Source organism: Notolepis coatsorum, assembly GCF_963971535.1.
Source record: "Notolepis coatsorum genome assembly, chromosome: 2".
NCBI lineage: Eukaryota > Metazoa > Chordata > Actinopteri > Aulopiformes > Paralepididae > Notolepis > Notolepis coatsorum.
Window position 1 is genome coordinate 185,648,705 of NC_140166.1, and position 72,089 is coordinate 185,720,793.

Here is a 72,089-nt window from a genome sequence, read left to right on the forward strand (position 1 = left end):
TTAACAGCCAATCCAAAGAAGTGCAAGCTTGGTTTGGAGGAGGCTGAATACCTGGGTTTCACCATCGGACGAGGAAATGTGAAACCACAGGAGCGTAAGGTTCAGTCTATTGAGGAGTGGCCCCGACCAGCAACTAAGAGACAGGTAAAGACCTTCCTGGTTACCTCCTAATACTCTCGTTTCATCCCTAACTACTCCTCTATAGCTGCTCCCCTCACAGACCTAACCAAAGCCACCAAGCCCCTCATGGTGGAATGGACGGAAGAGGCAGAGAAGGTGTTCCAGGGTCTCAGAGAGGCACTTTGTGCACGGCCCGTGCTGGTCACCCCGGATTTCACGCAGGAGATGATCGTGCAAACAGATGCGTCAGAGGTGGGAGTAGGAGCCGTACTCTCTCAAGAGATACGAGGTGAGGAACATCCAGTACTCTACATCAGTTGGAAGCTGAACCAAAGGGAGCAAGGATATGCCACGGTAGAGAAGGAAGGACTGGCTATCAAGTGGGCACTGGAGCGTCTCAGATATTATCTGGTGGGCCGACATTTCTCTCTCGTAACTGACCATGCACCCCTAGTCTGGATGTCCAAAAAGAAGGAGATTAATGCTTGAGTCGGTAGATGGTTTCTTTCCTTACAAGAGTTTGATTTCTCTGTGATCCACAGGTCGGGAGCCAAGCATGGGAACGCAGACGCCCTGTCCCGGAGAGATGCCCTCTGGACCTTATTTGCCTCTCCTAAGCAGGGACTGAAGGGGGGGGTATGTAAGGGGCTGAGGGGAATGGTGATCAATGGATGCTATGTTCCTGCCTGTTGGCTCCCCCCAATGGAGAGAAGAAGACTGACAGCTGCACACAGGCAGACCCACACACAGCTGTCTTTCAATTAGCAATCAGCATGCCTCTCAAAGAGGACAGACCAAGAACATCAGAGTGTCTTGGAATGGAGAGTGGGAGAGCTGTTGGGAGACAACCAAACTGTGAGTTAACAGCCGGTAAGCCGGACAGCGGCCTGGCCTAGTTAAAGACTGGACTATAGCAAAGAGGTGGTTCACTGGGAGCCAGTATGATTTTTGGTGGTTTCTTAATTTTCTGTTTTGTTTAAATAAATGCCCCTGGCCATTGCCCAGCAGGGAGCTAAAGCTGTTTGACTGTGTGTTTGATTATTTGTACAACCATATTGCACCTTCCACCTACCCCTGTCTGCTACCTTTGTTACAAGACATATACACGGATAATCACGATGGCGATGTGATCACTGGGAATTATTCTTTTTGGAATACCTTCTGGCTAAGGTAAGGTATATTCTATGTCTATTTTACCGAACCTGAAACATGTTTTTGTAACGATCACAGTGTCGTGTTTTACCGGACGTAAAACATGCTCGACAAACACGATTGAACACGACCCCCCCCCCCTTGATGATTTTGTGAAGGCACATATGTACATGGTATATACCTTTGATTTGGGAGTATTTGGGGTTTCAGGCAACCAGAACGATTTGGGCTTATTGCATATAACGCGTCATATCTCACCATCTATGGAAAAAGACTGGATTATTTTGGAAATGGGCGATGTTTAGCGTGTAATAAACTACAAAGTACAGTGTGTAGAAATGAACTGATTAGTCAGTAATGGACTATGAACAATGCCTGTCAAATGAGCCATAAAATTGTCTCCATAGCTATAATACAGAACACACAATGGGTCTGCAAACATCGCTAAAATTGTCAATAACGCTGGCGCCAGGCGGTACAGATGGGGAAAGTGGGTGGCCACCAAAGAGTTAAGCTTGATGTAGTGTCCGCTTGTCGCTCCCCAATGAATCGACAAGCGTCCACTATGCACCCGCAATTAATTATCTTACTCAGTCCCAAAGTTTGTGATGTTGAATGAATTGAATGTCCAAATGCCGGTTCGGTTTACAGGGTTTATTGTTGTCCAAAGGTGAATGATGGTGAATCAGAACAGTTGTCAATTGCTCCATGGTCGGTTCCAAACGGTGAGACAGATATGAAAATGTATCCTCATCACAGGTGCATGGGATTACGTTAATTAGCTAGGCTATTTATAGAAGAGTGGCTATAATGGAGGCGGAGAGCCCTCTAGTGTTCAAACATAAATAAGACACTATCCTAAGCACAATAATAATAATATTAATAAACAAAACACTCATATGGCCTTTACACTTGAAATGCATTGCCTTTATATTATTGTGTCATCTGCATACAAACGCATTTCACTACATTTATATATTTATATTGTACTACTTAACATAATACATATTTGTATTCAGGTGTATTCAAATCTTCCAACTTCCAAAGATTTGAAGTGTCTTCAAATCTTCCAACTCCATAATTGATTTTGGTATTAAACAGCACCATATGATATAATGTAATTTGTTCTCAGTAGATTTGTTTCATTATCAAGTAACAGTGAAACAGTTTTCTGTGAGGAGAAGCATATAGTGTTCTGTATTTGTGCCCGATATGTTTTAGAATGTACACACAAAATGTCAGTGTAGTTTTGAAAGCTCTGCTGTCACACCATAACAGCTGTCAAAAACAACCCCAAATCTAGCTGTACAAATAGGATAGGATAACCTTAGAGATATGTGGCACAGCATTCGTCCATGTAGGATATTATGGACCTATATCAAGCCCCGCCCTCTTTTCTTGATCCGCCAATCACAACAGTTGTGATTGGAGGATCAAGATAAGTTGGGCGGGGTCAATTGGCAACATGGATACACATGTCAAATTGCCTTTTAGCATGTACAATGTATTGTATTTTCCACAAATATTAGTGCATGTAACATTATTACTGAATATAATAATTTATACTGTTTCCCCTTCATTTCACCTCCTATGTAGGATCAAACAGACCTGTGTGTCTTTGGGACCTGCCTGGCTGATGGAAAACGTTCCAAAACCTGAAAATAGTAACGCTATCAAACTACTCAAGGTAGATCTAGTCTGTTGACAATCTGTTTTGTTTGCAGTTATGCAGTACATCACTACCATCACCAATACAACAACAACAACAACAACAGCAGCAGCAACAGAAGCAACAAAAACATCACATTATGACAGTGTTGTTTTTTTTCCTCGAAAGAGAAATAAATGAATCCTTTCCACCACAACAGTTTGTCAGTCATCATGGTTGTTGTTACCAATCGCTCTACAGTTGAAATGTAGAAACAAAACGCTACACTATAAATATCCAGATGGTTCATAAGTCGTAACCAGGAAACTAGGTCAGTTGTCAGTCACTGTTTGGCCTTTGATCCTTTCACTCTGATTGATTGATTGATTGAAAACTTTATTAACAGATTGCAGAATGGGTACAATACAGTACAGCTCAATACACACAATTGTTAAGGGGATGCAGACCAGAGAAAGACTTTCGTCTTGTTTACACCAGGGTCCCCCATTTTCAATTCATCAGGACATATATGACATACATGACATACAGATAGTCAGTACTGCTACATCTATACATTTATGACATACCAGATTTGCAAATACAGTACTGTTTGTGATACAGAAGGAGTCAAGAAAAGGGAGTATATACATTTGACGTAGAAACTGTACATTGGAGGAGGTTGGGTGGGGGGGGTTGGGTACACTGGGATATTGACAACCATACTGGGTAATTTACATTGGAGGTGGGTGGGGGGGGGGGGGGGGCACATTGTATAAACAAGCAAAACTGTACATTGAGGGGGGGGGGGGGGGGACTCTGTACAAACAAACAAAATTGTACATTGGACTATTGACAAGACCATACTAGGTAAATGACTGTACATTGGAGGGGGTTGGGTTAGGATATTTACAGGGGCCAGTGTTGCATTGCAGTCTCCCGTAGGTGTCTCTTGAGAGAGGTTTTGAAAGTGGGTAGTGATCCACATTCCTTTACAGCTTTGGGTAGGGCGTTCCACATTGATGTGGCATAATTGCGAAACGTGTTTAGTCCCTTATTTGAGCCGAATCTGGGTTTAACATGATTTGTGGAGCTCCCTCTGGTGTTGTGATCGTGGTATTCACTGACCTTTGGGAAGTATTTTGCCATGTACATGGGTACCTTGGTCGTGTAGTGTATCTTGTAGACCAGGCCCATTGCAAGTTGCTGTACTCTGTCATCTACTCTAAGCCATCCTAGGTTGTCAAAGTGGGCAGGGGTGAGGTGGGTTCTAGGAGTAAGGTCAAGCAGTAGTCTGACCAGTTTGTTTTGAGATGTTTGTAATTTTGTTTTTAGCGCCTTTGAGGTGCTTTGGTACCATGAGGTGCAAGCATAGTCGTAGTACCCCTGAATGAGTGCTCCTGCCAGAGTCTTCAGGGTATTCTTGTTTACCAGAGAGGAGATCCGGTACAAGAATCGAGTTCGTTGGTTGACTTTTTTTATTACATTGGATGCCATTTTGTCACAGGAGAGATTAGCCTCTAGGATGGAACCCAGGTAGGTAATTTCATCTTTCCTTGTGACAATATTGTCACCCACTGTAACTGAGAAGCCGTCGGTCTTGCTGAGTTTGTTATTTGAACCGAAGAGAATGGACTCTGTTTTGCCCATGTGTAATGATAGTTTGTTATCAGCGAGCCATATGCAGATTCTGCCTAGTTCAGAGCTGAGGGTTTTTTCAACCTGTAACTTGTTCTTGTCAGAGACCAGCAGGGCTGAGTCGTCCGCAAACAGGAACAAGTTGCAGTCACAAGCTGACGACATGTCATTTGCATAAATTAGGAACAGTAGCGGTCCTAGTATGCTTCCTTGTGGAACACCACAGCTCACTGTGAGAGGGGGGGATAGGGTACCGTTTACCTCCACCATCTGTTCCCTGCCCTCAAGGTAGGATTGCATCCAGCTCACTGATAGACTATCAAAACCAATTGCTTTTAGCTTGTCAATCAGAATGGAGTGATTGACCGTGTCAAAGGCCTTTTGTAGGTCCAGCATGACCATGCCGCAGTATTTGCCTGCGTCCACCTCTTGTTTGATGTGGTCATTCAAATAGAGAAGGCATGTGTCAGTGGAGTGGGATGTTCTGAAGCCAGATTGGAATTCGTAGATTAGATTTTTTTCCGCTAGGTACTTTTCGACCTGTTCGTAGACTATTTTTTCCATGACTTTCGAGATGGAGGTGAGAATAGAAACAGGGCGGTAGTTGCCTGGGTCTAATTTGCTGCCCTTTTTGTGCAGAGGGGTCACCCTCGCAATTTTGAAGTCCTTGGGGACGTGTCCCTGTTTTATGGAGAGGTTTATTATGTGTGTGATGATTGGGGTGATGGCGGCTGCTGAGTCTCTGAGGAATTTGGAGGGGATGTTGTCATGGCCAGTGGCCTTGTTAGGTTGGAGGGCGCTCAGTTTATTGAGTACCTCATCTGTTGTTACCATTTCTAGCTTGAAGTCGTCCTTGCGGACCCCTAGGTTTTTGTAGTAAGCTACTATGTGTTCTACCCCATAAAGCCCTGAGTGGGAGGGTAGTTTGTTTACCAGTGTTGTGGCTATGTTTGTGAAGAAAATGTTTAAGTAATTGGCTACATCCAGCTTGTCTGTGATGAGCGTGTTGTCCGTTTTTATGTTTATGTTTGAGAATCTGGTTTTAAGTTTTTTACTGCATCCTAGTTGATTATTGAGTAATTTCCAAAGTTCACGTGGTTTGTTTTTGTTTTCCTCAGTTTTGTCATTGATGAAATTCTTTTTTGCAGTTTTGATCATGGAGTTTACGTCGTTTCTTAGTCTGTTTCTTTCTAGTTTGAGTTCAGTCACGTGGGCTTGGAGTTCACTGCTCGTGCTTTTAGTAAGCTTTGACTGACTTTTACGAAACTCAGAGCATTTTTTGTCTCTGGTTTTCATAGCGGCCAGTATTTCGGAGTGCATCCACGGCTCAGCGCGATTTTTTACCCTGGTGGTTCTTAGGGGGGCCATGTCGTTTAGTATTGTTGAGAATTTGGTTTTGAAACCAAGCCATGTTTCTTCAACCAGTGTACCTCTGACAACATTCAGTTATGTTATGCAACACTCACTATTTATGAATACAGGTCCCATGGTTTTTATTTAATCTACCATCTTGACTCTCTTAGTCTGACTTCTTCAAAGGTGATAATTATGTTTTGTTTTTGCCCCCCCCCCCCCCCCTGCAGGAAGTAAATGTTGCTGAGCCACCCTTGTCCACAGAGAGTGACCCTCCCTTGTCCCCCATTGAGGAGATGTCCCAGGAGGAGAGGGAGGACCTGTACCCCATCATACACACAGAGGGGCTCCTCGCTGGGCCAGGACCATCCACAGGGGAGGGGACATCACAAGGTACAGATACTGGGGCCATATATGCTGAAGGACTGCTGGTACATGTTGCCTACAAACCCCAGACAACTCCCTCAGCTCTACAGGAGGATGGAGAAGAAGAAGGAGAAGAGGAGGAGGAGAAGGAGAGCGATGAAAAGCAATTGGATGTACCCGTTTGTGAGCAGGGAGACAGACGCTCAGCCATGTCTGTAGGATTACGAGGAGGCAGACGATCCGACGCGGACGTGGACCTCAACACTCCATCTCTGGGACTCACTCTGTTGGGCTCCGACACTCCCAGGATCACAAACCTGTTCTATGGAGGGGCCTGGCTTGGGGAGACGCGTTTGGAGGGGCAGGTGGAGACGACCACTACTTCTCTGGAAATAGAGCGGTGTGAGTCAGAGGCCCCAGACGAGGCAGACGGTTGCCTGTCACAGTATATGGCGGAGACAACGCTGACCAGTGGCTACTTTCCACAGGCAGCCCCCCTTCACAGTGCCCACAACTAGACCCCTCCCGAGAGACACAGAGACACAGCGGGGTGCTGGGAGGAGAAGATTCACTGGACATTCTGTACTAAGCAGAGCACTTTTTAAAGCATTATCTCGGATCGTAAACAGCGAATAGGCAAACTTTGCTTTGATTCATGATCTCAATGACTCCTTTTTGGTAATCAGAAGAACCTGGTTTCTTCAAATGTATGGCAATCGGTGACCTTGATGAACAAAAACAAAAGGAAATCAGATTTTCATTCAACATCTAGGATCGTTGTGTAATTATTTACAATAATTGTCTATCGAAGGGCGGCTGGGTAGCACAGCGGACTAAGCGCCTGCCTACCACCGCAGAGACACTGGTATCGAATCCAGCTGTCAGCGCTCAGCGGTACCTCCGGCTTGGTCGGTCGTCCATACTAACCAATTGGCAGTGTTAGCAGGTGGGAAGCCGGCGGGGTGTGTATCCTGGTTGTTGTAAACAGCGACTCCTACAGGTCAGTCGGGGCGCCTGCTCAACGAGGGAGGGAACTGGGGGAAGTAGTGTGAGCCTCCCACGCGTTACGCTCCCCCAGTGAGAGTCCTCGCTGTCAGGTGAAAAGAAGCGGCTGGCTGACTCCACATGTATCGGAGGGGACATGTCTATCAACCCTCCCTAGACCGGCAAGTGGGGGACAAATGTGCGCAACGACCAGGAAGGGGAGGGGGGAATTGGCATAACGACTAAATTGGGATGGGAGAAAAATACAGAAAAAAGGAGGAGAAAAAGTAGATCAAAAAAAATTTCTATCGATGTGCAATGTGTTCACTTCAGTTTCTCCATATTATTATCTGGAGTTACTGAAGTTGATAATGAGTATGGCTCATCATGCTTGTACTGTACTCTAAAGAGCTGTGCTAAATGAACCACTGAAAGTGTTTCTGTTATTTTAGTATTAGGGCGTGACCTCTGTGTGAATGTTACTGTTATTAGCCACCCTGTGTTCCACCAGTGATCCTGACAGAAAAACGATTTCAAACCATATTCAGATCTCCAGCCAGTCTGGGGATTTTTGGGGGGTTGAGGGGTTTTATAATTTTTTATTATTAATAATCTGTTTATTCACATTTTAACCAAATAAAAATTTGACTAACTTTATAAGACATTTATAGAAAATTATCCTTTGATGCTTCCACCACCTGGAATGCCCTCCAACTGACTCTGAAGCTGAAGTTTCTTCTTTCTTTTGCTGCATTATATGATCTTCGACCACACTGTCGACTTGTTTTAGCTGATTTTTATTGTTTATTCTTGTTTGTTTTGCCTATATGAACTTCCTGATAAACTGTCTTTGTTTTATAAGCTTGTCATCATTGTAAATGAGGGTAACCTCAATGTCTCACAAGTTGAAATAAAGGTTTGAAATTAAATTAAATCAAATGAAGTAGGCCTATAGTTTCAATGGTACAGTATACCTCCCTCACCCTATAACTGCTCAGACGTCAGTTATTAAGAGACACAGAGAGCCACCTGCAGATAGAGGCCGTTTTTTTGTGACTTCCTGAGAAAGTAAGTAGGAAGTTCTCACTTCCTACCCTAACCAGTGTATTAGAGCAGTGGTTCTCAACATAGGGTCCAGGGACTCCCAGAGGACCTTGAGAGGATTCCAGGGGGTCCCCAGAAAAAATGTGTAAGAGTTTAATTTCACTAATATTTTATTCAGTAGAAAAAAATGATCTGATCCTAAAACTGGATATATCTAATCAAAGGTGTGTCCACATTCTTCAAGGGGTCTTGTCTATATTCTGTCTTAGAGTATGCAGAAAGTGAAACTCATCCTAAGACATATTTTAAGATAGTTAAAAACTATTTGTAAGTATTCTATGGAAATATAGGTCCAACCCATAATATTCGCGAGCTGTACTACTAGTACCTAGCTATATCAGAGACAGACTTTGGTTGTATATGCCATGCTCTCAATAAGAGGGGGGACTGAAAAAAGCTTTTGGTATTGAACCAGAAAAGGTGTTGCGCATGCGCGCATGCGGCAGCGATACTACACACACGGCGCTCCACTCAATCCATCGTTTGGGATGCACCATTCTAGGTCAAGGTGACGTGACGTCCAAGATGTGTAAGCTTCAATACGGCGAATGGACAAGAAGGCTTATTGTGATGATATTTGTTGTGGGATGTCATGGTGAGTTTGTCCGAATTATATATTTGTACATATTGTATTATTCATATCGTCACCATTCACACCACATTTAGGCGACCTACCATATAGGCTGTATTATTTGCATTATGATAACCGTAGCCTGGCGCCATTGCCACAAACTATTATACTTAACTCTTTTTCAGTTTATGATGAATAGATTAAAAAAAATTACAAATATTCACGATTATGGAGTTACAGTAGATAGCCTATACCAAAAGCTAAACAATTTTCATAAACAAAAAATGGGAATAACTACATGAATGGTAAAACGTGAATTAGTTTAATACAAATCAAATCTATATTTAATGTCATTATGTATTTGTTCATTTGTTTGTTGACTGATTATAACTGCAGGGCGCTGTCTGTGTACTATATCTGTGGGGAAAAAGCAGCAGTAGACCATAAGACCAGGAAGAGTATGGCTGCAGAATCCCACCCACGGTCCATACTCACTGTCATCGTTGTGCTGGTTGTGCAGATGTACACAGGCAAGTTCAATCTTCATGTATATTTATACTGTATGTAAACTGTGACAAAACTGTAATTGTTGAAATGGAGAGGGTTAGGTTTTCTAGGTAGGCGGGGGAACCTGATTGGCCTTATTTGTAATGACCACTGAAGTAGATAATGATATAACAAAAAAGTTATTATCAGTTATACTTTAAAGTGCCAACCACGTTTTTTGTCATTTGTTCTGTTTCCAGCTAAGAGGTCGTGCACCATCAATTCGACCACTGGAACTTTGGTGCAGCGAGAATCCAGTTTCTGGGTGGAATGCACCTTTATCTGCAAGTGCAAGAGTTCTATACTATCCATATACAAGTACGGTATGGACGATATACCACAGCGGAAGGACTACCCATACAAACAACCTATGGAGGTTCACGTGGAGAATACAACGAAGAACATAACACCCAGCTGTGAGTGTAAGAGCTGTGGACACGACCTTGATCCCTGTGGAATGGACATCAAGACTGGATGTGAGTATAGAATGATCTATTTAAAGGGCGGCTAAGTGGCGCAGTGGGCAAGGCGCTCGCCACTAACGCAGGAGATGCTGGGTTCGAGCCCAGCTCTCTGCGTTGCTTCCGGCTTGGCTGGTCGTTCATACTAATACAATTGGCAGTATTAGGGGGTGGGAAAGCCGGTGGGTGGGGATCGGACGTTGTGGACAGCGACTCCTACAGGACGGCTGCCTCCTCGTGTACCGGAGGGGACACGTGATGCAAGGCTTCGTCCACATTGCAGCCGACCAGTGGGAGGCATGGTCTAACAACGTTCGAGACAGGGGAGGGTAGAATTGGATAATACGAAATTGGGATGGGAGAAAAATTGAAAATGGGGAGAAAAAGTAGAAGAAAAAAATGATCTATTTAACGGAGGGGAAATAACAGCTAACAGTGTGCATTTGCAGTGTTAAAGGTGCTGTAAGTGGTCTACATGTTAAAATAGTATCAGTGACAGCCATCACTGATATAGAGTGTTTGGTCAGTAACATGGGTCTCCCAGTCCCTCCACTCTGCAGTAAACGGAAAATACATAATATCTGGTATCCCGTTCTCACTTTATCCAATCAGGAGAGATAACTCCACACTGCAAAAATAAGAAATAAAAACAAATATGTGCTTGAAACAAGTAAAATAATCTGCCCGGAAATTTGTCTTGGCAGGATTTCTTAGAAATAAGTAAAAATATATAGGGTTCTCTCTCCTGTTTGGATAAAGTGGGAAGGGATACCAGAAACGGTACTTTCTGTTTACAGCAGAGCAGAGGGACTTGGAGACCCATGTTACCGAACAAACACTCAGTAGTGGCTGTAGGAATGTAGAACTATTTAACACTTATTTGAACAGAAAATACCACTTACAGCACCTTTAAGTTGTACTGGGAATGGAGATCCATAGAACGAGTCCCCAGGAGAGTGCACGTCATAGAAGGAGTCCCCAGGAGAGTGCACGTCAAAGGGCCATAAAAGAAAGATTCTCTTACCGGTCACTGGGTGTCACAGCTAGTTGGTTAGTGGTTTCAGAGGGATGCAACTGTGAATCAATGCTGAAGTAAGAGTTGAAATTTAAAGAAAGAAAGAAAGAAAGAAAGAAAGAAAGAAAGAAAGAAAGAAAGAAAGAAAGAAAGAAAGAAAGAAAGAAAGAAAGAAAGAAAGAAAGAAAGAAAGAAAGAAAGAAAGAAAGAAAGAAAGAAAGAAAGAAAGAAAGAAAGAAAGAAAGAAAGAAAGAAAGAAAGAAACGTCTGCTGTTGGGTCTAACACATGGCGGACCCTAGTTTGAAAATAGAAAGTTATTCATTTGTAGTGTTTTATCAGGGTGCGAGATGCATACTTAAAGCACAGCCTATGTTTTTAAATCTGTTTATCTGACCTGATTGTTAGTCTTAAAGGGATAGTTCAGTTTCTTTTTTATTTATTTTTTTACTCTAGCCCTATTTCTTAGTTAACAATGGTTGATTGATAGATTTCATTCCAATCCATGCTGTTATATTTCGTATGGCATCGCTCCCGCTCTGAGCCTTACGAGATACTCTATATCGCCTGTGATACCTAATGTATCTCCCATGAACAAAAACACATGCACCCCACCTGTATGGGGCCCCGCCCCTTATGGTGGTACCACCCATATAATCATGACTCTGGTCATGACACACCCTTCCTCTATTTTCGTCCCAGCGTACTGGATGCTATGCACCATGCGAGCTAGCGGATTGAAAAGATTAAGGAAGATTAATAATGTTGAGGGCTTACCGGAGGATTGTGTTTCCCTGGATTCTCCGGAGCTTGTTTCGACGACGCAGACCTGTGCTGGTGGTTCCTCGGCTGACGGCGACGGACCGAGGAGCAGCGTACAAGGTTTGGCTATCGGGTCGGCTTGTACAAAGGTGAGGTCTGTGTCAGTAGGCGTCGATGTCGGTGTTGGTCGTGCTGTGGAGTATGTTTCGGCACCAGGGCCGGGGCGGCTTGGCGATCGTTCCACTGTAGTGGGCGATGTCTTGGCGATCCTGGAACATGCTGTTGACGCTAATGCTACTGCTACTGCTAATGCTAATGCTACTGCTGCTTCTTCTGCTGACGCTGATGTTGACGCTGGAATGTCTAATAATCCCCGCCGCGGGATTCCGCTTTTCCCTCCTCTTGCCACCTTCATTGATGAAGGTCAGTCGGTGGTGGGTGTGGGGGGGTTCGCTGAGCTCTATTTACCTTTTTTGCGGGTGAAGGGGCTGACGACGGGGTGCAGCCCGGGGGTACCTTGGCTAAGTAGCCAGGTAGCTTCTTTGTTGTGCCCAGGCGGGGATGAACGACGTTCCGCCCGGCCGTTGCTTGATAGCATGTCGGCTCGGAGGGTGGCAGTATGGACGGATGAGTGGTATACTGCTGCAGGATGGCATTTAGCGGCGGCCAGTGTTGTGGCTCAGCTGGCTACTTTCCTATCCAAGATGGCGTCGGGTTGTAGGTCTTTGAGTCCAACCGACACTATGAACGTGATTCATGTTTGTGGTGTTATAGAGATCTTGACTCAGTCGCAAGCTATAACTGCGGGGAGGATTCGGATGCTATCGACTTTGGTTGTTAGGCATCTTTGGTTGGAGCAGTCTCCTCTTGGGGAAGAGGATAGGTTTTCTCTCCTCACGACTCCTTTTTCCACAGATAGTCTTTTTGGGCGTTCTGTGGAGGCGCAGGCGGTTTTTGATTCGGGTCCTACACCGCCTCACGCTGTGCAGCCAGGGGTGGGAGCACGGTCTCGTCAACGACTGTGGCGAGATCCTCGACAGGCGGCCATGTTTCCCCCGCCAGTGGTGCCCTGGTTGGAGAATCGACAGGGTTTCGCAAGGCCGACAGTCTTGGCGGCCGAGGGATCGGCCATTTTTGATGATTTCGGGGTTGGTAAACCACCCCGTCGTCATTTTGCCGCGAGCAGCCCGCTCCCCGTTCGGTCCTCTCTCTGGTATCCCCAGAAGCGGGGCTTTGAGCGTTCTCCTTTGGCTGCGGGCCGCGAACCTTCTTTGAAGCGTATGCGGCCCCATTCTTCACTTCTCATGGAGACAGGGGCTGACACCCAGTTGATGGCTGAGCCTGGGTCTGTCCGTGAGAATGTTCCGTCGTCGCGTGGTTCCTACACCGCAGGTTGTGGGTGGGTGGAACCTGGTGTTGCAGCTGCCACTAGCTTCAGTGGTCAGCAGGGGGACTCTGTGCCTCTTCTGTTGAATGCTCAGCAGGGGTTACCCCGGCTTCGCCCTCGCCAGGCGGGGTATCGCGCTGTTGCCTCCCACTCCCGTCAAACCGGCAGTGGTCTGCAAAGGAGAGGCTGGCGTGATTTGAGTGGTAGTAATATCACTGCAGGGCTTCGGCGTGTAGGAGCCCATGGGGTCCTCAGGCCTTGCGTGTCTGGCTGCGGAACGGCTCCTCAGCGTGTGCTGGAGGGGTGTTCAGGGGGTGAGTGTGTGTCCACAAGTTTGATGACCGCTCCTCCCGTATCAAACCGGCCCTTTCTGTCGGGGTCCCCCCTTGGGTGCTTTGCACGACGGGGGGGACCGGGCCAATTATCTGCTGTTCCTTGCGGCCCAGCGTCAGTTGACGGCGGGGGCGCTGTGGGATTATATTCACATATGGCGACGGGAATGTCCCTTGAATCGGTGGATGAGGAGAACGTTAGAGGCGGGGCTGGTTTTGCAGTTTGCGCGGCCCCATCCTCCGTTCTCAGGTTTGGTGCCGACCCTGTTGTCAGGGTCGGGCGCGGTGACAGCCCTGGCCGACGAGATTCGATCTCTGTTGGCGAAGCAGGCCGTCGTTGTGGTCCCGAGAGAGGACGCAATGTCAGGCGTCTACTCCCGTTATTTTCTGGTGCCCAAGAAGACTGGGGGGGTCAGACCTATACTGAATCTGTCCATGTTCAATCGGTTGATTGTAGTGAGACCATTCAGGATGTTGACCGTCCGACTCCTTCTGCTTGCTGTCAGGAGGGGGGACTGGTTCACCTCCATAGACCTGAAGGATGCGTATTTTCACATACCCATTTTCCCTCCTCACAGGAAGTTCCTACGGTTCCTGTTTCAGGGCGTAGCGTACGAGTACCACAGAATGCCGTTCGGTTATTCTCTGGCTCCCCGCACATTCACCAAGTGCGTGGCGGCTGCTCTGGGGCCTTTACGTCGTCGGGGGATACGAGTTTTGTTCTATCTCGACGACATTCTGCTCCTCAGCCGTTCAGAGGAGGTTGCCAGGTCTCATACTCGACTGGTGGTGGAATTCCTCACCAGCCTGGGTTTTGCTGTGAATTGGAAGAAGAGTACCCCTCTTCCCAGTCAACAGGTGGAGTACTTGGGCTTGACATTGAGGTCGAAGCCCATGCTTGCGACCCTCTCGGAGCAGCGTCGGGGGGATCTCCGTCACGCGCTCGGGGGTTTCCGTCTGGGAGGGACGGTTACGGCGCTGCAGGTGATGCGTCTGCTGGGCCTTATGTCGGCGGCCCACACGGTGGTTCCTCTTGGCCTCCTCTTTATGAGGCGGATACAGAGGTGGTTTCTCTCTTTGAGAATAGATCCGGTGTGGGGCAAAGGGAGACGGTTGACGGTTCCTTTGTCGATATGGGGGGATCTCGCCCACTGGGGGAGGCTGGGTATCCTCTCCGCTGGGGTCCCCATGGGCAGCAGAGGCTCCCACGTCACGGTTTTCACCGACGCCTCTCTCACAGGTTGGGGAGGGGCGTTTCGGACCCACGCAGTGGGGGGCAGCTGGACGGGTCATGCCGACCCGGCTGTCCTGCATATCAATGTGTTGGAGTTGAAGGCGGTCCTCCTGGTCCTCAAACGGCTCGGCCACCTGGTGGTAGGCCAGCATGTTTTGATCAGGACGGACAATGTGACGGCGGCGGCGTATATCAACAGGCAGGGTGGGACTCGTTCCGCCCGCCTGCTCCGGGTGGCGCGCGAACTGTTGCTATGGGCATCCCGCAGGCTGTGCAGTCTGCGGGCGCTCCACGTTCCTGGTACGGAAAATGTGGCGGCGGATATAATGTCTCGGGGCGGTCCTCGTCACGACGAGTGGGAACTCCGCCCCGACATAGTCAGACAGATCTGGGATCGGTTCGGGGAGGCCTCGGTAGATCTGTTTGCGTGCCGACGTTCTCACAAGTGCCCCTTGTGGTTCTCGCTCAGTCGAGCGGATCATCCCCCCTTGGGGGTGGATGCCTTCTCGACCTTTCCGTGGCCGCCCGGTCTTCTGTACGCCTTCCCTCCTGTACAGCTGTTGAGTCAGCTGTTGGAGCGGATACGGAGGGAGCGCAGGACGGTGATCCTGGTCGCGCCGGACCGGGGCACGTCAGTGTGGTTCCCGGTCTTAATCCAGCTTCTGGTCGCTCCTCCTTGGGTCATTCCGTGGTCAGCGACGGCCCTCTCGCAGCGCAACGGAGTGCTTGTCCAGCCTCCGGTGTTGGGTCAACGCCTGGTGGTGTGGCTGGTGGGAGGGTGAGTCTGGAGAGGATGGATCCCGCAGTGGTTGATACCATCCGGTGTGCGCATGCTCCCTCCACTGTCGCGGTTTACGCGGGCAGGTGGCGTGCGTTCCAAGAATGGTGTAAGGGGGGGGGCTGGGACCCAGTCTCCTGCCCCCTGGATGCTGTTCTGGGTTATCTCCAGTCTCTCCTTGATAGTCTGTCGGCTTCGACAGTGAGGGTATATGCAGCAGCTATATCCTCCTATCATGAGGGATTTGAGGGGAATGTCTTGTTCAGCCACCCTCTTGTGAAGCGTTTCCTGCTTGGCGCTCGACGCGTTAAGCCGGTGCAACGCTCCTTGGCTCCGACTTGGGATCTTCAATTGGTCCTCGGTCGGTTGTCCTTGGCCCCGTTTGAGCCGCTCGAGCAGGCGCCGTTGGGACGGCTGTCTTTCAAGACCGCGTTCCTGCTGGCTGTCACTTCCGCTAAACGCGTGGGTGAGCTCTGTGCTCTCTCGGTACGTCCAGAGTGCCTGTCTTTTCGGACCGATTGCGGTGCCACTCTGCGACCTAATCCTGCTTTCGTGCCTAAGAATATCCGGAGTTCCTTCCGCTCCCGGGATATTGTGGTTCAGGCTTTTCGTCCTCCTCCTCACACTAGTGAGTTAGATGCGGGCCTTCACCTGTCATGTCCAGTCCGTGCTTTGGGGTTTTACCTCAGCCGTACTCAGGACTTCAGGGTTACCGATCAGCTTTTTGTCTGTTACGGTGGGGCTCGTGCTGGTAAGGCACTGTCGAAGCAGCGCCTGTCCCATTGGTTGTGCGAGGGTATTGCCCTCTGCTACACGTTGGCTGGGCAGGATCCCCCTGGGGGCGTCAGGGCGCACTCCACTCGTGGGGTGGCTGCCTCTGCCGCTCTCCTGGGTGGGGCCTCGGTGGAGGACATCTGTGCTGCGGCTTCATGGTCCTCACCGGGCCCCTTTGTAAGGTTTTACCTCATGGACATGACCGGGGGTTCTGTCTCCCAGGCGGTTCTGGGGTCTGTGGCCTTTCCTGCTTCCCGTCCTTTGGTCGGGTAGCGGGAGTGTATGGGTATGGGCCGCAGTGTGTTGAGTCACACGTGGTTCCGCCTGTACGGTGTGTTCAAGGGGTTCTGGCTCCCTCTTGTTCGCATTCAGGTGGAGTTGACTGCGCCCCCCCTTCGTTAGGAAGGATGGGGTGACAGGGCTCCCCGCACCCCTTGATGTGGGCTTACGGGTCCTCAGGGGGTACATCTGTCGGGTCTCGCACCCGCTCTTCCCCATTATCTCGTAAGGCTCAGAGCGGGAGCGATGCCATACGAAATATAACGATAGGTTATGTAGATAACCTAGTTATATTAGTATAGGCTAAGCTCCCGCTCTGCGCGCCCTGAGTTCCCTCTTGAGGGATCTTTTCCTGGGACGGGTTTTTGGCGAGGAAGGGTGTGTCATGACCAGAGTCATGATTATATGGGTGGTACCACCATAAGGGGCGGGGCCCCATACAGGTGGGGTGCATGTGTTTTTGTTCGTGGGAGATACATTAGGTATCACAGGCGATATAGAGTATCTCGTAAGGCTCAGAGCGGGAGCTTAGCCTATACTAATATAACTAGGTTATCTACATAACCTATCGTTCCTCATACTAGCTCTGTATAGTTAGCCACAAACCAATGCAACGTCAAATTTACTTTGTGTGCACTGTGGAGTAAATTGTGGAGCGAGCGTCAGCTTGTACAGACAGGCCCTCGACCCCATTGGGGGACCCTGATGGAAGCAAGACAAACGTCCTTCTCAGGTCTGCATCCCCTTAACAATTGTATGTATTGAGCCGTACTGTATTGTACCCATTCTGCAATCTGTTAAATAAAGTTTTCATTCATTCATTCATTCATTGACCTCACAATGGTTTGTGGCCAACTAGCCTGAGAGTTAGTACAAGGAACACAGCATGGATTGTGCTGAGAAAGGACACTACCAATCAACATCATCATTGGTATGTAGCAAATAGGGCTAGGGGTTCCAAAATAAATCAGAATCCCTTTAAGCTCTCTGTACAGCAACTCTATTTCACCCCATTCCTCTTTGCCTTAGACCTACCAGCTACTCCTGAAAACATCAACTGCACCCAGGAAGTCACAAATAGTGAACCGGGAGTTGTGACTTGTACATGGAATAGAGGAAGGGATACTTACCTTCAAAATACTTCAAAGCTGTGGTAAGTTTGAAAGAGAAAGAAGAATCACACAGTTTCATAGCACTTTGGGAAGGCGGTAACAACGTTATTAGTACTTTACAACCTGATCAACTGTATTAAGTGCATCCACGTCACTTGATGTAGCTAGATAATACTATTGTACAACCTATAAAACCTTTTGCCACATGAAACCTATGCCTCATATGTTCCAGGGTGAGAACTACATCTGGAAACCACACCAATGTGCCTGGGCTCTACGCAGGCTCCCCCAAGGGATCCGACAGGCTAATTCTCTCTGCTAATTTCACTGTGTCCAGTTCGGTCCAGGTGATCTCCGTGTGGGTCAATGCCAGCAACAAACTAGGCTCTGAAGTGTCCGCCACTCTCAACTTCACACTCTGTGACATTGGTATGACAGCTACATATCACCAATCATCCTTGAAGCACCTACACAATTGTCCTGATTTAAGGTGTAGCAATGCTTTGCCAGTTCCCATGGTATAATGTTACATTGTGATATGTTTATGACAACTATTGGCAACTGTGCAGTATTTAATTTATGGTCGTTTCTAGAAGGTTGCACGGCATGGGCCAGGCAGAGTGATGTTATATGATTCACATTTGGGGAAAAAATAAGAAAAAAGTCACACACTCATCTCCACTTGCTGTGAGAAGTATTTAAAGGAACACCCCAACATTATGGGAAACCGTCTTCTCCAGAGAAGATAGATACCAATTTCCTAGGTTGAGTGTGGTGATGATCGAAAGGCGGCAAATTAAACTTTCAAACAATGTATTGGTTGATCAGCGAAAAATGCAGCCCGGAGCCTGCAAACGAGCGCAAAGTACCGCAAAGTGCGGCACTTTGATCTGCATTTTTTGCAGATCAACCAATACATTGTTTGAAACTTGAATTTGCCGCCTTTCGATCGTCACCACACTCAACCTATTGCGTGCTTCGGGTCTCGAGTTACAAGACAAAATATCCAGCGAGCATCATTTGACAAGAAAGTAGAAAGATGAACGCAAGCTAGCCTAGTTTAGCACAAATTAATGGAAGCAGATGCGGATCAGCTAGCCTAGCTGTTGGCCAAAAATACCTCTCCCTAGTTTTCAGCCAGGCTAGCTGAATGTTATAGCTGCTCTTTTGTAAAAAATTTAAAATAAAAAAAAATGTAAACTGTCTTGATCTTAGTATCACCCTATCCTCTTGCTCTGTTGCGACAGTGATGCCGTCTCCTCCTGTGCTCGCCCAGGCAGAGTGCTCCTCCTGGGGCTGTGACATTCAGGTGGCACAGGCCCAGAAGACTCATCACCTGGAGATCCAATACAGAACAGAACAACAGGCATGGCTGACCCACCGGGATCCACGTTCCGTAAGTACTGCCTGTTTTATGTCATCCATCCTGTTGAACCTTTTTTTGCAATGGAAAGTTAGTAATTACCAATACAACATTGCAACCGCTGGAGACCATCTGTCAGGAGGGCTGACACTTCCTAGTCAATTGGCTAGTCAATGAATGAATACATTTCTTAGTCAACCTATAGTTTGTTACTCAATTGACCTAAACAAAGTTTGTGATTGGAGGATCAAGAAAAGAGGGCAGGGCTTGAGATAGGTCAATTGATTTAGTTGGTGTTTTTTTTTATTCCATGCTGAGTTAGTTATTTCACAAGGTAGATTTGACTTAAGGAGCTTTCAGATAACTGCCTTTTGTGCTGCAAAGCTGCTGGAACTATACAACCTTTTAACGTTTTGCGTCCTACCGGTGGGACGTTTTGCACTCGCGTGCACTTCGCGGCACTTTGCGTTCGTCTGCCGGCTCCGGGCTGCATTTTTCACCAATACATTGTTTGAAAGTTGAATTTGCCGCCTTTCGATCGTCACCTATTGCGTGCTTCGGGTCTCGAGTTACAAGACAAAATATCCAGCAAGCGTCATTTGACAAGCCATTCCGATGAGTGACCATGTCTGGTTGTAAACGGTCCTGAACTGACCAGTCACCGCTGATGGCGAAAATGATTGACCACCGTTGTAGCCAAGCAGTGTCTGCTACGAAAGCGATCCCAGACGAGCGCTGATTGCAACAAGAAGGGGGCAGAAGAAGACCAACAAGTTCTTTGTTTTGACTCGTGCGCCTGAATGAATGGAAGTGGACGGCCATTTTGGATAATCACGCTGAATTATTGCGGTATACACATTACAAAAACCTTTGTTAAACACTCATTTTCTGTGGGATTCTTATAAAATTTGGACCTGTACTACATAAGACTTCAGGCTATAGAACCGTTGTGTTTTCCAGTTCCTACATGTCAGCTGGAACCCCAAAACAGGCATCTGGCAACAAGTCAATACAAAAGTAAGGAGCAAATATTTTATTTCAGTGTGTTCAAGTTTCAAGTTCAAGTTTGTTTATTATTTTCATAATAAAACACAGAATACTTTATGATGAAATGCTTGTTTTTGTATGAGTCCCTGAGATTGTGCTACATACAGTAAACAATAAAAAAAGTTATTAAGAAAAGTAAGTAAAAAGTAAGTAAAGGAATGTTCAGTCAATATACATATACAGGGTGCTCAAGTAGCACACCATGTACTGCGCTGCGTCGCAACACGGCCGTCCCGGGTTCGACTCCCGGACCCGGCGACCTTTGCAGAATGTCTTCCCCCCGTCTATCTCCCGTTCTTCCTCTCTCTCTCTCTCTCTCTACCGGACTGCCCGGTAGTGAGAAGATGCCAATAAAAACCTACCAAAAACATATTTAAAATGAGATGAGGTACAAAACTTAGGGTAAGGTGCAAATGAGGTATGAATGTAGTGCAAATCCCTTTAATAATAGATACATATAAAGTGTGTTAAAGTGAGTAAAGTGAGTGGTAAGGTGAGTGTTTGTTTAAAGTGAGTGTGTACATGTGGATGTGTGAGCAGTGAGTATAGATGATGGGTTGTTACATAGTGTCATTGTCATTGAGCATCCTGATGGCCTGGGGATAGAAGCTCCTTCTGAGTCTCTCTGTACTGGCCATGAGACTCCGGTAGCGCTTGCCTGACCGCAGCAGTTCAAAGAGGCAGTTGTTTGGGTGACTAGAGTCTTTGATTCATCTCTTAGCCTTGGCTTGGTTCAAACTTCTGTTTCTCTAATAGATACAGCACTCAAAATTATTTATCTTTAATGATAAGTCTTTATGTGTAAGAAACTTCAGAATGTTACCTTTCAAAAGAGACCAGACTCATGCATGTGATATAAGTATAAAGTATAATAGATCGCAAATTACTTTGGGTATGCAATCGTCAGGCGTTTTATGCTAAATGTGGGATAATCTTAAGGGGTTAAGGCAAAAGCGCTCTGAAACTAAATGCAATGTGACTTTTAAAATGTTCTACAGTTGACATGAAATATGAACTGGTGACAACCAAAATGACTTAATATTGCAGGCTAACATCTCTGTTGAACAACTGTGAGTTGAGGGTGGAGATAAATAATCTGAAATGTATATTGCGCAAATTGCTTATGTTTTAGCAAAAATGTATATGGTGCAGTGTGATTGTTATGATATAGATGTATTATGTTGTGTATGGATAACAGGTGTATTGTAACTCGCAGGTCTGGCAGACAGCTCCAACAGGTGTCCAGTCCATATCTTCTCTGGAGCCCTACAGGTTGTATGATTTCAGAGCCAGAACCAAATTCAGTACTGGGCTTTGGAGCCAGTGGAGTGCAAACATCTCAAACTGGACTCAAGAGGAAGGTAAGCAATTTTGGACCAAGTCCAGAAAATTGTTGTTGTTGTTTCAGAGAGAGAGAGAGAGAGAGAGAGAGAGAGAGAGAGAGAGAGAGAGAGAGAGAGAGAGAGAGAGAGAGAGAGAGAGAGAGAGAGAGAGAGAGAGAGAGAGAGAGAGACTGATGCCATGCACAATCCTGATGTATTTTTTAGCAACTGGGGGCAGCTTGTGTGTTGTTAATATCTTGCAATTGCATTCGACTGCTTGGAATTGCAAAACGTTAGTGCTGTGCCAGAGTGGAAGAAAGTCGCTACTGCGCATGTGTCCCACAAAATGTCCTTGCCAGATCGTCCTTGAGTGAGAAGTAGCAGTGGAGAGATGAATGATACTGAAAATATTATTTATGATACAGATGGTGTGAAGATAAGCATCTTACCGTCATCTGTAAACACATATGTAAACCGTCATGATGTAGGTGAATATTCTCTTTAGATTTGAACAGATCTGTAAGCAGATTTCTGTTTCAAATACTAGTAAAGATAGAGCATGCAGAGAGAGAGCTAGAGATAGAAATAACAGGGAAGGAATGGGGGAACATATGCGAGGTGCAACATTCAACAACAGGATCGAGGATATGGAAAGAGTTTGGATGGAAAAACATAATCAGATTCTTTATAACCCCAGAGCTGAAGGGAAAATATGCACCAACACAAAGAGCATGCTGGAGGATGTGTGGGAAGGAGGGGGCAAACCACACGCACATATTCTGGGGATGTCAGAAGCTGAAGGGGTATTGGGAGGAGATAGGGGAGGCAATGATCAGAATATTAGGATACGGGTTACCACAAACAGGACTGGTGCTTTACTTAGGAGACCTGACACACGAGGGAATACAAGGGGGGGACAAATATTTAATAAAGATAATGTTGATAGCGGCCAGAAAAGCAATAACGAGACTGTGGTACAAGGAAGACCCACCGACAATAGCACAATGGGTAGGAATAGTGGAAGAGATACAGGATATGGAGAGGATAACACACATGCTGAGGTTACAGGAAGAGAAATTTGGAGAAAGATGGGGAAAGTGGGAGGATTACAAGGGGAACGAAAACGACATCACAGAGGAAGAACCAAATACACCACAAGAGGGCGAAGGGTAAAGGAGGAAAGAGGTTCAAAGAGGGTCTCTGAACCCATGTCACACACTTAATGTTTTCTAATTTTATTTTTGTTTAAGGTATGACAATTGTTTTATGTTTTTTATTTGCTTAAGTCAGTATTTTTTATTTTTCGTCTTTTGGGTATTACATTTTTTTCTTTATTATTTATGTCTGTTTAATAGTGTTGTTGAGGTTATTGTATATGTCGTGTTGTTTGTCTATAAATGTTTAATAAAAATCTAAGTTTAAAAAAAAAGATAGATAGAGCATGCACATCCAAAAAGCTTTACACAGATGCTGGACAGAAGGAATGCATGAAACATAGACAATAAGATGTCTGCACATTGAGTTGAGAAGGTATGAGAAGATATCCTGAGTATGGACATTACCTGGTGACCTTTCCTTTTATCATACATCTACTACCTTATGCTGTGCGTCTTTGTGTTGGCGCTTAATTTTGGTGGGAAAAGTCCCCCCGACCCCACTTCCCATGTTAGATGCTAGAAGCTAGTTGCTATGGAGACAGGAGTTATTTTTTGTGTTTAATATGTATTCAAAGGCATGACATGTTAAGATATTGGGAAAAGATGTCATTACATTTTTTAGGGAATGTAACATGGTAACAATTCATAAGCCAAAACCCAGGCATACTAACTTAACAATTATCGGTTTCTTGGAATTATTAGTCATGGCTGTCGGAGGCTATCTGTCTTTCAGATAAAAATGGAACTGAGCAGAGAACGGGATGTCTATCCCTTTCAAAGGACGACATTAAAGATAAATAGTAACACAATGAATTGTGTCCGTAAAACAACATCGTTGCCAACATCATTCCGATTTAATTAGCTCAAATACTTTCTCAACATTGACACAAGTTGATTTCTGTTTATTCCTTTAGGATATCCTATGAAGTCAAAACATACTAAAAACATGAAGTGAAATGTGATGATCATTAGCAACCTGTGAATGATTATTATTGTTTTACAGCCCCAGCCAAAGAGCTGGACGTGTGGTGTTCTGGACTCTCCATTATTACTGTACACTGGAATGTAAGCCTCTTCAAACATCTCAGTTCAACGCACGCACACGCACGCAGACACGCACGCGCACACACACACACACACACACACACACACACACACACACACACACACACAGTCTCATTAGAGGCACTAAGAAATTACACTTCCTCTCTTCACAGATTGCTATGAGTGAGCATGGTTCATGCATATTGTGAAAGATGGCGTGAGATAATGCACGTAGCACTAATGTATTGTGTGAGAAAGTTTTTGCCACTACGTTATGCATTGTTTCACTTTCCTTCCTGCCCCTGTCCCTCTCTCTGTGTCTGTGGTCACGTAGTGATGGAGCCGTAGTCACACCTTCTGGTCTGGCTGCTCTGCTAGTATTTGCGGCACTAAAGGTCAACTCTCAACCCCCTGCCCTTCCCCCAGATCTCACACTGAAAGTAGGAGAAGTAACTGAAACCCAGACCTGACACGTGTGAGTTTCAGTTTACAAGAAAAGAAGAGCTGCCTGAGTCTAATTCATAGAAAGACCAAAAAGCCAGAGAGACACTTGCACCAGAAAGAATGGTGGAACGAACTCCCCACCACAGTCAGGACAGCTGATACTCCACTATGTATACTCCGATATAATACTATGCCACTATTCTTACATACTACCTATCTTGCTAATAGTCTATACTACTATGCACTCTATAAGCTCAATACTATTTGACGAACAATGCCACTGACCCTCAGCTATACCCCTCCAGGTGACATGTTGTTCACAATCTGTAAGTCGCTTTGGATAAAAGTGTCAGCTAAATGATTGATTGATTGATTGATTGATTGAAAACTTTATTAACAGATTGCAGAATGGGTACAATACAGTAAGCTCAATACTAACAACTGCTAAGAGGATGAAGACCAGAAAAATACTTTTGTCTTGTTTACATAAGGGTCCTCCATTTTCAATTCATCAAGACATTTATGACATACAAGACATACAAATATACGGTGTATGAAAAAGAGATCATAAAAAAATATACATCCGAAGGGGAAGAAACTGTACATTGGAGGGGGTTGGGTGGGGGGGGGGGGTATTTTGACATTTACCGGGGCCAGTTTCTAATTGCAGCCACCCGTAGGTGCTCTTTGAGAGCGGTTTTGAAGGAGGGTAGGGATTCACATTCCTTTACGGCTGTGGGTAGGGCGTTCCACATTATTGTGGCATAATTGCGAAACGTGTTTAGTCCCTTGTTTGAGCCGAATCTGGGTTGAACGTGATTTGTGGAACTCCCTCTGGTGTTGTGGTCGTGGACTTCACTGACCTTTGGGAAGTATTTCGACAGGTACATGGGTATCTTAGTGGTGTAGTGTATCTTGTACACTAAGACCAAAAGCTGCAAGAAAACGGTAAATGTCTGGCATCAATGGTTGCCAAATACTTACTGTCAAAGTACAGTAAAATCAAATAAATTTACAGATTACAAACTTTATTTAATGGTTAATATTTTTATAAAAAGTAATTTACTGTATTTTTATGGCATTTACACTTAAAGTAGAAAAACAAAAGTAATCTGTAAAATAATACAGTGAATTTCCTGTGAAAAAACATAAATTGTTTACAGTGTAGACCAGGCACATTGCAAGTTGCTGTACTCTGTCGTCTACTCTAAACCATCCTAGATTGTCAAAATGGGCAGGGGTAAGGTGGGTTTTAGGAGTAAGGCCAAGCAGTAGTCTGACCTGTTTGTTTTGTGATGTTTGTAGCCTTGTTTTTAGGGCCTTTGAGATGCTTTGGTACCATGAGGTGCAAGCATAGTCATAGTACCCTTAAATGAGTGCTCCTGTTAGAGTCTTCAAGGTATTCTTATTTACCAGAGAGGAGTTCCATGACTAAATTGTAAATTGTAAATATTTGTATCTTATAAGGACCACTCATAAGTACAACCCCTTGATGACAGGGGCCCATCTCCCATAAGCTGTACCCTTATGCAGTATGGACATTATACAGTATGGACACGTTGGAAGCAATAAATAGTAGTTAATCCCCTTTGTTTTACAATCTTTACTTTTATGTTCTATGAGATTTGTGTGCCTTGTGTGAATTCCGCTCTTGAGGATGAACACGTTTCAGGATAGTTTCAGATGTCTAGGGTAGTGGAGTTCCCAGTTTACTTAGGAAAACATTTCTGCAAGACTAACTGATGATTCCTCTGGTTGCAGAAGCTGAATGACTCCAATGCAAGAGGGAAGATTGTAGAGTACATACTCGAAGTTCGTGATACCAGGACAGGAAGGAAATCCACTGAGAGCATCTCTGCGGCTGACAATCATTCTTCGGTTCATTCCTGTGCCCCCTGTGAGGTCACTGTGTTTGCTCGGAACTCCAGAGGGCTCTCCCCTCCTGCCATCATCCTACTCCCACGTACAGCAGGTAAAACATCTACTCCCACGTTCAGCAGGTAAACAATATACACTCACTCCCATCACCAAGCGAAAAGTAAGATGTTATTATTATACAAACACTGACTGAATAGACTTTATTATTGTTATTTTGTTGTAAAAACCCTTTCAAGGGAGATACAGTCATCTACTCTCTGTTCACAGCTCAGCCCCCTCGGGATGTGAGTGTAGATGTGCTGAGCAACCACAGTGTCTCCATCTCCTGGAGAGAGCCTGAAACTACACAGTTGCACACTGGATACTTGGTCGAGTGGTATCCTGTAGGCCAGCAGGGGGAGGAGCTGAGGTGGCTCAGACTGGGCCCTAATGAGAACCATGTCATCATCACAGGTATGTATACTGGTCATAGCACCACACTTTAGACTACCCACCCACATACACTTTAGACTCCACATGTACACTGTAGACTCCACACATATACCGTAGACTCCACATGTACACTGTAGACTCCACACATATACCGTAGACTCCACACGTACACTGTAGTCTCCACACATACACTGTAGACTCCACACATACATGCTCAATATTTAAAAATGACTCTGAATGCAGATGGACCGTTAGAATTCCAAGCTCATGATGCCACACAGGCTCATTTCTTTGGCATTTGATTCTATTTTCCGCCCCTCATCTCTTTTTCTTGACAAGTCACTTTGTCAAAACACTTGTCTTTTGTATCCTAACCCCCTTTTGGTCTGTTTCTCTACATCTCCTCTGCAGACAACATTGAGCCATTCCGGTGCTACGAGGGGGCAGTCTATGTGTTCTATGGGGAGTCTTTGGGGAAGGCTGGGTTTGAGAGAGTCAGCACTTGGGAATCAGGTAAGAGCTAAGAGGAGCAGAATGGTGTCTGTGATTATGAACATGGATTATGGAAATCTATTTAATATTCGTTCAAAAGCATACACATACGTTTTGTTGAATTCAACTATGTGTGCAGTACTAGTAAATAAAGTAATTTTCTCACAGGGATAATACAGTTCTTATCTAATCTAGGTGTGGATGCAGCCAGGAGGCAATTAACAGTTTATTAAGTCTTGATATTCACAGCCAATTCAGGATTGGGATCAGTGGGCTATGAGCAATATTTTGTTTGTAAATATTGTTACAAATGAATAATGTTGAATGCATTGTTGTTGGAGTCTTACACTTCCTCTCCACACTCAGTGTAATTGGCTCAGACTGTGCTGATTGCCTTAATAAGTTCTCAAGCAATGATGAGCAATTACCAAACCCCTCCTTTGTTCCAGACCACAAACGGATCTGTGCAATTTACTGCACAACACATCTTTTTACCTGTTTGTCTAATGTCCACCATGGCCTCCTGCCCCCTGGTTGCACAGTAGCAACACACACTCTCAGTCTTTAATCCTTTTTCATTCATATTTTTATTAGAAGTTAGGCACGAAATCAGTGTCAGTTCACTGTATGTACATATCTAGCTTATTCAGGTGCACATGGAATGACTACTTTCCAGCATCAACACAGGATAATTTGTCTTGCCGACTTCCTTAAATTTCTTATTTTTTTTTAAAACATACACATAAAAAACAGACATCGGAATTTTAAGAAGAACATTTTTGAATAATAAAATATTAAAAGGAACATGGCACATAATCTCGCTTTTGTAAACAAAGAATATAAAAGCCCTTAATAGTAAGAGAGAAATAGAAAAGGAAGTGGAGAAGGAAAGGTAGAAAGAGAGAAGAGAGAGAGGGGGGCTCAATCATTCAGTGAGTGGGAATTTAGAGTTAAAAATGTCAGGAAAGGGTCCCATTTATTTTGGAATGTATTTAGATTATCTCTGGTAGAATATCTGATTCTTTCTCATTTTAAAAAGGACATTACTTCTCTCAGCCATTGGGTACTAGAGGGTTGTTTAGTAGACTTCCACCAAGATGGCATCTCACTATTAAGAAGGTAAAAGCCAAAACCTCTAATTGTCTGAGCCGTGCATACCGTCTTCTGGAACCCCAAAGATAGCAGTATGTGGAGAAATATTTACAGAGATTGTGAATATTTTGGACAGTGTGTCAAATAATTTTGTCCATAGGTTAACCAAGAGCGGACATGAATAAAACATTATGGGTTAAATTACAGGGTGAGGAATGATATTTGTCACAACTATCTGTCACATTAGGATATATTTGTGACAGTTTAGCTTTGGAATAATGAATTCTAAATAGTACCTTCAATTGTATAAAAGTGAGACGTGCACAGGTTGAGCTTGTGTGAAAAGTACTTAGGGCAGCATCCCACCAATTGTCATCGAATGTCAGTCCAAGTTCGGCCTCCCAGGCCTCCCTGGTTCTATTATTGGGGGTATCATCTATAGACAGATCGGCAAAACAACTGAAGATATCATATTTATACAGATTTCTTTTATATTTTAGACCCTTGTCATGCCAGATTGAAAAACCTGATTCCGAAAAGTGACGGTTAACTGTTTCTCTGTTATGAACTTATGATGCTGCAAAGAAAACCTGTCTATGTCTCACAGGCTTCACAGTTACGAACATCTCTTTACACCCTAACCAACTGTCTGTCAACTTGGTCTGTAGCTCCAAAAGAAGGTCCATCAATCCATCTGCGCGATCAGGTGATACATGGGGACAGAGTGACGGTGACCTGGGAGGAGTTTCCAAGGAAACTAAGCTTCGGATGTGTCAGCAATTATAGCATCTATATCAGAAACAATGACAAGAGCTTTTCCTACCGTAAGTATAATATTTTGTCAGAAATGCTTACTGTACTAACACTATTTGGCGTTAGGGATGCACTTATACCGTTACTGGTATCTGATATTGGGCCGATACCAGGCTAAAATGGGGTACTGATATCCAATTGACCATATTCACACAGCGGCCATTTTGCTCTTATGTCATGCTCAGCTTGGGTTCCAACAGGTTAGAAAGGAACCCGGTTCAGGACTCTGTATTGGTAGAGGCAGTGACAAAGTGGTATGGGTGTTTTGGCTCTGTAGACCTTTGGTTTACTTGACTTGAGAACCACCTCATACACTGAAGTTATGGCAGTTTGTAATGTGTAGTATTTGTGGGATGTGAGTAATCATAGTAATTGATTAGCTATTTTGAGATTATAAGTACGACTGACTTGAGAAATGGCTACTTTAACTTGTTCGTATGAACTTTGTGTTCCAGACGGTATACAAGCTACAAAAACCACACACATCATTGAGGAGGACTTGTCTCCAGCACAATACAGCCTGTGGATGACCGCCTGGACTACCAAAGGAGAGGGCCCAGCTGGAAAAATTGTCATAATTAGCAGTAAGGCTCTTTCAATGTAATTAGCTGTATATAGAATAGAATAGAAATACTTTATTTATCCAGAGGGACATTCGGCACTACAGATCGCTCACAGTAAACATTTAGGTAGTCAAAAACAAGTCACAAATAAGAATACAAAATAAAAAATGTCATTGTGATCATTGATCACTATAACTAGTCTGACATAAAATATAAACATACAAGTTTACAGAGTAACTTGACTGTTATTAATTTTATTTCTTTTGCCGAATAATTACATAGAATTATAGCTGATGCAGCATCTTGGTAACTCAGCTAAGCTAAGACGCATACTATGTCATCGCAATGTCCTGGCTTCAAAACCTTTGTTGCCTGTCATCCGCTCTCTCCCTCCCTATCACTGTACTCTCACATAAAGCAGAAATGCGGTAAAATACATGTAAAAAGAAACAAAGACACACTATGTGATAGACACAAAGCTTACACAGAGTGCATTGCTTGTGAGCCGCCACTAGGGACAAAGTGGCCATAACTGAATGAGTGAGTTAGTGACTTTGCAGATGGAAATGCTTTGCATCTTAAACATGTTTTAAATAAATATTGTTGATTGCTGATGGTCTCCTCGCATGTCATCACTGTTTCAGAGGAGCATCAAACATCAAACCTTGTGGTCGTCACATTTGTACTGCTCTCCCTGATCTTCCTGGTTGTGTTCCTGTGCCATACAGCCATACAGCAGAGGTAATGGGGCTTAATGGCAAAACAAGCCTAAAAGTGAATTAATACTAACCCTACTGTAGGCACGTTGAGTAGCAGTGATTGACTTCTGTTTCATTATTCAATTGACTTCTAGCTCTGTGGTTTGTGTTCTGTTCTTTTGCAACACATTTGATGAACAGTCAAGTTTAGTGAGAAGGAAATTGCAGCAGCATCCATGTTAAAGCCTGTATTAAAGGAGATAGTTAAAAGAAAGGAATACGATATTTACACACATTGTGACATAGATCCAAACGCACACACAAGGCAAAGGTGAGAACAGTTTGTAGTCTGGTAGAAAAGTGACAGTAGAACCTGACATTAAAAATACTGTAACAGTGAATAGCATCTGTTGCCATATGAATGTTGCTAGGACACCATTTATCAATGTCCTCTCCTTCAACTCTCTTTCTCTTTCTCTCTCCTACTAGATTCTGCATGTTTTCCCCCTTCCTCATGCCAGATGTACCAGATCCTGCCAACAGCAAATGGGCGAGGAACTGTGCCAAAGAGAAGGTTATTTATAGTTTATAACACTATCTATAACGTTTGACTTTGAATAATTTTTGTTTGTAAATTTTTATCACACTATACAAATTACATTCTTACTACACATAACTTAACGTAGCTTTCAACAAAGGCTCTGATTTCGTACTCAGAATGTTTAGTTCTCAAAATTCTCACATGTGATAGAACACCTGAAAGGGTTAACAGTTGTTACACTCAGCCTTGTTGTCTCTAACAGTTGTTACTCTCAGCCTTGTTGTCTCTAACAGTTGTTACACTCAGCCTTGTTGTCTCTAACAGTTGTTACTCTCAGCCTTGTTGTCTCTAACAGTTGTTACTCTCAGCCTTGTTGTCTCTAACAGTTGTTACTCTCAGCCTTGTTGTCTCTAACAGTTGTTACACTCAGCCTTGTTGTCTCTAACAGTTGTTACACTCAGCCTTGTTGTCTCTAACAGTTGTTACTCTCAGCCTTGTTGTCTCTAACAGTTGTTACACTCAGCCTTGTTGTCTCTAACAGTTGTTACTCTCAGCCTTGTTGTCTCTAACAGTTGTTACTCTCAGCCTTGTTGTCTCTAACAGTTGTTACACTCAGCCTTGTTGTCTCTAACAGTTGTTACTTTCAGCCTTGTTGTCTCTAACAGTTGTTACTCTCAGCCTTGTTGTCTCTAACAGTTGTTACTCTCAGCCTTGTTGTCTCTAACAGTTGTTACACTCAGCCTTGTTGTCTCTAACAGGTGTTACACTCAGCCTTGTTGTCTCTAACAGTTGTTACTCTCAGCCTTGTTGTCTCTAACAGTTGTTACACTCAGCCTTGTTGTCTCTAACAGTTGTTACTCTCAGCCTTGTTGTCTCTAACAGTTGTTACACTCAGCCTTGTTGTCTCTAACAGTTGTTACTCTCAGCCTTGTTGTCTCTAACAGTTGTTACTCTCAGCCTTGTTGTCTCTAACAGTTGTTACACTCAGCCTTGTTGTCTCTAACAGTTGTTACTCTCAGCCTTGTTGTCTCTAACAGGTGTTACTCTCAGCCTTGTTGTCTCTAACAGTTGTTACTCTCAGCCTTGTTGTCTCTAACAGTTGTTACACTCAGCCTTGTTGTCTCTAACAGTTGTTACACTCAGCCTTGTTGTCTCTAACAGGTGTTACTCTCAGCCTTGTTGTCTCTAACAGGTGTTACTCTCAGCCTTGTTGTCTCTAACAGTTGTTACACTCAGCCTTGTTGTCTCTAACAGTTGTTACTCTCAGCCTTGTTGTCTCTAACAGTTGTTACTCTCAGCCTTGTTGTCTCTAACAGGTGTTACTCTCAGCCTTGTTGTCTCTAACAGTTGTTACTCTCAGCCTTGTTGTCTCTAACAGTTGTTACTCTCAGCCTTGTTGTCTCTAACAGTTGTTACACTAAGCCTTGTTGTCTCTAACAGTTGTTACACTCAGCCTTGTTGTCTTTAACAGTTGTTACACTCAGCCTTGTTGTCTCTAACAGGGCAAGATGAGCCTCCAGCTCCACCAGAGCGACTCTAGCCTGAGTGAGGAAGATGAGGAGGAGCCCGTCACTGTGGAGGTGCAGGAGCTGCACAAGGAGAGCAGTGGCACCTCCACACACCTCCTTCTCCAGCCCAATTTGACCCCAGTCACGTGTCTGTACCCTCAGATCTCCTACATCAAGAGCCTCTCCCATGAGTCGAACAGCTCTCAGGACACGAACACGACTATGGACTACATCTCGACACATGGGCCGGGAAAGACTATGGACTACATCTCGACACATGGGCCGGGAAATGGAATAGAGGAAGAGGAGGATGAGTTTGAGGAACAATGTATGAGTGTTCTGGGTTTCGTCCCCAGCTATAATGTCTTCATGGACCCTCTGGTGTTTGGTGGGAGGTTGACACTGGATGCTGTCAAAATCGACTGCAGTGAATTCTTAGGGAATGGCTAGAACCTGTCAAATGGTGGAACCCTAAAACTGGAGTTTCTACTGAGGGCCTGACTAAATTAACCAGGTGGAACCCTAAAACTGTTGTTTCTACTGAGGGCATAACTAAATTAAGCAGGTGGAACCCTAAAACTGGAGTTTATACTGAGGGCCTGACTAAGTTAACCAGGTGGAACCCTAAAACTGGTTTTTACTGAGGGCCTAACTAAATTAACAAGGTGGAACCCTAAAACTGGAGTTTCTACTGAGGGCCTGACTAAATTAACCAGCTGGAACCCTAAAACTGGAGTTTCTACTGAGGGCCTGACTAAATGAATGCTGAAACAAGACTTTTGATCTCATGAGAAGTCTTAAGATACACCACTACTACAACTAAATTAACCAGGCGGAACCCTAAAACTGGTTTTTACTGAGGGCCTAACTAAATTAACCAGGTGGAACCCTAAAGCTGGAGTTTCTACTGAGGGCCCGCCTGACTAAATTAACCAGCTGGAACCCTAAAACTGGAGTTTCTACTGAGGGCCTGACTAAATTAACCAGGTGGAACCCTAAAACTGGAGTTTCTACTGAGGGCCCGCCTGACTAAATTAACCAGCTGGAACCCTAAAACTGGAGTTTCTACTGAGGGCCTGACTAATTTAACCAGGTGGAACCCTAAAACTGGAGTTTCTACTGAGGGCCTGACTAAATTAACCAGGTGGAACCCTAAAACTGGAGTTTCTACTGAGGGCCTAACTAAATTAACCAGGTGGAACCCTAAAGCTGGAGTTTCTACTGAGGGCCTAACTAAATTAACCAGGTGGAACCCTAAAGCTGGAGTTTCTACTGAGGGCCTGACTAAATTAACCAGGTGGAACCCTAAAACTGGAGTTTCTACTGAGGGCCTAACTAAATTAACCAGGTGGAACCCTAAAGCTGGAGTTTCTACTGAGGGCCCGCCTGACTAAATGAACCAGCTGGAACCCTAAAACTGGAGTTTCTACTGAGGTCCTGACTAAATTAACCAGGTGGAACCCTAAAACTGGTTTCTACTGAGGGCTTGACTAAATTAACCAGGTGGAACCCTAAAACTGGTTTCTACTGAGGGCCTGACTAAATTAACCAGGTGGACAGATCGGCGTTGGCCTTGGAGGAGGCCATGAACTCACAATTTGGCTTCATGCTGAAACAATACTTTTGAGTATTGTATATGGATTGAATACCTACCTTACCTCTAAACTCCCAAGGACAAGAATGCCATCTAGCTGCAGTGACTGTACTACTTTTATTGCATTACAAGTACAATCTCATGAGAAGTCTTAAGATACACCACTACTACATCCAAAGTAAACACAGCCTTTCCAATACACAAGCCAGCATGTTACTGTACTGTCCTACTCCGGCCTCAGCATGCTATCCTGTTATTCTCAGGTGTGGTCATGTCCTGACAAATTAAATGCCTTGGAGGATATGCTATCACCTATTTGCGATGGAGCAAGCTCAAGCCCCACCCTCTTTTCTCGACGCTCCAATCACAAGTTAGGGAATAGTCACCTTCTAATGCATTTGTTGGCTTTGTACATTATGAACAAAGGTCCCCCCCCCCCCCCCCCCCATCAGCATCTGAATCAGGGAAATGTGTCAATAACCAGTGATGAGTTAATTGATCCTGTATTTGGCAGCACCAAGAGAAACAAACAAGAGCAACACGGGGTATAAATAAATGTTGCCTCGTATGTGGGCTGAATAAAAAAGGTGACTATGGACAAAAATGAATCGACCATCTTTATTTACCGACAGAGGTCTATAATAGCAGGGTTAGATTTCACACACATCTGGAGAGCACGGAGCTGTTCCACACAACAACTGTATTTCTTTCAGAGCAGTTATGCAGTGGTGCTGCTGTGGAGGGTAAAAGGGGAAACAACAACAACAACAACAACAACAACGACAACGGGAGAAAATGATCAGCAGAAGTGCAGAAACAAGATGGTAGCTGGGCCGAGTTCACATTTAGCTCAGTACGCTGGAGTGTGTAAACAGTGGTCTGACAAGGTCTGAGGGTTCCAAAGGACCGCAGCTGCAGCCCCGCTTCCAACTCCTCCACTCATCTTTCTTTTGATTAAAATTAACGCTGGGGTGACCAGAGCAGATAAAAGTGCGAGGAAGATACTTTTAAAAAGATAAATAGCAGCCCAAATACAAGTATATGAGAGCACAAGATGCCAAGAGAAATGAGGAAAGTAATCCCCTTGTTATTGGGTCCTTTGGAAACACTTCCGATACAAAAGACCCACAACAATACAGATTATGCCGTTAAAACAATGTTCAAATGTAGGTACAATCATGAAAAAATCAAAGATCAAGGTTATGTCCTATCTGCACCATCTGAAATAACACAGGCTCTCAAAGAGATTTCTTATCATGAAAAATAGTTAAAATTTACAGGCCGAAGTATAGACCCTTCTTCATAAAATATAAAACAAAACCCCAGCTCTAAAGAAAAGTCCTTGAAATCTCAATGAGGGAAGCAGTAACTGTCAGAAATACCCAGTGTGGTAGAGCTTGTGACGTGAGGTTTGACCCCGCCCATAAGTGCCCGGTTTGAAGCAATGAATAATTAAAGCGAGCTACGGGGCGTCGCAAGCTAAAGTATACTCTTCACATACTTCTATTCGGAAATGCATCATTTTCAAGCAGCAATACAAAAAAATATCCATGAAGAACGCATAACCTCTGAAAAAAATACTGTATGAAAACATCCCTGCTACTTTGTTTCTAAGTACAAAACCTCTACCAATAAGTTGCTCCAGAGTAGCAAGAAGTCCTTTTCTTTTTTTTCCTTAGTTTTTTTGTGTTTATTTCTGTTTTTTCTTTTCTCTTCTTTTTTTTTTAAAACAGGTAAAATTCAGTCCTCAAAGTTGAGTGCCATAGGTAATGACAGTCTTCTCCATCAATTAATTCTGCTGAAGGATCCAGAAACATGCAAGCCTCGTAGTGGAGGTGCCTTAAGGGGGTCCCATTGGTCTGAGGGACAACAGCTGCGGCTCAGGCCAGGGCTGGGAAGGCCTCCGGGTCGTCCACGTTGGGCACAGACACACCACTTGGCTGGGAAGAGAACCAGAGTAGGAGATTAGAAGATTTGTCCCACCATAAAGTCTGCATCATGGCAACAGTTATAAAGCCTAAGAGGTAACCGCAAGGCAACCACAAAATGCAAAGTTTCCAACGAGACAATTCAGTTCAAGACGGGTGAAGCAAAAGTTTGATTATGCTTTCATTCAACAAAAGAAGTTATCGGTATCGAATTTAAGTATCGCAACTAGGGCTGTACCGAATGTCATTTTTTAACATTCAAAGAGTCTATTGAAGTATACGAACGAAGCTTTGAATGTCTGTCGCCATATTTTATGATGCAATACATTTCTTTTTTAATAAATATCCTCAAACTAAATCCTTAATTTGAATAAAGGGATTAATCTGATTAAATGAGTCTTATATTTTTATTAAATCAACTTTCTTTAATGAATATAACTCGTCAGTTTCGTCAACATAAATAATTCAATAAGGGCACGGTTCGTACGAAAGTGATGGTGACGTCTTGATGGGGCCACACGCTATATGATAAATATAATATAAAATAGTATAATACTATAATATTAGTGTAGCCTAATCTTTATCTGCAACTGTGAAGAAAACCCCTATTGGTTTAAATAGAATGAATAAACATAAAAAAAAATATAATAAAAGAAAATCAAGGAATTATAAGAAATTCAAATGTTGATTTAGAATTCGAATGTCAACATTATGAACGAAGCTTCGAACTATTCGGTACAGCCATATCGCAACTGGGGTGTTTGCATTTAAAGATTTCCACCGATACCCGACATAATACTATTAACCATAATTAGCTAAATGAATGAATTAGTGGCAACTTGCTACCTTGTCAGGCCTTCCTCCTCCACGGGGCGGCCTGGATATGGCTCCCTCCCTGGGCTCGCCTCTGCCACGGCCCCCCCTGCCGCCACGGGGTCCCCCGCGACTGCCACGCCCTGGACGGCCTAGGTCTCCAAAGTTGATCTCCAGCTGAGCCGTGATGTCATTGGCCGGCTTCCGGAAGTGGTGCTCATCATCTACCTGACATGGGGACGAGGTGAAAACCAAAACGCACAGGGTCAGGGATCATGCATACAGCATACAGGATTCATTCTTTGAACTGAACATCAAGTCAGTGTATTAACTATTATGTACCTTGGGGGCCTCCTCTGGCTCGTCAATCACAGGAACGGGTTTCTTCTCCTGTGTGTTTGAAACGAAAAAAAGGTCAAACATTATCCCAACACTGACATTTCTTGGGGCTTTTAAAAAGAGACATTCCACCACAGGTTTCCATACTAAGTTGGCAGAGGCTGACCACAACGAAGGGGAAAACAATGCGTCAGAAAGGGAGAGGTGCCTTTTCACTTTCTCAACCAACTTGAATTCACTACAACCCTTTCTGGGACAGCATGAGGAGCTGGAGATTCAAACTTGACATTCTACCTAATGTTTTGCGGTGGAATTTTATCTTTAAACTCAAACGAGATCTTCAGGCATTATAAATCCCTTTAAAAAAATATTTCTGCAGTTTGGCATTTCACAGATTTATTACTTTTGAAAAAATTAAAGCAGAGCCAGTCAGTTTAGTTAGGTTTAAGTGTGCTGTGTATCTTTAGTCCCTTTTAACAAAGGTTTACACATTTCCCGAAGATCATTGGCTGTACGTGGCGACAGTGACAAATCTGTCATCAAGTGACTGAACTAGCAGACATGGAATAAACGTTATGAGAAATAAACACCATTTGTCTTCACTTTGAGTTTGTTGAATTAGCACAAGGGTTGAAAGGCGCAAATAAACTACATTTTGAGAATGAATGACCCCACCGTTATGTTTTTCTGCTAGCTTGCTAAGTTAGCTAGTGTGCCCGAAACTGATAAATAGTGATCTATGCAGACTTTTTTTCCCCAGCAAATCTCAGTTACAACATTGTGTAAGCTCAGAGGGGTTAGGGATGGGAATTGATAAGATTTTATAGATACGATTCCATTATCGATTCCTGATACATTTATAGTTAACGCTATTGTTTTAAAATGCGCAACTGTCGGAAAAACATGGCATCGATAAGAGGAATCGATAGTCACGGAGGCATGCAATTCCAGGAATCAGACAATTAGAACAGTTTTCGATTCCATCCCCAAGAGGGGTTGTACTTTTTTTTTTAAACGTTTTTATTCCCAATGGTCACAATTTAGCAAAAATAAAATCGGCAGCTCTGGCCAGAGATCACATCACTCTCTGAATGAGTGAGGGAGTGACAGTCATATCTAAGAAAACTTAGAAAACACCTACCTTTGACACCAAAAAACATATTAGCATTGCTATATAGTTTGTTTATACTTCAGAAGTATTAGATTTAGACTTGGTCCTTATTGAGGAGCCTGACACCTGGGAGGAATGGTGGTGTTGACAGCAGAAAATGGGACCAGTAGTGGTTGCTAGCATACGTGCAGACAATAGATAAGAGTAAGACCGCTGATATTGGAAAAGTTCTACTAAAGTGAAATATCCCTTTAAGTTAACCCATGCACTTAAAGCAACATTTGGCATAACACTTTCATTATTCAATAGGCCGGTGTTACATACGTTACTCACTTCTTCCGTCTTGGACTTGTGGAGCACATATCCTTTATTCCAGTCTGCTCCCTCGTTGGCCTTGCGGATGTTGAACTCCACCTTGGCGCGTTCCTTGTCCTGCACAGCCTTCCATTCATCCAGAGTCATCTCCTTGGGACCTTCCTCCTTCACTTCTTCCACCTCATTCTCTCTGCAACACAAAACAAGCTGAGTGTACCGTATGATTAACAATTATAGAAATGAAATAATCCGGGGAGCCCCAGTGGCAAACCACATAACGAGCTGAGTCGCGGCACAGCCGACCCGGGTTCGATTCCCGGACCCCGTCGTTATTTGACGAATGTCTTCCCCCCACTCTGTCTCCCGTTCCTCCTCTCTCTCTCTACTGGACTGCCCAGTAGTAAAAAGCGATAAACGCTAAGAAATAAATCTTTAAAAAAATAAAAATCCACTGCTCCTCAGAAATCACGATTACATTGAGGTGAATACATTTCCACTCAAACTGTGTGACTGATGAACCCTATGGAATCGTTTGACAAACAAAGGCCCGTCCCTCCCCCCAAACTATAACTTACAAATTATGTATTCCTTACCATCAAACAAAAGCTTGATTATGCTTTCATTAAAAAAAAGTAAAAAAATTTAGAACCGCTACCGAATTTAAGTATCGCAACTGGGGTGGTTGCATTTACAAATGTCCACAGATCCCAACATAATACTATTAACCATAAATCCATCTCTACAGACTGTATGAATGTTTCGTTTTTTCCCAAATGTAGCCAAGAGTAAAGACCCTAACCCTGTCAAAACAGCAGTCAAAGTGTATATTTTCAGCATTACATTTGTTTACCAATGATTTGAACTGTTATTAGTGAAATATAAGATTATCGAAATCTCAGGGCATGGAGTCGGAAACCGGTGCATATTGACAGAAGTGGCGCAGCCCAAAGTACCAAGTAGTCTTTTGAAGGAAGAGACCAAGGGCTTTTGATGGCCTTTTGAATAAAAAAAAAAAAGAAAAAAACTACACTACCCAGCCCGTCAATCATCCGACTTCTGGATTTACTTTATTTCTCTGGATTATCTCCCACAAACCTGAACGTTATTGGCATAAATTAGAACGCAGTTAGTTTCTCTACCTTTCTGTGAACGTCTAGCAAAAAATGGCGTTGCAATCTGATGAAAATTTGACATTATAAACAAGTAACTGTACTTACAGTAGATTTCATTCACGGTTTTTGCTGCACGCCTGGCGATAGGAAAGGAGAGATTTGGCCCGATACATAGATGTGCAACTTGGCTATAAGGTAATTTATAGGCCTGATATTATCAGGGATTAAAGCAAAAAAAAATCTTGACTGAACTTTTTTCTGGCCAAGTCATATTCTTATTTTAACCTCCACTGTATTTTTTTTAATAGCGTTGGCGTTTTAAGGGAGCCTACTTGTAGAGCCTACTGTCCTGACTGTGACTATAGACCCTACTGTTGTGGTTGTTGTGCCAGGCAGGGAGGCTGTGTGCTGGAGAGCGTGAAATAATGCAAGTCTTGTGGCTAGCTTCTGATTGATGGCGAGCTAGCACCCTTTTCCCATTACTTTGAACCATGAACTAAACGGCTTGTTATCATACAAACAAGGGACTAAACACGTTTAGCAATTATGCCACAACAACAATGGACAGTCTCCTCCCCACCGTTTGTATATATTTTTTTTACCACCCACTCACCCCCTCCTAATGTACAGTCTCCTCCTCATCATATGTATATATTTACCGTTAGGATCTCTGGGTAACAGTACTGTATATTTGCATATCGTATATGTGACAAATGTAACAGTACTATTACTATATACCTGTAAGGCATGTATGTCCCTATGTCATAAATGTCATGATGTCATGTATGTTGTGTATGTCATAAATGTCACTATGAATTGAAAATGGGGGACCCTGATGATGTAAACAAGACCAACGCCTTTCTCTAGTCTGCATCCCCTTAACAATTGTGTGTATTGCTACTGGATTTACAAGATCCAGAGTGAATGAATGAATGAAAAGTTTATTTAATACACAAGACCCTCTCCTTGGGACCAAGTAAGGTTGTCGATAATCCAATGTACAGTTACAACCCCCCCCCCCCCATCCCACCCACCCACCTCCAATGTACAGTTGCTTCGTCAAATGTATATACTCTTTTTAGACTATTTTTGTATCACAAACAATAGGCTACTGTATTTGTAAATCTGGTATGTCATAAATGTATAGATGTAGCAGTATTGTCTATCTGTATGTCATGTGTGTCATATGGTATGATGAATTGAAAATGGGGGACCCTGATGTAAACAAGACGAAAGTCTCTCTCTGGTCTGCATCCCCTTAACAATTGTGTGTATTGAGCTGTACTGTATTGTACCCATTCTGCAATCCGTTAATAACAATCAATCAATATTTAACAGATTGCAAAATGGGTACAATACAGTACAGCTCAATACACACAATTGTTAAGGGGATGCAGACCAGAGAAAGACGTTCGTCTTGTTTACATCAGGGTCCCCCGTTTTCAATTCATAGTGACATACATGACATACTACATAGTAATGTTACATTTGTGACATATGATATGCAAATATACAGTACCGTTACCCAGAGATCTCCCGGACAAATGGGAGAAAGATGTTTATTGAGCTTAAAAACAATTGATAACGCAAATAACGTTCTGATTAACAAAGTCATTCGTTTTGTGGCATTAACGTTACCTAGATTTATCAACATTCATACATTTATCAGAAAGCGAGCGGCGCAAGCACACACACAAAACAACACCAACAACAACAACACACTGCTTGTCGCGTAAATAACGTTCCGATTAACAAAAGGCATTCGTTTTGTGGCATTCACGTTACCTAGATTTATCAATAGCAATAGTAATATATATGTTTCTTTAGACTAGAATAAGTCAAATGAGCTTACGGTCTCGTAAAAGTTGCCGCATGTTGTTGATGAGTCAAGTTTACTCGCGAGTAGAGCTAGACGCTAGAGAGCAATGGCGGAGTTTCAGAAACTCAAAAGAAAATGGGCGCTTCCCATTGGTGCCGAGCACAGCGGAGGCGGGTGAAAGGGCTGTAAACTCAGAACAATCTCGCCTTCTGGTTGGTTGCATTTGCCTGAGAATTTGCCGATTGCTCGCAAATGAATGCTTGGTGCGGCCGCGGTAGGGGAAAAAAAGGATATTTGACGCCTCCGATTGGCTCAGGTTAAAATCCGTCACGACTCCGAATCAAATGACGGAATCTCCTAATCAAATGGACGGATATCCGTCCCAAGACGGAACGCTTTAATGCCTGTATTCTATAATCATATTTCAAATTGCATGTGTCCGGATGGCAGAATTCAGTACTGTATCTACAAAAATCTTCCGTTTAATCATCTTCCCTTTATTAATTTGCTTAGATTTTTGTACACGTGATCTCAAGAAGGTGCTGAATGAGCTTTGGTTCATTACAATTTACTCAAGCCTAGTAACAGACACTGGGAATACATTCCCTGAGATCCATAGATGTCCCTAGATACCAAGAAGATGCAAATGGTCCTTGTAGAAGTGGAGAAATCTTCCAGGTATGTATTTTGTGGCAGATTTTAGGGCTTAAGAGGTTAACAATAAAGATTTTATAAAAACGGCACAAAAATAGATGCTGCTTACTTGTTCTCTGTGTCAGCGGGCGGATGCTCCTCTCCCTCAGGAGTCTCTTCAGTGACAGCTGACTGGTCAAGTTCACTAGTGATAGAAAATAAAAGCCATGTGTTCACATCAAGTGAACCTGCAAATTGTGCAAAACTTTCTCAAAATAAAAAATAAACAAACACGTAAAAGCTCCAGCTCCATCTTCAGAGCCAATGACAACTTCTTCCATCGTGCAACATTTCTACAATGGTGTGCGTGTTAATTCATAAGCACTTACGTAATGTCGTCCTTGACGGTGCCCCAGTTGTGAGAGCCGCTTCCTCCACGCTTCTCCTCGCCTTTCTGGTTGCTGAAACAACATGTGCTTTAGCTGGGAGCTCGACTAGAGGACCACGTAGATATATGAAGGGCTCTTAGTAGCTTACAAAAAAAATTCTGAGCAGTTAGGTTAGAGGTATATTAGTTAGTGGAATATTTGTTGCAACTAGATTTCCATGAAAGTTCCATGTAAAACAAAACCCTAACGCTAACAAAGACTACAGAAAGATACTTACGATCGGTCGCTGCCACTGTGTCTGTCGAATTCACGCTTTCCTCGGGAATCAAAACCATCAGTACGGCCCATGCCCCCCCGGCCTCTGCCGCCTCCGACACCGCGGCCACCCCTGCCACCACCACGCCCCCTCATCGGCGGCCTGTCACCAATGGGCCTATCACCAATGGGCCTATGGAGACGGATAGGGTACACCAGTCAAATCGCTGCCTCTTGGAATACTTGACAAATGTCAAGTAGAAAGCCCCAAGGAGTTAACACTTTCATCTCGAAGCGTATTCAAGAAAGGTTAGTGCTGGGCAACAAAACATTTTCACTTGGAATCCTGCCAGAACCTTCTGTGTCTCGACATATTCTGTATCCTACTCTACCTCCCAACTGTCAACATATTATGTATCCTCCCAAACCATCTCATAGGGCTGCTTGATTATGAAAGAAATCATAATCACGATTATTTGGATTGATATTGAAATCACAATTACTCATTGATTTGAGACCATCATATGACAAATCTGTTTTACCAAAGGCTGCCTTTCTGTCATCTTCTATAAGTTACCAGTCTCGTTTCAAAATAACCCCCCTTTGTTTTTGCTTCCCCCTAGTCCTCCATTTTAATTTAGGGGATCAAAAGTAATTGGATAAATTAACAAACTTAAATAAAGTCATTAATATTTGGTTGCAAGTCATTCGTGGAATTATTATTTTGTCTGCCCGTCAATACAATTGAATAGAAATTAACCGAATTTTAGGTGTACAGTGGACTATCAGAACACTCAAACACAGTATGGGATATGTGGTTCAAGAGTTATGTGGTCCAGTAGAAAATAGAAATCATCACCCTCCTGTCACTAAGTACAGATAGGTGCAACGTCAGTGACTTTTTCCTGTCCCGCTTTTTCCATCGACTTCCATAGTAAAATTGGCATGATAAAGTATGGTTAAATATTGATTAGAATTTTCAAACGAATGCTTTAATAAAAAACTATGCCGGTTTTTAACCAGTGCCAAAATCAACACTTTTCTTTTTTATATACCATTGCAAACTATGAATCACCAAGGAAGGTGGTGAATATCATATCTTGTTGCCGTTACATCTGTAACTCTCACTCCGTTCCCTCTGTAAAACAGCATCTCAGATTGAACATATGGCTGCACCACACTGCTTACAGTGTAAGTGCATTTTAAAGTTTAGCCATGGAAATTGCTAGCAAAAAAAGAGCTTTGCTAGCCATTTTGTATTTTTTTTTCTTTCCCCTTGCTCATTCTGGTGTTGCACATGATTCTATCTAGGTAATATTAACCACATCAGAACCGGTGCCACACATGATTCTATCTGGGTAACAGCGTTTCCGTTAGCCGGTAATTACCGGTATTTGACCGGCAAAATCTGTTTAAGTCCGACATATTTAATATCTCCGGTCTTAATGTCCGGTGAAAATAATTCTAATAATAAGTCTAAGCACAATTTGATTATTTGAATTGTATTAAAATAGGCTAAAATTAAATAGCCTATGCGATGAACGAAACGATAATTACATTTGTTTCCTCGTTGCTTCTAATAATGACAACGACGTCGTCAGCGAGAGCTTAGTGCTGGGTGTGCGAACTTTTGTGAAGCTGCAGAGCCAGAGAGGCAACAGCACAATGCAGTATTCCAGCAGTACTCTAATTCAGCCATTTTCAGCCAATGTTGGGTGGGGGGCGCTGCTGTGCGGTTCCCAGAAAAGAGCCAATAACAGCTAAATCAGCTTCTCTGCAGCGCCATACTCTTTGCAAATAAGTCGTTGCGAGGTGGAGAGAGTCGTCACGCAAACCACGATAATGTTGCCGTCTCTCTGCTTTCTCAGTTCTTCGCTTGATATAATTAATACAAATGTCCAATATAACGGAATTCGTTAGCTCATAAAAATGTGATTATAACAGACTGCTGTTTAGTGTCGGACCGACTGCCCACATACGCGGTCTATTTTATTTCAAGTCAGCAGCAGCACGGAGTATCGAGGGACTCATTTTATTTGGAATATATTAATTAATGACTGTATACGCAAAAGTAGCCTAGTTTTAAGTAATAATATTATAAATCTACATGCCTTGAGGATGACATTCTTTATATAGCCTGCCTATCAATTGTTTTAAAGCTCAATAAACTATGACCGGAATTAATCTCATTTGTCCGGTAGTTTGAAATCTTGCAGGTCACGGAGACCGGCAACAATTTTTTCTAACGGAAACCCTGCTGGGTAATATTATTATTAACCATGTCAGAACCGGTGGCACACATGCTTCTATCTGGGTAATATTAACCATGTCAGAACCGGTGCCACACGTGATTCTATCTGGGTAATATTAAACATGTCAGAACCGGTGCCACACATGATTCTATCTGGGTAATATTATTATTAAAAATGTCAGAACCGGTGCCACACATGATTCTATCTGGGTAATATTAACCATGTCAGAAACGGTGCCACACAGGATTCAAGCTGGGTAATATTAACCATGTCAAGTTTCAAGTTCAAGTTTCTTTATTAGTTGTCATACAGAAATACAGAATACTTTTGCATGAAATGCTTCTTTATGTTTTGCTCCCGAGTGTGCTAGATAAAAACAAGATAGTATAATATAAGTATAAAATAGATAGTCATGTACGTAAACAAGTGTAAACTAAACAAAAATGTTCAATATACATATATACAGTATATGTACAGACTATACAATGCAGATACAGTACAGTGTAGAAATGGTGAGGTATAGCTTAGCTTGTGGTGCCACCTTGTGGTGGTGAGGTGCAATGAGGTGCATGAGATTGATGTGCAAATCTCCTTACCAATAAATATAAAGTGTGTTAGTGTCTAAAGTGGGTGCTACAGTGTGTTGTTTATTTAAAGTGAGTGTGTGCGTGTGGATGTGTGTGCTGAAGGTGTAATTGATGGTTTGTTATTGTTCATTGAGCATCCTGATGGCCTGGGGATAGAAGCTCCTTCTGAATCTCTCTGTGCTTGCCATGAGACTCCGGTATTGCTTGCCTGACCACAGCAGGGCATAACAAAAAATATTGTTTGTTTCCTGTTGGTTGTCAGTTAAGGCCATGGGTAGGTAGGGAATTTATTTTATTTAATTTTTTATTGTAAAATAAATAGAATTTTTTAAGCGCAGACCCCTGACGCTGAAAGATCGTGCCGCGCAGGTGAAGAGTATCGGAGGGGACTCGTGCTATGTATTAGGGGTGAACGGTATACGGTATAAACGGTATGAATTTGCTCTACGGTATGGATTTTGACTATACCGTGTAACCGGTAGAGCAGCTCTAAAATAGCAATGACGTCGTCGTCATGTAACCACAGCGCGACTATTTCAATCGCATTTGCCCCTAAAAATAGATAGAATTAGTTATAGATAATAGATATGTGCTTTCATGTGAATAATAATAATAAAAAAAATTGATAAAAAAAAAAGATAATAGATATGTGCAAACTGGAAAGTTATTTAGGAGGCTTCGCGCAGTGTCAACACGCAATGGACCTGTCTCAAAACCCTGCCCTCTTTTCTTGATCCTCCAATCACAGCTGTCGCTTACCTCTGACTTCCAGTTTGTACGAGGAAGTCCGAGGTAAGCGACAGCTGTGATTGGAGGATCAAGAAAAGGGGCAGGGTTTGAGACAGGTCTATTGTCATTTCATAATAAACACATATCACCGCGGCGCACAGCAAGTTTCAATTTCAGTTCCTGGCATTTTTAACCAGTAGAGAAAGGTAAGAGATCTTACCTATCGTTTTTCTTATATGAATTATTCTACGTTAATAAAACATACCTGGTGATCAACTACAGTTTGCTGTAAACATTATGATATGTGTGTAGTGTTATGATAACGACGGCTGCAGCGGGAGGAAGGCTGCAGCAGTGGATTTGCGAAATAGCATGCAGCTGCAGAGCCGCAGATCCAGGGGCTCTTTCAGGTCTGGTCACAGGCCGCTCAACAGCGCCCCCCCACCCAACGGCTGAATTGACCTGAAAGAGCCCCTGGCTCTGCGGCTCTGCAGCTACATATGCTTCTAGCAAAATCCAGCATCCAGCCCTGCTGTTTGCAATGGGAGCAGCACGGAGTCTCGACTCGGGACTTATTTTATTTGGAATATAATGACTTTATACGCAAAAGTAGCCTAGTTTTAAGTTAAAATATTATAAATCTACATGCCTTGAGGATGTCATTCTTTATATAGCCTGCCTATCAGGCAAAAAAAATTATTCGAACGGAAACACTGATACCGTGATATATACCGTTACCGTCTATGCTTCAAATTATACCGTGATATACATTTTAGACCATACCGTCCACCCCTACTATGTATGGCTTCGTCCACATTGCAGCCAGCTTGTGGGAGGCAAGAAACAGCGTTCAAGACAGGGGAGGGTTGAATTGGACGATACGAAATTGGGATGGGAGAAAAATTGAAATGGGAGAAAAGTGGATAAAAAAAATAAAAATAAACATATAAACATTCATATAATAATACAATAACCTAAATATACAGCTAAGCCCCATTGTATTCTGAAATGTAGACTTTAACAGTGTAGGCAACTAAGCCAATAGAAATAAGGTATAACTCATGAGTGCTTTGGCTCCTATAGGCTATAGGAGTCCTTGAGCTTTTAGTTTGTTTTAGTATTACGCTACATTTAATAATGTAATTTATCAGCTATCTGTGATAGGAGTGCAGATGTTTCTGCACTCCCTGCAAGAAGAATCACATATTAGTTGTTTCTCATGAGTGGGATTCATCCAAAAAATGAGATAAGAGTGTTCTTCATTACTGGAAGAGATTCACTCGGAGGCGCTTTAACAATGGATCACTAGAAGGCTTGCCAGGGGCAAGGTCATCTCTTTAGACTGAGGAATTTAATACAAATACTTCAGTTGCTTGAAGGTTTCTTTATTTAATTAAAATGTTTACAACAACATGGATGCATGTACTCTGCCAGCATGTTTAATATCCATAATACTAAAGGTTTGACTAAGTTTTCTATGAAACTTTATTCAAAAAAAAAATATATATATATATATATTGGGTCGCACCTAAATCCGCAGGGTCGGTCGGCAACCAGAAACAAACTATTATTATTTTTTGGCCCAGTTCAAAAAGGCAGTTGTTTGGGTGGCTGGGGTCTTTGATTATTCTCTTAGCCTTACCCATGCAGCGCTTGTTGTAAATGTCTTGGAGTGGGAAGCCCCCCTCCAATTGTGCATTCGGCTGAACGGGCCACTCTCTGTAGTCTGCTACGGTCTTGTGCAGTGCTATTCCCAAACCAGGAGGTGATATTGCCAGTCAGGATGCTCTCTATTGTGCATGAGTAGAAGTTCTTGAGGATCTTCTGACTCACTTGGAACTTCCTTAGGCGCCTAAGGCAGTAGAAGCGTTGTCGTGCCTTCTTGATAACACTGTCAATGTGTGTGGTCCATGTCAAGTCAAGTCCTCTGATATGTGGACTCCGAGGTATTTAAAACTGTCAGAACCGATGCCACACATGCTTCTATCTGGGTAGTTTTAACCATGTCTGAACCAGTGTCACTTGGTACTCCGATCTCAATACCCAACCCTAGGAAAGACACTGGAATGTGTACTGGTACTTTACACTTAAGGTATTTTGCACAGGGATTTGCAACCAAATATTAAAATATGATTTTTTTTTTTTTTTTTGGTAATTTATCCAATTACATTTGGTTTCCTAAAATGAGTGGGGGCTATGTATAAAAAGGGCTAAGGCTGGGCGATTAATCGAGTTTCAATTACGATTTGGCTTCCCACGATCATGAAAACAAGATAATCAAGACAAAAAAGTATGTGTTGCATGCCTTGTTGCTCTCATTTTGTCTTGTCATAAATGCAGCACACCCTTCCTTTAGTGGTGTGCTCTGCCCCTCCCCCCAAGCCCAAACAGTAGTTTCAGCTCATATTGAGGGAGCCACGGAGCGTTTCTCCGTTATTTTGAAACGTCTTTCACAACTTTTAGTACAGAAAGGCAGCCTTTGGCCAAGAAGAAAATTAAAACAAACTTGTCGTCTTATGATGATCTTAAGATCAATGAGTAATCATGTGTAATAATCATGATTTTAATATCAATAAAAATAATCATGATTTGTCATAATTGAGCAGCCCTAAAAAGGGCTACAATTCCTACATGGTTCAACCGATAATATGGATATAAACACAAGCTAATTAAAGCTGAAAGTCTGCAATTCAACCTCATGATTGTTCCATTTAAAATCCAATGTGCTTTAGTACAGAACTAAAACAACAACATGTACTGGACTCAGACTTATGGACGGCACTGTATTCATGAATACATAATTTTTTCTCTCCCTTCCATTTGTTAGTTAAAACTCACTTCTCCACCGAGAACTCTCCTCCCTCAGGCTTCTCGCCACCTTCTCCAGCAGGCCTCTCAAAACGGCGTGGGGGCCGCCTGTCTACAGGCCGTCTGTCTGTGGGGGGACGTCCCTCACCCTGGCCTCCCTGGCCACCTGGGCCACCTGGGCCACCCGAGCCACCCTGGGGTCTGGGGAATGGGCCTTCACCATCTGGCCTCCGACCCATCCTTCTCATAGGAGCACCTGAAAACGATCACAAGAGGAGGATTAGAGGAACAATAGTAGATGAGGACCCAATGCTGAGACACAGCCAAAAATAAGGTAGCTGAGACACAGCCAAAAATAAGGTAACTGGGCTATTATTGTTTAAATGGTGCAATTCAAATTCATTTAAACAAATGTAGTGGTTCCACCGTTTACAGCCTGAGATTGATAAAACATCAAACTGGCACAGGAGCCAAGGTCAAAATATTAAATTTCTCTAAAATATGCCTACTTTACAGCTTAAGCTAAATAAATATACTATGTTCAAGCTCTTGTTTTGATTCCATTTACAAAGTGTGTCAACTATTTCTGGAAATATAATGCATTGGAACATGCTTAGTGTCTGCTCTGACAAGTCCCTCCCATTGACAGGATCACCAGCTACCAAAATAGACCCCCCTCCCCTACACCACAGCAGCTGAATGCACCTGTCCTATCTTCTCTTGAGCAATCAAATGTGGCGTTGCTTCTGAACAGCAACACATCCAGATAAAAATCTAACGCACTTCCTATTCATTCACTAACATGTATATATCCAGGACATGTACTGACACTGGTTACTTCAAATAGGTGTTTCCTTGGTTGGTTATTCAACTTGACTGCAATGCTGTGCAGGACAGAACACTATAAACAATTTACAGGGTAAGGATATTAAACATTAGCCTAAGAACTACCCAGTACTTTTCAACTTCGAACACTATTGACCATCAACAACAACAAAAAACACAAAAGGCCCATATTCAAAATCCTCTAAGCACGATGACATCATACTGAGAGCGTGCATTGTGGCCACAGGCAAGTGACAGTTGTGTGGCTATCTCGTTTAGCCAGAGAGCAGCACACCCCACACTCCAGCCACGAGGTTTATCACGATCCACTTGAAATGAGACCATTTCTGAAGCCAATCGTGACGTTAGCCAGCAAGTTGGCCATGCATGGGTAATATTTTTCAAGTGATGTTTGATTTCGCGGAGATTGGTTATTAAACTGGTTCCATAATTATTTGGCTTCACTTTAGTATCACGTTTGTTTTCATGTGTCAACTTTCATCTGTAAACAACTGCACAATATTACCTGCAGTCAACCGCACTGACTCACAAAGTACAAGGTTAAAATCTAGCTAATGTTAATGTCCCTTGCTGCCGTTAGCTAGCTAGGTTAACATTAGGCGACCAGGCTGTCTAACTGAGCGCTGCTTATTGAACAAGGCCTGTGCGGACAGGCCAAAACAAGTCAACCAGCGAGCGGGTTATCAGTGCGTGCAATACAGTACCACGCCTAACATACTGTAACGGTGCACATTTGGAGAAGAGAGATTGTCCCAGATGACAACTCAAAACGCCGCACAAAAGGGATCGTGTCGACCTCATGTCGTGAGGGTTTTTGGTGCGTTGATTGCTAAGTTAGCATGCAAGCTAAGAGGAGCTTAGCTAACCTACAATGTATGTTATAATTTGCAATTTGACAGTTAATTGACCTGGAGTGGTTGAAGGTGCGTAACCATCTTTCTTGGGGGGAACGGGTGCCTGCGTCTCCTCCTTCTTATCGCCGAGGGGATTCTTTCGGTCTTTCTGGGACTCCTTTTTCTGTTGCTTGGCAGCTTGCGCTGCAGTCTTGGCGGCACCAGGAGCCGGAGCCTCCTTCTTCTTTATCTCCGCCTGCTTCAACAGCTCAAACGGATCCGACTCGTCGTCAAATAACTGGTCGAAGCGATTGGTTATGGCACAGCCAAAACCTTCTTGCATTTGTCCGGGCATGATGGCGCCCCTTCAGAAGGATTATCCTCCGATTCTACGAGGCTTGGTGCGAACACTTCGCTAGATGAAGCCACAAGATGGCTGGGAAAAGAATCTCCTTCTCTTCCGGCGCGGTAGACATCCGGGACCTCACCATTGGCGCCCGGTGGGGCGTGTAGTTCTTTATTGGGGAAATACAAGAGGACAGAGCACACAAAAACTACTTTACCCATAATGCCACTGTAGATTTGGGTACTGTTTGTTTTTTAGGTTGACAGGCGACAGCGTGAGTGCTGTGCTCTGTTGATAATATCTATCTATAAACGGAGAGAGAGAGAGTGTGTGTGTGGGTGCGTGGTGTATGAGAGATGTGGTAGAGGTAGATAGAGCAATGCATTTTCGAATACTTTTTCATCACTTTATCTTTTCACTAATTATAATAGCCTACCGTGGGCTTGCCTTTGAGCTTTGAGTGTAGAGTAGCCTACAGCTGTGTGGGGCCTGTAGATGCCATGTCTAAAAGATAAGTATGGTCTCCAAGGGCGAAGGATGGTGAAACTGAGGATCAGTGTTATTTAGGCCTATGGTAATTACTAACTGATCTAAGTTCAGTGAATGACTTTTAGGCCAGGCTTGGTCTAAATCTGCGCTTCATAACCTGGGGGCCAGGACAGATGTGTTTTAAAAATAGTAATAGTAAAAAATATATTATATCTATGGTAGGCCTATAGATTTTTTTTAATGAAATGGTGAATATTTGAAGTCTACAGCTCCCCTCAAATTATTAATCAAATATTTATCTGAAAAGGAAAGATTTTAATCATTCTTTCAAAGGTCAACATTCTGTCCAGGCCTATACCTGACCATGTTGTGGTGTATTTTAGGGGTTGAGAACCACTGGAAATCACCACTAGCAGCTTCAGATAAGTTATACGAGTGTCCAGAGGAAGGAACAAAACCTTAGCTCGAATTTCTCATTGATCATCGATGATATTTTTAGAACTCTGGGTCTTGGTGATAGCATATCAGGCTATGAGACTGCTACCCTTATAGGGAATTTGAACCACCCCAGCAAAATTTGTTTTGGTTTGGGCATATAACTCGTAGTTTTGGTTTTATGAAGTAATATATTTCTAATTGAATTGTGTTTACTTTGGTGATATGTTATGCTTAATAGTAATAAGATGATGAAGATGTTTCTTCAAATTAATGACATTCAGCAGTTTAGGCTATTTATTTTTAGAGAGAATTGTTAGCACGATTGATAACATGGGAATGATAATTATTGTAATGTAATGTATTTTATGGTATACTATAATGTAACGTTTTCTAAGCATGATGACATCATACTGAGCCGAGGCGCCTCCCTGCGCGCCACTGAATGTGATGAATGGTCCTCGCTCTGTGTCCTTGTGTTGTTATCTGCACCAGGCGGAGAGATCATGTAATCGGTTGCATGTGTGTGTCTGTGTGTATCTATCCGCAGCTAATCTCACAAACTACACGGCCGATTCGGATTGTATTCTGTAATATTTTTCTGACTTGTTAACAAGTATTTTATTTGAATAAAGGCTTTGCACAGAATGTTTGTTTAGTTCTCTGTCTTCCAACATAGCCATTGTTTTGTGTATGGCAATGGAAAAGACAACGATTGCTATGTGCAAAACAATGGTTGCTATGATGATGAATAGTTTATTTTCGGTCTTTGTTTACAGATCAATCAGAAACACACTTGTGTGGACTTTCAAAAGAAAAAAAATAAATAAATAAATAATCACAAATGTACATATTCAAAGTAAGCTCACACACCAAATCTAAACTCAATGACCGAAAAAAGGAATAGGCTGCTTATTTTTGCCTATCCTTTACAATTCTTAAAAACTAAATATACTTTAATATAAGAAAGAAAAACTAAAACTAAATCTGGTCTATGTGTTGATATACATGAGAAATATATCAACAAAAAAATATATATATATTTCTTTATTACTGGATCTTGTTAGGACAGTAATAGTGTTTTACCTACTCTACCACTGCACTGAAATTAGGCATTTTATTTTGAAAGTGGTTACCAATGGTTACAGGCAGCCACACAGGAAGAAAGAACTACACAAACATTCTGTGCAAGGCCTCTAATAATTTCCATCACTGGCTATTTCCATCACAATGGGGTGACAGTGGGTCAGGAGAGCGATCGTCTGGTAATCCGAAGGTTCCCGTTTGGATTCCAGCTCCTCCTGGCAGTGTGTCAAAGTTTCCTTGAGCAAGACACTTAACCCCTAACTGCTCCCGATGAGTAGGTTGGCATCTTGCATGGGTGGAACGGTTCACAAAATCGATGGTTCTAAACATGCTTCTCATTTATATAAAAAAAAAAAGTTTACAGTGGTACAGTGTTTACAGCCTTAAATAATGTTTGGCACACAAAGACCGAACTGACTGAAAAATATAGGCTACATTTGTCAAAGTATTAACTTAGTGCAAACAAACAATATGCTCAGCCAGCACTAGACTTTCCTTTCATTAATATAAACACAAAAAAACAATGTTTAAATTCCCTGATTGTCAGTTCTTAATGGAAAGATTAGTTTTCCGCTTGAAATTAAAGTGCAGTATTTGAAATACAATGAAAGGAATATGGCTGGATTTCTTATCAAAGGGAAAAGTGTCACTGTTATTTAAAATAAACAAATTAGAAGGCCATCAATATAAATTGCAGCATACATCAAACTAACACACACACTACTGTTTCAAAACAACACTGCTCTGTTCATTCTATTTTTAAAATACGTACATTATCTGTCTACATTTATTTAGACTAACATTATTTAAATATTGAGTGCAACTGTGGTGGATTAATGTAATTCTGTGAGTTGGAACTGGGTTGGGGGACCGCACGGACATTTTAGCGTCACGGACCTTCTCTACTCTTAACGTTACCGGAGTTGATAACATTCTCGAAGTCAGTTCCTGTCTGTTGTTGCTAGGCAACTGCAGCGTGGGGGGAAACTGCCCCGCCTGGTACATTGTGTACGGTTCATTTAGTGCAGAAACGGATCGTTAAAGCGTCAAATTAAAGACTATCAAGCGGAATTTTCTTCAGTCCTTCACAATGCCAAAGAGCTGCTGTGTTACGCGTTGTACTAATGACAAAAACAGAAATCCAAATCGCAAGTTTTATACCATCATGGAGGAAAAAGTGGCTGGTGGCTAACGTTCGGCTAACTCGCTCTGTGTTGTGGTCGTGGTAGCTACATGCTAAGCTAACGTTAATTACATAATATCGAACCGATAGGAGCTTATCTTATCTAATCTTACGTGGATGTTTGATCGGGTAGTGGTACACGTGGTACCACCACGTAAGATTAGATAAGATAAGCTCCTATCGGTTCGATATTATGTAATTAACGTTAGCTTAGCATGTAGCTACCATGACCACAACACAGAGCGAGTTAGCCGAACGTTAGCCACCAGCCACTTTTTCCTCCGTGATGCATCAGCTGGTATTATATAAAACTTGCGATTTGGATTTCTGTGTTTGTTATTAGTACAAAACGTAACACAGCAGCTTCAATTTGGGTATTCGAGAGATGGCCATGTCTGTATGTGTTTTGTATGGACATTATGTCAAGTCAATCAGGGGGAGATCTTTGACTCATATCTCGCCTTAGAATCACCAGAAAGGCTTTCGAAATAGTGAATTGCCATGTTGGCCTCAATATTTTCAAAACAAATCGTATGAAAATGTTATGAAATGAACAAGAATGTGATAAAACATGTAATAAAAACGGACCTCAACGCATGCATTTGATGGTAGAAATCCGTATGGTCCCCCTATACCAAGATGGCGGCGGTCTCGTGTCTTCGAGAATGCAGTGGAAAAGCAGCAATAGTCCCGGTTGGAGTTAGTAAACACAGTTGTATGTTAGCCTTCTTGGATGTTGAATAAACGCCTATCATTGTCTTTAAACACCCCGCCTCTCAGACTCCCATTTTCTCCTCTGCTAGTAGCTACGGTAACATTTCATTGGCTGTATTAGCTGGCGGGCTACCATAGTTAAAAACGTGCGTTGTGTTGTACAAACTGCTAACGTTATGGCAAGATGTGTGTAGGCCTATAATGTTAATGGCTATGTTTTTAAAGTCGTAATGAAGATTGATTTATATTGCGCTTGCCATTTACACAAACTGACTAGCACCTGCAGTGCTGCTGCTGCCTGCAGCCAGCGCTCACCTCCCCTGGCTCCGTGCCAAATTAATTTTTATTTATTTATTTGCGCATCCCCTGAACCGTACAATACACAGACGCCCCGAACTGTGGAGGTCGTGCCGAACGGTGTACGGTTCGAATGCGTATCGTTCCACCCCTAGTTGCCTCCACTGTCGAGTGAATGGGTGAATGTGAGACAAATTGTAAAATGCTATATAAATGCAGTCCATTTACCATACATATTCATTATGAAGTTACACCTTTTGAACACGAGGGCGATACTACACAGGTTTGTTGCTCTGAGCCTCAGCTTTTCTAGCCAGTTTACAACACGGACGTGCCATAGTGAACCTGTTGTCGTTGCTATACATATATGCATTAAAAACATTTATGAATAATTCATTAATTTCCATAATTGTCCATTGAAATAGGCCCTGTCTCCTTTCATATCTCACGAACCATTTATTTTAGAGACTTATGGCAGGTGTCAATGAAGTCAGTACAGACTACTACTTTCATTGGTCTAGGTTAACCACGCCCCAGTGCTTAAGTGTGTAATTGTGTAATAGTGTATAATGGTGTAACAGTGTTTAATCATTTGTAATAGTGTGTGATAATGTAGTAATGTACTAGTGTACCAATGGTAGGCTAGTGACTTCTCAACACAGTTGGGATACTGGATACTGCATTTGTTAAATATTGTAAGTATGTTTGTTTTCTCTGTGGGAGAGAGAGAAGAAATGTGTGGCTGCCGCCTGGTGGAGATTTGCGCTCTACTGAGCGCACCATTCTAGTTGCTTTATTTGCTGCTCCGGACGGGACAGTCCGTGCCATTATTATCACGCACGGACGGGACAGGACAGATGCGGCTACGACGCAGAAGAAGATACCCCCAGAAACACTACTATTTACAGGGCTGTTTGACAATTGATCTTCTGATCTCCTGCTTCGGGAGGGTGCTACGCACAGTGCGCATCCGAGTCGAGATGACATCTGCAGTCACCAAAGCGATGATAGAATCGTACGCTCTCATGATCATGGTTATGGGGTCGTTTTTCGTCTATTTCTGCGGAATGGTCTGGGCTTTCTGTAACCCGAAATTGAGCGGAATCGATGATGAATCTACTGTTGCAGAGGAGGCATCGGAGAACAACTGCTGGATATGCGACCAAAAGCCACAAGAGCGAATTCACCACCTCACAGGTGCGCACCAAGGGGCACACGCACACCAGAACACGGGGGACTGGCTCACACAGACCACTTACATAAACTTTTTGGGGGACACTGATCTGAGTCTGTCAGATCACACCGGAGCCTGCTGTGAAAATCACGCAGCTGTAGAGAACGAGAGCGAGGACAGCGTAAGCCAGCTACTGTATGGCGCACGTTGGACTGAATAGGACATCAGTTCCATACAGTAGGTTAAGGAGAGCGAAAAAGACGTTATTATCCCGGGAGGAGAATGCTTTGTTGTATTCTAGTCTAAACACTTAATACCAATCAAATGTGTTTATTTTGACGAGCAGACAGTGTTATTAAGCTGCATTTTGTCGTATCCTCAAATAGTTTATTAAACTTGAATGCTGTAGTCAAAGTGGCTTTAACATTTCTTTAACCCACTTGGAAAAAAAGAAACATCAATCAGGATAACATGTTTGGATTTAATTTGAGTTATTTTATACATCGATGAAGACACAAACAACAAACTGGAAATACATATTCAGAGTGTTTGGAATATTATTCAACTCAGTATAATTTGATCTTTCATCATGCTGTAAACTCACGGAGGTATACAGGAATGGAATGCCTTGTCTATTAGGTCCCACAGTAAATGTGCATGTTGTTGCAACCTGATGATCTGTAAATCAGGGATGAAACACTCAAACCTACATGAGTAAAACATGATCAATTGACGGATTGGAGGATCAAGAAAAGAGGGCGGTGCTTGTGGTCAATTAGGAATGCACCAATAACATGTTTCACTGCCAGCAGATGAGAAAGAAAGATTTAGCATGCTTTTCAAAGAAAAAGCAGAAAAGCAAGTCTCTCTGCTTTGATTTCTGACACATTAAAGCATGACTCTTATCAGATGTCGGATTTTAGAATTGAGGAAATTCTCCAATGCGCTGCTGTTTCAGCACGTCGGCCCAATATCCCATAATACCAGCAGTGGCTCAATACAGTCCTAGATGTGACTGGTCCTGTGGTCCATGCTCTTCACAGCTTCTGTGTGGTGGAGCTCAGATACTATTTTGTTCTTCCTTCAGTTTCCTCCTCACGTTGTCTTCTAGTTCTAGTAATCTCTCATACAGGCCCTCTGCCGCGTCCTCATCAATATCCATCTATGGAGTCAACAGAGTAGAGGACTAATGAGATGTCATGGTGAGATGGAGCACAAAGGAGTATTGAGTCTTTATCTGGAACAGCTTTCACGCAGAGACAAGAGCTATGACACACGTCGGAGTGGATAATTACATATTCCATAGTTCTGACAGCCGTCCCACACATTTCCAATTAATATAGCTAACCACCAGACTAGGTTGCAAAACAATTCAAACTTGGAATACAGCTGAGATAGATTTAGAATCGGTCAGCCATGCTTTTGAGTTTTGATGAATAGCGTTCCTGAATGTTATGTCATACCTTGCAAGGTTGTGTATAGTTGTTGCCGAGCCCAGATGTCAAGCTGTGATATTTTGCTCGGGGGTCCAGAGATTCTGGCTTCTGCTTAAAAAGCCATAACTACAAAGGAGAAGATTCAGTGTCAAGACTCCCAAAATCAATGGATGACTTTGCACTTTTACAACACATACTAATACATATTTTGATTCTTGAGGAGCTGTTGGGGGTGATTTACATACCAAAGCCTCCGCTCCATTGTAAGGTGTCAGCGTGAAGGTATTAGTAAACATTCTGATCTGAAAACGATGTAAGAGAAAGATAAGGTTTTAACCCTTTCACTACCAAATGGTTAACCCTTTCACTGCGACAATACCGAAGGTTAACCCTTTCACTGCAACACGACAAAGGGTTAACCCTTTCACTACCACACTACAGAAGGTCAGAAGGTTAACCTTCTGTAGTGTGGTATAGTGAAATGGTTAAGGATGACCTTTTGGACGTACTTTACAAATAACCGTAAGAGCAGCATCCTGGTAGGGAACCAAATTAATAAAAACAGGGGTCAGTCAATACATTATGAGAGGTGCACTCGCCAGCCAAAATATGGGCATGATCAGGGTCCAGAGGATGGCTGGAAAGACAGGCAGGATGCCATAGGTCAGGCTGGTCATCACAAAGCCTGGGCAGATCACGGAGGAGTACAAGCCCTAAACAACACAGTCATAACACAAGTCAGATCACCGTCATCAACATGATAATACATATTTAACCAATTTGTAAAATCACCAGGAGGTATTGTATGTGTTGGGGAGTGTTTAAGTCATCTGTATGTTGAGGCGTTTGTTACATTAACTGTGTTTTGTGATATACAGTACATTAGTAAATGGCCCTATACAGCTCGACAGTTAGAGCATGATACTATCAACATTTCCAGGGTCGAGGGTTTGATTCCTACTGGAGCCACAGATACAAATAATTGTGCAGTATGTACTCATGGTACTTCAGATAAGAGCATCCCACAAACACAACCCAAGTGTTAAAGGGATAGTTCTGATTTGGGGAACCCTAGCCCCATCTGTTGCGTACCAATGATATTGACGTGACTCAAGACGACAGCTTGTACAGACAGGAGCTTGACCCCATTGGCTTTGCATTGGTTTGTGGCTAACTAGCTGGAGCTAGTTAGCCACAGAGGAACAGCACGGATTGTGCTGAGAATCATTGGTAAGTAGCAAATAGGGCTATGGTTACAAAATAATTCAGAACTATCCCTTTAAGATATGTGTAAAAGCTGACCTGCTTGTTGAGGTGCCTGTTGAGTGCCAGGCTGAGCAGGTCGGAGGCATATTTGGAGGAGCTGTAAGGCTGGGTGCCTTTCTGGTGCTGCATGTCTTCCAGGCTAAACGCAGACCGGTGGGCATTACTGGAGGAGGTCCAGACCACCTGGGAGGTCCGGTCTGCCTGGCACAGAATCGGCTCCAGCTCCCTAACCTGGACCACAACACAGGGTTAAAAAGAGATCACACAGTGCATCTTTGCACAAATGTAATGTTATAGTTGTTGTGTATTGACATTCTAAGTTTGTCCCTTATCGGATACTGTCACGGCGTGTCACGCCCCCTGCTATTAAGTAGGGGCGTCATTGTAATCACCTGTGTTGAGTTTACCACTAAAGAGATGTCACTGGAAATTACCCTTGTTTGTCTCGTGTCTCATTATTATATGTTATATGTTGTATGAAATAACCGGATGAGTATACAACAATAGTGTTGTGGTGTTATAGTGTAATGTTGTACTTTAGGTTAGGGCTGGGCGATATAACGATAAATATCGCGATATATTTTAATAATCGATATCGAATATCGAAAAAAAAAAAAAAATCGATGTTTTTTTTTTTTTTTTTTTACCTGCAACAGGGCAGTTTTAAAACCAGAGACAGTGGACAGACTTGTCTTTCTTGCCTGCAACTTAAAGTAATGGCTTTGCTTGTCCAAATGACAATACTGACCAAATTCAGATTTCTTTTTCTCTTGTCCATTTATTTTGTTTGCTTTCTAATTTAAAATACATTTTGAAACCGTCTGTACACAGTAGGCTATGTGTGCTAGCAGAACTAGACTCCAGTCACGAGTCACAGTGCACATGTGCGGTGGTTTGTCCACCAAAAAAGCGCCAAAAGATCGAAAATAAACTAGCAGAGCCAGAACTGTTCAACTCCTCTGGAGCCACAGCCAGCAGAGAAGCCGGTTTACTTTAGCTTTTAAACCAGCTGCAGCCTGAGAACTGGAGTGTGAGGGGATGTAACACTAAAGATGGCGGCAATGACAAAGAATTGCTGCAAAATAAACATACATCTGTTGTTAAATTTTTTTTTTTTAATTTTTTTTATACTTATAACAATTCGATAATTATCGATATCGAGAAATAAAATAAAATTATCATATCGTTATCGCGATATGATTTTTTTCCATATCGCCCAGCCCTACTTTAGGTCTAACTGTAGCCTAGAGTGGAGAGAACCTGTATTTTCAGCATGAATGTATTCAGCTAAGTTAAGTCGGCCAAGGATGAATTTAATACATTTGGTAAACGTCTCCCATTGACCATATTCACATGGCAGCCATTTTCCTCCTATGTCATGCTTAGGAATCCAACCTGAGCATGACATAAGAGCAAAATGGCCACCCTGTGAATATGGTCAATTGCCCTGAAGAAGAACAACTTCCAAGGTCAACAACATCAGCAGAAATGGCAGTTCTGGACTTTGTGACTGAGGAGGATGCCAGCGAAAGACATCATTGCCTCATAATGGGACAATGCTGGATTATGTTAAACATGGATTAACACTAGGAGATCTCCTGCACGTGCCAGTTTCACCCTAAATATCCAATCTTCTGAATATCCATCTGATTGGGTGCTTGTGGTGTTTTCTCCACCTTGGAGTTGCTGGACTAAGGGTTAGAGTTGTCTGTAGTTGATCATGCATTTTTAGGGCTTGTGTCCACATAGCGTCTTATTCTGGCTGGTGATGAAGCACTGGGATGAAGCTCTGGGATGAAGCACTGAGATGAAGCTGAGATGAAGCGCTGGGATGAAGCTCTGGGATGAAGCACTGAGATGAGGCTCTGAGATGAAGCTCTGGGATGAAGCTGAGATGAAGCACTGTGATGAAGCTGAGATGAAGCTGAGATGAAGCACTGGGATGAAGCACTGGGATGAAGCTGAGATGAAGCACTGACATGAAGCTGAGATGAAGCACTGACATGAAGCTGAGATGAAGCACTGGGATGAAGCTGAGATGAAGCACTGACATGAAGCTGAGATGAAGCACTGGGATGAAGCTGAGATGAAGCACTGAGATGAAGCTGAGATGAAGCACTGGGAAGCACTGAGATGAAGCTCTGGGAAGCACTGAGATGAAGCTGAGATGAAGCTCTGGGATGAAGCGCTGATATGATGAAGCTCTTGGATGAAGCGCTGATATCAGCAGGGAATATGAATGGGAGGTGATGCCCTCACTGAAAACTCAACATCAGTTCATTGACAAAACTGTCATATGTGCACACCTACAATTGTCTGTGCAATAGCAATCAACTGCTTAAAGGTAGAATATGTAATGCAGTCAAACAGCGACCTCTAGGCAAAAGAGCCCAGCTTGGTATTGCACTATTGTTACTTTTTTTTTTATTAGAAACCTCTCTTGGCAGAGCCTGAGGTGTGGCCAGCAGTAGCAACCAGGGGAGGAAATTAGGCCACTTTACTGGCCAAATGCTGGTATTTTTTACGTTTGGCTGGTAAAAAAAAACAGATACCCGCCAGTTGGCTGGTAAGCCAAAAAGTTAGTTTCCTCCCCTGCTGGCGAGTATACAAAAAAATAAAACATTCTGCAATCACTGCACTGGCAAACGGTGCACGTCTTCTGAGTGTTCGCTTTAGTTGACAGTGCCACGAGAGCACTGCACAAGACCACCCGCGGACATATGTTTAATAAACGTTTGCGCAGTACTGGCCAACCCGCGGACATATAATAATAAAAGTCCCGCGGTACTAGGCTAGCCATCAGGAGCACTCGCAAACATATAACGTTAAACACAGAAGATGGAAAACAGACAGACTGACCAACGGGGAACTGCATCCAACCCTAGTACAACCCTCGAGTATAAGTTACTATGGACACATTTAAATCACAGAGGTGTAATGTTAGTCTACTGGAACTGTATACAGTGGTTAGCTTCTAGTTAGCGTTTTAGCTATAGCTGCTTGCTAGCTAACGTTAGCCCTGTGTGCTCAAAGCAGCCAGTTAGGTGTATCTGTTATGACTATAATGTTTCCAAAAAAGCACCGGACTACGACGTAAGGTTAGACATTTTATTTCATGCTCAAAAGCCCCTGGCTTGCACATCGCAGTCACGAAAGGGGTTAGCTCAACCAGTGCACTGTGCACAACAGCACACCAACCCAACTGACGTTACCACAACACTTGACGGTACTTCACAGCACTGTCGTAAGACCACCGTGCTGTCTTAAAGGCACAGTGTGCCTAACCAGATGCATACACAACATTGACACGGCTTGACATACAAAGAAGTAATTATCACAATTAGCGATTTTTTTTGTCTGGTAAAAAATCTGTTTGGCTGGTAAAAAAAATCAGATACTCGCCAGTTGGCTGGTAAGCCAAAAAGTTAGTTTCCTCCCCTGGTAGCAACCCATTCCCTATTCCCACTGAAATTCAACCCACACATCAGACAATTTTCTTTAACTAAGCACAATATCAAGTTGATATTCGACGGCATTACAGATTCTACCTTTAAATATGAGGGATGTCACTTTCAATTTTGTAAATTGGTCAGCATATTCTTCCAGAGCTGATGAAAAAAGTTGCCTATTTGTGTCAGTTTTCAACTTGAACCGCTCAGAGCAGCCGCATGGAAAAAGCAGAGTGCTCTGACAAAAGTGTGCAACACCTTTTCTCTATGCAGTCGCACATGCTCTCTCCTCATTGAGAATGACTGGATATAGGTGCTCAGGAAAAGGTGCTACATGGACACAAGCCCTCAACCTCTTCACGTAAACAGTTTGAAAACAGTGACAGAGCCTGACGAGAAGTCCCGGCGAGTCTCAACAGCAGGTCCTTCTAGGAAGACATCTCTGGGGAGACATATTTCAGGATATGTCACTGTAGTCAACATTCATCTGCCAACACCTTAGGTAAGCAGAATACTAGATGAGAGTCTAAAACAAGCTATCAGCAATGTCCTTGAGGCAAGCTGAGGACAGTGCGTTGTCATAGGAACCAAGGTGTTAATTTTTAATGAGCGCTGTTGCTAAGTGACAGGCGGCTTCAGTGTCCTCTTCCAATTCAAGGGTAAAAGGTCAGAGGAGAGAGATTGCTCTCCCAACAAGAATATGTTTCCCACACAATGTAATACTGCATTCTGATAATGCAGGTGGAAGTGTATGCAGACGTCACACCACACACACCATATAACAACCATTCTGAATAATTAAATACCACAGATGCAGCACAGACTCTATGTATTGCATGCATAGTTGCATACCACACTATATGTAGCGAAAGCATCTAGGCTCCTCAGATTAGGTGACATCTACACTACAACTCGTTTGAATCGTTTGAAGGACATAGGCTGGGCCTGTTAATTAAATTAAATCAATACAGAATTATAGGATTCTTTATTTGAAATAACTATTATTGATTCTTAATGTATGATCATTAAATCATGTGATGACTTCAGAGAATACAGTAACAGTGGCTCACCAGGAGGAAATGGCCAAAGAGGTTGGTGGCAAACACCTCTTGCATTCCATCAGCAGTGATGCTGTCCTTCTGTGTCAGGATTCCCTGCCCAGTGGCAAACATAGTGATGACATTGCTGCAGTTTGATAGATAGATAGATAGATAGATAGATAGATAGATAGATAGATAGATAGATAGATAGATAGATAGATAGATAGATAGATAGATAGATAGATAGATAGATAGATAGATAGATAGATAGATAGATAGATAGATAGATAGATAGATAGATAGATAGATAGATAGATAGATAGATAGATAGATAGATAGATAGATAGATAGATAGATAGCAGTTAACTACATGAAGTACAATTTCTAGTTTAACTACATTTTGTAGTAGTTGGGTGGCAAAGTAGCAACACATTTCAAATATCATCATAATTGGGGAGTACAATTTTTGTCTCGTGATAATAGCACCACCATGAGGCCAAATGACAAAAAACTTTACAGGCATCCTTGCTATTGTAAGCCAAACATAATTGCCACATTCGGTGCAAATCGGACAATGAATTCACATGGTCAACACATCACTTTCCTGTTTACTGTGTGTTTTTCTGAAATTCAATTGGATTTAGCGGTCATATGGTTTGACCTATCAATTATATAAATGGCAGATTTAAAGAAGTTGGTCACCAGATGCCACACAACAAGTTTGCCACAAAAAAAATACATTAAAATGTACAGGCCAACTGGTCAAAATTAACATGTTCCTGGCTAGGTCAGGGAGTCAAAGCTGTTGCTGAAACAGGGCTTCCTACACCATAGGGACCCGTTTCCGTATCTGTTGCTGAAACAGGGCTTCCTACACCATAGGGACCCGTTTCCGTATCTGTTGCTGAAACAGGGCTTCCTACATCATAGGGACCCATTTCCACGGACAGAGGGAAGTAGTGAGAGGTGGTGCTGCTGCAGTTGATGGTGTGTGTCGTGGGACTATAGTGTTTGCTTTGCAGATGATTGCTGCAGCTAAGGATGGTTGGGTTGGGTCGTCTGAATATCTTTGAGTCAGCCGGTGTGTTGTTGAGCAGGTTATTTCTGCTCGTAACAGTGCATTGTGTAGAAGCAGGTGGAGTCACGCATGAGGAACGGCTCAATGACACCAGCAGTATAAGAGGAACGGCTCAATGACACCAGCAGTATAAGAGGAACACTAAAAGGACTAAAAGGACTGAAGATCGGGGGACCCTGATGTAAACAAGACAAATGTTTGTCTTGTTTACATCAGATCAAGGCAGTGGTGGACTGGCCCAGGCCCGCCAATGTCAAGCAGCTCCAGCGCTTCCTGGGGTTTGTGAACTTCTACAGACGTTTCATCAGGGACTACAGCCGGGTCGCTCACCCAACTCACGTCGCCCTCCGTGCCTTTCGTCTGGTCCGCTAAAGTGGACTCCGCCTTCTCGGAGCTGCGTAGGCGCTTCACCTCTGCGCCCATCCTCGTCCAGCCGGACACGTCCCGCCAGTTTGTGGTGGAGGTGGACGCCTCCAATACCGGTGTGGGAGCAGTCCTCTCCCAGCGTTCCGCCCTCGACCAGAAGCTACACCCCTGCGCCTTCCTCTCTCGTCGCCTGTCTCCGGCGGAAGTCAACTATGACATTGGGAACCAGGAGCTCCAGACGGCCAAGCGCCTGAACTCCCGCCAGGCCCGATGGACGCTGTTCTCCAGCTTTTCAACTTCACCTTGACCTACAGGCCCGGCTCCAAGAACGTCAAGCCAGATTCCCTTTCCCATCAGTTTGTCTCCGAAGGGGGTCCTCTTCGCCCCGACACCATCCTTCCTCCCACCTGCTTGGTGGCTTCCGCCACCTGGGAGAATCAGGACCTGGGTCAGGGAGGCCCAACGCACCCAGCCTGACCCAGGTAACGGCCCTCCTAACCGGCTTTTTGTCCTCGACCTTGTCCGCTCCCAGGTGCTCCAGTGGATCCATACCTCCCGGTTCGCCTGTCATCCTGGGATCGACCGAACCCTGTCCCTGTTGAAGCGGCATTTCTGGTGGCCCTCCATGAGGGAGGACACCCACGCCTTCGTCCTTGCCTGCACTGTCTGTGCTCGTGGGAAGGCTTCCCACCGACCACCTGCCGGGCTCCTCCGTCCGCTGCCTGTTCCTGGCCGGCCCTGGTCACACGTCGCCCTGGACTTCGTCACCGGTCTACCCCCCTCACACGGTAACACAGTCATTCTCACCATTGTTGATCGATTCTCAAAGGCCGTTCACTTTGTTGCTCTCCCCAAACTTCCCTCTGCTTCAGAGACCGCGGACCTGATGGTACTCCACGTTTTCCGTCTTCATGGGATCCCGGTGGACATCGTCTCCGACAGAGGGCCTCAATTCATCTCCCAGGTCTGGAAGGCCTTCTGTCAGGCCCTGGGGGCCACGGTCAGCCTCTCCTCCGGATACCACCCACAGACCAATGGCCAGTCGGAGCGGGCCAACCAGGACCTGGGGTCCGCCCTCCGCTGCGTCACGACCCGGGACCCCTCTGGCTGGAGCGCCTTCCTGCCATGGATCGAGTACGCCCACAACTCCTTGTCCTCCGCTGCCACAGGTCAGTCCCCCTTCGAGTCTTCTCTGGGCTACCAGCCTCCACTGTTCCCTACCCAGGAGGAGGAGATCTCAGTTCCCTCGGTGCAGGCGCACCTTCACCGCTGCAGGAGGATATGGGAGGACGAGGATGACATCTTTTCGGGATTCCCGTGGGTCCCGGGATGGGAGTCAATTTCACTTTGAATCCCGTGATTGGGCAGGACCGGGAGTAAAAGTCAACAAGAGCAGAAAGGAGTGGGAACTATGACAACAAAATCAACGGGATTTGGACGGGAGTGATACATTGGTGCATCACTAATGTAAATGTTTGGTGGTTTTATATTTAAGTAAGGCAGACATCAGGGCTGTACAGCGCGCTATGAAAAAATCTGTCTGTGCGATGAATAAATCTACTGCACTAGCACCCGTGCGATAGGCATTCGGTTCATATCGATACTCTTATTTTGAAAATCCTGTGGCAAGTCTCGTTTCCGCCCAAGCGCAGCTCCAGCCATAATATCTATGGCTCCGGAAGCTAGCAACGTTCGGTTCATATCGATACTCTTATTTAAAAAATCCTGTGGCATTTCCTCCCAAGCGCAGCTCCGGCAGCCCAACAACAACAGCTATGTTATGTTAGAGTGCGCATTTTGCGACCAGGAAATAAGTCCCTGCCTGTTTTTCCCTGCAACGCTTCCAATGCATCTTACATGCTTTAATAAATAATTATAATAATAATTTAGGACCTGCTCAGAGGTCATCAATCGGCATGCATGCGATGCATGTATGCGATTCGTCTCTGCGATTAACCCATCCCGTCGTCCTTCCCCCCCAAGGGCAGCCGGGAGCAAACAGGCGCAACGTGAGCCGCGCCAGGGGACCAATCCAAGTGCTCCTGTCCGTCTTCGTCAAGGATGCCACAGCGTTATCGATCTTGTTGTTGTGCATGTTTTTCCATTGGGTTTATCTTATCGGGGGGGGGAACCCTTGCGAGCACGGGGAGAACATGCAAACTCCACACAGAAAGGCCTGGGAGATACCCCACCAACTGGCATCATGGAAACCTGGTCCCCAAGCGGGAATCGAACCCTGGACCTTCTTGCTGTGAGGCGACAGTGTTTAACCACTACACCACCGTGCCTCTTGCATCCTCACCAAAACTAACTAGTTAGCTGCTACCGGGTAACTAAGCTGAGCTAACCCGGGTCAGAGGCAGAGAAAACAGTGAGGAAAGGGAGGGGGCGGGGGAGCCTCAGCCTCTCTCTGTCAATGATTTTAAGTAGGTGAGGTCAAAGGAGTTTGATAGTATTTACTGAGGATGGCCAGATAATGTTGATATTTAAACATAACAAATATAATACATAATAAATGTATACATGATCATGCAACATAAAAAATAATTAGGAACTGTTTGGGAGAGGGAGGTAGGGAGGGGTTTTAGGTTGTGTGTTGTGAGTTGTGAGTTCCAAAAAGTTATTTCAAGTTTAAAGCTCAATATATCAAAACGTGGCACTTTACAGTGAACAGGAGGTCTATTTGTATTAAAACAATAGATTGTTTTTCATTTAAATGTCTGGAAGAGCTAAATTTATATCTTTCAAATTATATTTTCGTTACCTTTTTTGAGTTGATCTAAATGTTACTGATTGTGTTGAATGGGCTTATGATATCGTCTCATATCGATTGCAGGCACCTGCATCGTATCGTATCGTGGCAGACTTTGTGATATTGGCAAATATTGTATCGTTGTCCAAAGAATCGATATCGTATCGTATCGTGATGAAACTGGTGATTCCCACCCCTAGTCCATACATCCAACACCAAATCCCATAATTCCTTACACGTAACGTGTCTGGCTGTGTGATGTCAACTTGTCAGCATGAAAATGACAGCCAAAGGGGAGCTCCAGTAGCTCACCGCGTACCTCGAGCGCTATTTCGGCGCCGGGGACAACCGTGCTCGTCACGGATCTGGGGTTTAGCGAGTTCGAATCCCGGACTGCAGCCGTGCCTTTCCCAGAGTGTCTTCCCCCCCATCTGTACCCATTCAGCCTGTTTCTGTCGGTCATTCTTGACAAGAGTAAATGCGATAAACACAAAAAAGAGCCAGCGGAATGGCCAAAGTTTAAAAAAAAAGAAAATGACAGCCAAACATGGCACTGCAACTAAATAACACAAAACAATAGGCACATTTGTGACTGTTACAAATATAACACGTTTTATACTTGTGCTACAAGATTTTGGCCTGTGCTACTAAACTATCAACCTCTGTAGCACCAGTGCTATGTGCAAAAAAAGTTAACGTACAGCCCTACAGACATGATGTGACCCATGTACTGAGGCAGAAAAACGGAGCAGGATTGGTAAACAGGAGTGGGATGGGAGTGGGATTCTATAAAAGTTTGGCTCGGGATTGGGATGGGATTGGGATCAGTCCTCTGTGGGAGTGGGAGGGAGTGGGATGTTTTCTAAACTCTCACTTGGGATTGGGATGGGATGGGATTATTTCTGTGGGAGTGGGAAGGAGCGGGAGTCAAAATCCACTCACATGTCAGCCTCTCAGGACACCAGGGCCGCGCTGCTCCGCTCCGCTGACCAGAATCGCCGCTTTGCCGACCGCCACCACCGGACCCTGACTATCAACCAGGTCAGATGGTTCTCGTCTCGGGACCTGCCTCTCAAATCAGTTTCCCAAAAACTCACCCCCCGTTTTGTTGGCCCTTACAAGATTCATTAACCCCTCAGTCGTCAGACTCCAGCTTCCCTCCCATATGTGCATTCACCCCTCATTCCATGTCTCCCAACTGAAGCCGGTGGTCTCCAGTCCCCTGTCTCCCCCAGCTCCGGAACCTCCCCCTCCGCTGATCATCGACGACCACCCGGCCTACACCGTCCGGCAGTTACTGGACATGCGTCGTCGCGGTCGCGGCTTCCAGTACCTGGTGGACTGGGAGGGCTACGGCGCAGCTGGGTCTCCTGCCAGATGGTCCTGGATCCTGCCCTCATCCGGGATTTCCATCGGGCCAACCCTGGCAAGCCTGGAGGGTCGCCAGGAGGCGCCCGTAGAGGGGGGGGTCCTGTCATAATCATGGCGAGAGCCTTCCTCACCCCTCCTCCTTCCACTCCTTCACGGCGGAAGCCTTCCTCACCCCTCATCCTTCCACACCCTTATATGGGCAGCATCCGACCCCAGGATTCCCACACTGCTTAGAGGGACATCAATTAATGCGGATTCCCTCGTCAACGAACTCCTACTTCAGCCCACGGATCCTGCTCTACCCTCGTCGCAGTGTTAACCTAACTATAGGTACGACGTCGCACCCTAGCCTTGGTACTCTGTCCTTGTTACATGCCTTGTCCTAATCTTTGCTCTCCCTGTGCCCAGGACTACCGCTCCAGAGACACCACCCACCTGGACGCTCCTGCGCAGCACGAGGAGTGCACCTGCTCGTGTCTACTTGCACATTTCTGTACCTGTTGCACATTCCTGTACCTGTATACCTGTCTGCTTGGGGGTGAACATTAAAACCAACCTAAAACGCTCCATTCTCTCTCCTCCTGTGTTCTGCTATTGGGCTCCGCCAACCCCTGCCCTAACAAAACCACCTCATTCTCCTCTCCCCTGTGTTCTGCTCTTGGGCTCAAGTTAACGCTACCCTAACAACAATAGCATATTGTGTCTGACAATAGAACACTCTCACTCTGGTCAAGGGATTTGTAGAGCCAGACAAAACTATAACTGTATTTGCTACTACATGGCAGAGCCTAAAATCAGCACTGTACCTGGAGAAGAGGCCCTTGAAGAAGGCGTTCCTGTCAAATTGTGGGTTGGGCATGATGCCTGCGTTGAGATAGAGGCAGTCCAGCCGGTTGTACCTGTAGGACACACGAAATGTATTGCATTCATTTATGTACACCTGAAGGCACTGATATTTGGCAATTGACATCATCACAAGTACTTTTTCCCTACTTAACTATTAGTGGGAATTAGTCTTTATAAAATGCTGTGTTTATAACATAATATCATAGCCTATATGTACAGTATATTTGTGTACAACATTGTTTGTACTTGAATATGTGCCTTTAGATTCTGTGCTGTTAATCCATTGCAACTGTCTCTACCACCCACCTGAGTTTGACTTCATTGGCTGCATTGAAGACCGAGGCGATGCTACTGGTGTCCAGCTGCAGCAGGGCCACCTGGGCTTCCGGGTGAGAGGTCAGAAGGGCGGAGCGGGCAGCCTGTGCCCGACGGATGTTCCTGCAGGCCAGACAGAGCTGCAGAGATGGGTCTTCTGTGAGGAGACGCTCACAGAGTGCCAGGCCTATACCACTGTAGTGCCAGTCACACACCAGAGAGAGAGAGAGAGAGAGAGAGAGAGAGAGAGAGAGAGAGAGAGAGAGAGAGAGAGAGAGAGAGAGAGAGAGAGAGAGAGAGAGAGAGAGAGAGAGACACACACACAGGGGTTTTGGACAGGCCAAAACACATTTTGCTTAATTTAAGACAACACTAAATTAAACATATGTATTGTCTTAAATATATAACCCCATCCTTCCAAAACTTGAAGAGGTTTACAACTGCAGCAAAATGAGGAATGGTAGATTAATTTAACTATTCACAAGAATTAAGAGAAAAAGATTAACTATTCTGAACATAGATTAATGTTTCCTTCTCGTACATACAGGACAGAGGTATGTACATCTAACAACAAACATGTTTTCAACAAACTTGAAACTTGAGGAGGTGGTTCCTTTCATCCCTAGAAAAAACATTATTGAAATGCAAGACTACATGATATTTCCATATTTATTAAAGAGATTTGCACTACATTCATACCTCATTTGCATTTGCACCTTACCTTAAAGTTTTGTACCTCATTGTCTGCATTTGTACCTCACTGTTTACTCATTTTTACTCACTGTACTTAGATTGTATTTAGGCTTAAGCTGGTCTACAAGATAATCTACACGACCAAGGTACCCATGTACATGTCAAAATACTTCCCAAAGGTCAGTGAATACCACGATCACAACACCAGAGGGAGCTCCACAAATCATGTTAAACCCAGATTCGGCTCAAACAAGGGACTAAACACGTTTCGCAATTATGCCACATCAATGTGGAACGCCCTACCCAAAGCTGTAAAGGAATGTGAATCACTACCCACTTTCAAAAACACTCTCAAAGAACACCTACGGGAGACTGCAATTCGAAACTGGCCCCTGTAAATGTCCTAACCCAACCCAATGTACAGTAAATTACCAAGTATGGTTTTGTCAATATTCCAATGTACAGTTTTGCTTGTACAGTTGTACAGTGTCCCACCCCACCCACCCAACCACCTCCAATGTACAGCCCCCCCCCCCTCCTACCCTCCAATGTACAGTTTCTACGTCAAATGTATATACTCTCTTTTCTGGACTCTTTTGGTATCACAAACAGTAGTGTATTTGCAAATCTGATATGTCATAAATGTATAGATGTAGCAGTACTGTCTATCTGTTGTGGCAACCCCAAGCCACCCCTGGGCTTGGTGATTGATGGGCGCTATGTGGCGACCCAATGGCTGGGCGCTGCCCATGTTTGGGCGTCCGCTTCCGGACGCACCTGTCACTAAATACCCATCAGAGTGATTACCTGATTAGCGAATCACGGCGCGGTGCGCCTGTTGGAGAGGGGGGACTTAATGGAGCCGAGGAGCCTCCTCTCAGTCCCCCGTAGCAGCGCAAGGCAAAAGGCCACAGAGCAAAATAATAATATATATATATATATATATAAATTTAATAACGGAAAAAGCATGGACGCGCTGGTGCAGCAGCTTGTACAGGCGAGCATGGAACAACAGACCCGGCACGAAGAGGCCCTGCACGAACAGAGGAAACAGACGGGGATGATCCACGCGGAGCTCCAGTGGATGGCCGCTCACCGGCAGGAGGAAGGGGCCGCCGGGACGCGGCCTAACCCCGGGCGCTTCATCCCCAAGCTGACGGAGCAGGAGGATATAGAAGCCTATCTCCTGGCGTTTGAGCGCACCGCCGGCCGGGAGGGCTGGCCCGAAGACGACTGGGGGGGACTGCTGGCCCCCTTCCTGTCGGGTAATGCACAAAAGGCCTACCAGGACCTACCACCGGAGCAAGCCGGGAACTACACTCGGCTAAAGCAGGAAATTCTGTCCCGGTACGGCCATAGTCTGCAGTCCCGCGCGCAGCGGTTCC

At 43.9% G+C, this 72,089-nt stretch overlaps 3 protein-coding genes across 4 annotated transcripts in view; 1 reads left to right on the forward strand and 2 right to left on the reverse strand.

Moving 5' to 3' along the window:
* Positions 1–9,804: 9,804 nt before the first annotated feature.
* On the forward strand, positions 9,805–32,940 carry il12rb2 (interleukin 12 receptor, beta 2a; the record flags this gene model as incomplete). Its single annotated transcript, XM_084308421.1, has 11 exons — positions 9,805–9,955; positions 17,894–18,040; positions 18,859–19,007; positions 21,238–21,382; positions 23,504–23,565; positions 25,750–25,960; positions 26,134–26,319; positions 26,710–26,811; positions 29,987–29,999; positions 30,446–30,530; positions 32,000–32,940. 11 exons carry the CDS (start codon positions 9,805–9,807, stop codon positions 32,453–32,455), a joined length of 1,707 nt encoding a protein of 568 aa, XP_084164547.1. The 3' UTR covers positions 32,456–32,940.
* A 1,263-nt stretch (positions 32,941–34,203) lies between these two features.
* Positions 34,204–50,830, reverse strand: serbp1a (SERPINE1 mRNA binding protein 1a). Of its 2 annotated transcripts, none has more exons than XM_084307806.1 (9): positions 50,444–50,830; positions 48,720–48,945; positions 42,336–42,506; positions 42,059–42,130; positions 41,800–41,874; positions 38,115–38,295; positions 36,683–36,730; positions 36,374–36,568; positions 34,204–35,539 (listed from the first exon to the last, which is right to left on the reverse strand). In XM_084307806.1, exons 1-9 carry the CDS (start codon positions 50,721–50,723, stop codon positions 35,480–35,482), a joined length of 1,308 nt encoding a protein of 435 aa, XP_084163932.1. In that variant the 5' UTR covers positions 50,724–50,830; the 3' UTR covers positions 34,204–35,479. The 2 variants fall into 2 exon arrangements, with proteins under 2 accessions (XP_084163932.1, XP_084163931.1); XM_084307805.1 differs by having other exon boundaries at positions 38,124–38,295; positions 50,444–50,746.
* A 5,756-nt stretch (positions 50,831–56,586) lies between these two features.
* The window catches only part of hsd17b7 (hydroxysteroid (17-beta) dehydrogenase 7), a 20,475-nt gene continuing 4,972 nt past the window's right edge, over positions 56,587–72,089 (reverse strand). The window contains exons 2-9 of the mRNA XM_084307458.1: positions 70,003–70,206; positions 69,657–69,749; positions 63,314–63,428; positions 58,831–59,025; positions 58,128–58,241; positions 57,774–57,830; positions 57,556–57,654; positions 56,587–57,254 (exon numbers count right to left, since the gene is read on the reverse strand). Coding sequence (XP_084163584.1) covers positions 57,153–57,254; positions 57,556–57,654; positions 57,774–57,830; positions 58,128–58,241; positions 58,831–59,025; positions 63,314–63,428; positions 69,657–69,749; positions 70,003–70,206 — 979 coding nt within the window. The 3' untranslated portion in view covers positions 56,587–57,152. The remainder of the gene's footprint in view (positions 57,255–57,555; positions 57,655–57,773; positions 57,831–58,127; positions 58,242–58,830; positions 59,026–63,313; positions 63,429–69,656; positions 69,750–70,002; positions 70,207–72,089) is intronic.

What these genes read in the sequence shown, in the direction of transcription:
- serbp1a (XM_084307806.1), bottom strand. Translation starts at nt 50,723, where the DNA reads ATGCCCGGACAAATGCAAGAAGGTTTTGGCTGTGCCATAACCAATCGC. An exon ending in GGAGAGTTCTCGGTGGAGAA is followed by an intron (nt 42,507 to 48,719) that starts GTGAGTTTTAAC and finishes CCGTCTCCATAG; the next exon opens with GCCCATTGGTGATAGGCCCA. An exon ending in ACCGTCAAGGACGACATTAC is followed by an intron (nt 41,875 to 42,058) that starts GTAAGTGCTTAT and finishes TTCTATCACTAG; the next exon opens with TGAACTTGACCAGTCAGCTG.